At 37.7% G+C, this 72,089-nt stretch overlaps 2 protein-coding genes across 4 annotated transcripts; one reads left to right on the top strand and one right to left on the bottom strand.

The window, feature by feature from the left end:
• Positions 1-20,843: 20,843 nt before the first annotated feature.
• Positions 20,844-36,818, bottom strand: CDNF (cerebral dopamine neurotrophic factor). Its single transcript, XM_027838516.1, has 4 exons — positions 36,698-36,818; positions 28,841-28,968; positions 26,111-26,252; positions 20,844-21,141 (listed from the first exon to the last, which is right to left on the bottom strand). Exons 1-4 carry the CDS (start codon positions 36,816-36,818, stop codon positions 21,026-21,028), a joined length of 507 nt encoding a protein of 168 aa, XP_027694317.1. The 3' UTR covers positions 20,844-21,025.
• A 456-nt stretch (positions 36,819-37,274) lies between these two features.
• HSPA14 (heat shock protein family A (Hsp70) member 14) lies at positions 37,275-70,718 on the top strand. Of its 3 annotated transcripts, XM_027838599.1 has the most exons (14): positions 37,275-37,402; positions 38,618-38,698; positions 38,775-38,857; positions 47,344-47,392; positions 47,529-47,634; positions 48,185-48,275; positions 49,172-49,276; positions 52,556-52,717; positions 54,767-54,922; positions 56,782-56,884; positions 61,779-61,994; positions 62,134-62,307; positions 69,421-69,491; positions 70,557-70,718. In XM_027838599.1, exons 1-14 carry the CDS (start codon positions 37,346-37,348, stop codon positions 70,633-70,635), a joined length of 1,533 nt encoding a protein of 510 aa, XP_027694400.1. In that variant the 5' UTR covers positions 37,275-37,345; the 3' UTR covers positions 70,636-70,718. The 3 variants fall into 3 exon arrangements, with proteins under 3 accessions (XP_027694400.1, XP_027694402.1, XP_027694401.1); XM_027838601.1 differs by lacking the exons at positions 37,275-37,402; positions 38,618-38,698; positions 47,344-47,392; ... (8 more) ...; positions 69,421-69,491; positions 70,557-70,718 and adding exons at positions 40,737-41,459; positions 41,982-45,670 and having other exon boundaries at positions 38,774-38,857; XM_027838600.1 differs by lacking the exons at positions 37,275-37,402; positions 38,618-38,698; positions 47,344-47,392; ... (8 more) ...; positions 69,421-69,491; positions 70,557-70,718 and adding exons at positions 40,733-41,459; positions 41,982-45,670.
• Positions 70,719-72,089: the final 1,371 nt, after the last annotated feature.

Below are 72,089 nucleotides of genomic sequence, written 5' to 3'. Positions count from 1 at the left end.
CATTGTTTCAGGGAGGTTTATAAAACAGATATATTCTTAATACCACCAAATCACTGCTAAAAAGGGGGAGCGGGGGGGGGAGAGGTGAGAATTATCCAAAAAAAAAAAAAAAACCTTTAATTTCTCCTACTTTCTCTAGTACTGGAATTTTTTTAAATACTAAGAGACATCCCAATATAATCCCAAAGGCCCTCCCTCCCCACCCAACCACTTCACTCTAACCAAATTAATTGGTATCTTTGTTATAGCTGATTGTGTTATTATTACCCACTGAATTCTTAATGGCTAAGGAGGAGCTACTAAATGGAACACCGAAGAGTAACTTCACTTAAAAGCTATATTTATACAGTCGTACAGCCCGAATGATTAATAAATCATTAACTTTTAGGCCATGTGAAACCAAGTAGATGAGAACAGGTTAGTTACCCAATGGCCAGCCTCATAAGTCTAGTTTCTGGCCTGGCCTCTTTCTATTGTTGCTCTGGAAAAACTCAGGGACCTAAAGAACTGGGAGCTTCTCTTCCCTTGCCTGCATAACAAAAGACTGTTTGGATAAGATAGCATTAACTTATTATACGGTTTTCTATTACCAAGTCTTAGTCATGCGGCAATAACGAGGAATCAGCTGAAGCAGGGGAATCAGACAGGGACTTAATTCTCTAAACAATGGCAGCATTCTAGGTCTGGCTAATAAAGGAGCAGCCATGGACCTGGATGACAAAACAATGAGCATGTCAGACTCCATAATGGCCAAACTCAGAACAATGCCTTTTAAACCCCCTGCTGCTTATGTTTCTGGAATGCTCTGTGATAATTTATCTAGCACTTTGCAGCAATAAAAAAAATGAGCCATTTTAAAAATTAATTTCTACAACACACCTGTGACTCAGGTGTAGCTTAATGTCATTTTAAATAGTAAAAATAGAATAAATTTATCATTAAGTTTCAGAGAATTAATCATTAAGCAGTTATCAAGTAATACACAGCCTCTTTGTTTTGGGGGGGTGGGGTTTAGGAAGAGGTAGGCAGGCACTCCAGACTTATGGTTTCATTGGTGTGTTTAAATCTTGTTGTGGAAATCAGCAATGCAGACCGACAATGGTGATTCTTCTGTGATACATAACTTCAGAGAGTACTCCTGGGTGACCTAGAGTTTCACTGATTTGCCCATTGTCATATAGCTAGTATGTGTCACAGACAAGACTTGAATCCAATCTACCCTGTCTTTAACAGAATAATAAATAAATAATAAACTTCTTTAACAGAAAAGAAGCAGGGGAGAGTAAGCAATTTACTCCAAAAATATGTAATAAATCAATTTATAGCCCTTGAATTCCACCAAGTCATCCAGGGTACAAATATTATATTCACATTTTATAGACCAGGGGATTAAGATTTAATTTAACAGGCATTTAAATACCTACTCTGTTCCAGGCACTGTGCTAGGAAAAGATAAAGTAAAAACAGTCCCTACCCTTAAGTAGGATATATTTCACTGTTGGGGGGGTGAGAGTGGCCTATAACATGTATATAGATAAGTAAATACAAGATATAAACAGAATAAATAAAACAGGATGATGGGGAATGAAAACTGGAGGGATCATGAAAGGCCTTTTGTAGGATGTAACACTTGAATTGAACCTTAAAGGGAAAAGATGGGTTCCAAGAAGGTGAAGAGTCAAGGTATTACACTGAAGTTGTGTGTCTGAGTGATTAGGAGGATGATGGTGCCTTGCTAGTGATAGGAAAGTTCAGAAAAGGAGAGAATGTGGTGGGAAAGATAAGAGTTCTGTTTTTGGCCACATTGTATTTGAGATGCCTATAGGACATCAGTAGAGTTGTCCAAGAGGCAGTTGGAGATCCATGAGTAGCTCAGGAGAGAGACTTGGGCTGATTATGTAGATCTAGAGGTGAGAGGTGATGATTGAACACATGAGAGTAACAGGGGTGGGGAACCTGCTACCTCAAGGCCACATGTAGCCTTCTAGGTCGTTGGGTGCAGCTTTTTTATTGAGTCCAAGTTTTACAGAACAAATCCTTTTATTAAGGGGATTTGTTTTGTGAAGTTTGGATTCAGTCAAAGGGCCACACTTGAGGACCTAGAGGGTCACATGTGGCCTCCAGGCTGCAGGTTCCCCACCCCTGGTCTAGGCAGAAGATTATGAGCCCTTGAACAAGGTTGATGGCTGTGTGAATGTGGAAAAGTGAACTGATAGGGGTGGGGGAGATAAGGGGAGAACAAAGAATGGGTTGAAAATGACTCTTAGTTTGCAATTTAGAGCTGGAAGAGAACTCAGAGTACTTCAAATACAACTTCCTTATTTTGCAGTTGAGAAAATTTGAGGCCCAGAGAGGTCATTTAAGTCACATAGCAACAGAGAATGGGATTCAAACCCAGTCCTTTAATAGCAAATCGAGCAATCTTTCCACTACACCACACTGAAGATATTAAGAAATTAGCACTCTAGTCCAAGGTTTCATAATGAGTTTGTGACAGATCTCAAAGTATTCCCTCATGGCAGCTGATTCCCAAATTGCTATAATTACTAATGGATAGTGTCTTTTCCCTGAAGAGGGAGCCCAATATAATGGAGAGAACTAGAGAGGGAACCAGAAGACCTGGCTTGTAGTCTTGGCTCTGCCACTAATCAGCCAAGTGACCTCTGGCAAGTTATTTCTTTCTGGGCCTCATCTTCCTCTTTAAAGTGCACAGTTTGGACTAGTTCAAATGAGAGAGTATGTACAAAGTGCTTTGCAAACCTTAAAGCACTGTATAAATGTTATCTATTCTTTTTAGAATTCTTAAGTCCTAGTTTAGCTCATGGCATCTACTTCCACTTCAAATAAATCTCATCCAAGTCCATGGAACAACAGCTTTTTAGTAAACTGTATATTGCCTAAGGACAAGCATCAAAGTTGACATTTCTATTCAATTAAAGAAACTATTTTCAAAACTCTGAAATTCAAAATATTTGTATAATACTGCGTTCTCCTACAAATGAGACTTCTATGAAAGTCACCCTGAATTCAAGGCATGCTTTGGGTCAGCATTCACTCAAAACCGTAACTTAGGAACTCCCACTAATACTCCTTTTATCATTTTGACCAGATAACAGACTATTTCAAAGCAAAGGACATTTAACTAAATGACATAGCAATCAATCAATCAACAAACATTTATTAAGTGTCTTCTATGTGCCAGTCATTGTGCTAGATGCTGGGGATAGAACAAAGAAAAAAAAATGAAACCATCCCTACCTTCAGGTAGCTTACATTCTAATGAAATAAATAAGAGAATCCTTACCCTCCCCCAACAATATACATGGGCATAAAGGGTCCTAGAGGTCACCATACAATGGATGAAAAAGAGAATACACACAGATAAAGTATTTGTGGCCAGAAAATACGTGTGAAGAGCGTTTGTGTAAGGGACACATATAGCCAGGGTGGTGCAAGTTAGCTAGGGCCCATGTTTAAGGAGTACACAGCCAGAGCAATTCATGCACCAGGACAGAGTCTCTGTTAGAGCTCTTCTCTGACTCCAAAACTGCTACTGGTGCCGTCTCCCATAGCACTGCTGATGTCATCCAGCCGGTTGAGAGGTATCATCCATCTACAGGCTGCTGCTGTTCTAAATACTGGGCAGTACTGCTGGGCTATTTTCTTCCCTGTTAAGTCATACACAGGTCCTCTCTAGCCAGGTTGCTCTCTGGTGCCATCTGCTGGTCCTTCATATCTGGACCTTTGTAGATTTTCTCTGCTGCTCTCTGCTACTACCTGCTGGTCTTCTGTTAAATTGCCAGTGTTTGGGATGAGTAAGTGAGTGAGTGAGTGAGTGAGTGAGTGAGTGAGTGAGTGAGTGAGTGGGGGGGGGGGGGTGAGAGAGAGAGAGAGAGAGATAGTGTTCTCTCTATATCCCTCTCCTACCTGTCTGACCACTCTGTCTTCTTTCCTCAATCACCATCTCTCTCACCCCCTTTTCATAGGCATACTGCAAAGACTCTTTCCCTGGCCCTCTCTTCTATACATGCTATTCCTTGGTTCTGCATATAGGCTTTTTATATATATTTATTTGTTTGTTGTCTCCTCCATTAGATTGCAAGCTCCTTGAGGGTACAGACTGCTTTTTGCCTCTTTTTGTATCTCCAGTGCTTAGTACAGTGCCTGGCACATTATAACAACTTAATACATCTTTATTGATTGACTAATTGATTTCATTAGCTCCCATGGGTTCAATTTACCACCACAATGCAGATGACCCCCAGATGTGTATATCCACACCTAGTTTCTCTTGAACTCTTCTATCACCACCTGTCTACAAGATATTTCCAACTGGATGTTCTGTAAACATCCCAAACTCAACATATCCAAAATAGGAAACCCATTATCTTTTTCCCCAAGCCTAGGCTTCTTCTTATCTTCCTTATTTCTGCTGAGAGCACCACCATCATTTCAGTCATCCAGATTTGCAATCTTGGAGTCACATATGATCTTCATTCTCTTACTCTCAATATTCAATTAGTTATCAAATCTTGACAGTGTTCTCTCAGTGGCATCTTTTACATCAGACCCCTTCTCTCTAATCACATAGTTCAGGTTTCCCTCATCTCTTGCTTAGACTTTTGCAATAGCCTACTAATTGGTCTACAAACCTCGAGGCTCTCTCTTCTCCAAACATTTAGCACAGGTGGAAAATTATATTCCTAAAGCACAGGTCCCACCATGTCACTTCCTGGCTTGAAAAGCTCTAACGTCTCCTTATCTGCCTATTTGGAATTTGAAGTTCTTCAAGATCTGGCTTCAGACTACCTATTCAGGCTTATTACACATTACTCTCCTTAAGGACTTCCATGTTCCAGCAATATTGGCCTATTTGTTTTTCTTCGTAGACGACATTCTATTTCCCATCTCCAAGTCTTTGCACAGGCTGTCCTACCATTCCTGGTCCTCCTTATCTAGGCCTCCCAGAATTTACATCTTTTTTCAAATCTCAGCTCAAATGCCACTTTCAAGATGAGCCTTTTTTGATCCCCCAGCTGCTAGTGCCTCATCCTCCAAATCAATTTGTATTTAATACTTATATGTATATGTATATTCCCCCCCCCATAGAATAGAAGCTTAATGACAAGGCCTGCTTCATTTTTAATTTCAATCTCCAGCACTGAACATAGTGCATAGCATATAGTAGGTGCTTAATAAATGCTTCTTGACTTATTGATCATTTGATTGAATGCCTTCAAGTCCATTTGAGCTGCCATATGGAGTTCAGTTCCTTATTTTAATTAGAGTAAGAACATTCATTTTAATACCTTTCTATTCCCTTGATGTTAATCATGTTTATGCAGATTACCACCTCAGTATCTTCAGTTATCAAAACTAAAAGGGCAGAGCTGGACCGACTTTCAGTCCTTCATTTCTGCCAGCAACAAAACAGCTGTTCTACCTAACTCTGTTTTCAGTGTCCTCTCTCCCTCATGTTGTCAGGCCTGTCTCCTTTCTTGTGCTTCCTTACCATCTTCCTCCTGTTCATCAGGGATACAATTTGCAAGCAGCCTTTACGTTTAGCTAATCCTCAAGACATCTCAGATAAGGTTAGTTAATAAGGGACAGCTAGGCGAGCCAGCCCTGGAGGCAAGAGGACCTGAGTTCAGATCTGACGTCAGACACTAACTGTGTGACCCTGGGCAAATCACTTATCCCTGTTTGCCTCAGTTTCCTCATCTGTCAAATGAGCTGGAGAAAGAAATGGCAAACCTCTCCAGTATCTTTGCCAAGAAAACCTCAAATGAGGTCATGGAGAGTCAGACACAACTGAAATGACTCAATAACAACAAAATTAGCTGATAAGTTTTACTTCTTTTAGGTATCTGGATTTTGATAAAGTTCTTACTTCAAGATCTGAAGTGATTTAATCTTTCATTATAAAATTCTGGGTATGAGGACAAAGTGTAGAAGAGATTTTTTTTTAAGTCCCTAACACTTGCACTGCAAATGTCAATCAGACCCAGGAAGTAGTCCCTATTTCCCCTCTGTAGAAAGCCAGCCCTGGGGAAAATATACTCGGAGAAAAATGTCCTTTCAAAAGAGACTAAAGTGCAATGAGTTGTATTTGTGAACAGTAGTAGCCAAGGCAGCATTCAGTTCAGAAGTAACCTTACAAGAAGCAGAGTCAGGCCAATGGTGAGACAGATTCAGCATTGAAAGAAACTCATCCCATGTAGGAAACAAATCTCTTCTATGAATATCCTTGAATGGTGATAATCCATCTGAACTCAAATACTTCCGGTGACTGGGATCTCACTACTTCTTTAATCTCCTGGGGTCTGAGTTTAGTAGTATGAGTTCTACCCAGAAAGAACTAGGGAAAGGCTAAAAGTGAGAGTGAAGGAGTGAGAAGAAATAAGGTTGGCTATGGACAGGGGAGGTCTGGGATAGCAATATAATTCAACTTAACCTTGATATTACGAATTTAGGGGGATAGTGACCCTAAATTATACCTCTACGCATAGTGCCTAAAGTGAAGTCTGAAATTTTACTTTAAAATAGCTAGTGTTTACAGTGTGCTAGGTACTGTGCTAAGTACTTTACAAACATCATCTCATTATTGTTTTTACATGTAATTGAGGAAAAAAAATATTTTAATTATCTCACTTGATCCTCACAATAATCCTGAGAGGGAGGTGCTATTAGGATCCTCGTTTTACAATTGAGGAAGCTGAGGCAAACATAGGTAAAGTGATTTGCCCAGGGTCACACGGCTGACAAGTGAGTATTCCAGGCCAGATTCAAGCTGAAGTCTTCCTGACCCCGGGCCCAGGATCCTATCTATTCCATCACTTAGCTGCATTAAGGCTTCATATCTCTAGGAGTTCTCAATTCAAATGTCCTTGGAGGAATAGCATACTAAATTTAGCTAAACTTTTGAAAAGTTAACCCATCTGACAGGTACAGCCTCCCCTTCTCTTAGTGGGCAAGTGAGTAGACACGCCAACAGAATGTTGCATAGTCAGCATTTTGGTCAGGTTTGCTTAACACTTTTCTTTGTCATGAGAGGACAGTTCTATGAGAGTAATCTATAAGAAAATGGATGTGAAGTCAAAAACCAAAGGTATCAGTAAAGCATTTATAAAAGAAGAGAGGAAAAAGAAAATTAACATTTAAACTAATTTAGTCATCAGTAAAGCCAGGCCCAGTAGTAAATAAGAGCAACAGGCTAGTGGGAAGAGAGGCACAGGAAGACATTTTTAAATATTATTTTTATAACTACATAATATATTTAATGCCAGAAAGTAACATGATCTGTTGCCTGTAGGCCTTTGTTTTGTGATGTGAAGTGACATGTGTCACATGAATGCTCTAAATTTCTGGTGAGTGGTAACATACAAAGGATCCAGTATTTGTCCCTTTCCTTGGTCACAAATGCTTTGCTTTAGTTATCGATGAAGTATCAGGGATTCACTTACAGGATTGCTTTCCAACCTAGCCGAGACAGAAGTTCTAGCTGAGACAGTGTTTTCTGACAGAGAGAAGAAAGATGGGTCTATATCAGAGGGTCTTAATCTTTTCTTGTTGTTGTTGTCCTGGACCTCTTTGGCAGTCTGGTGAAGCCTATAGACCTCTTCTCGGTATTAAGTTTCTAAATGCATAAAATAAAATACACAGGATTACAAAGTAAATCCACTATGCTGAAGTAGAGATTAAGGGTGACTGCATTAGAGCACGCTGTGCTCCCTTTGGCAGAGGGGGTGGGGAGGTGTCTTTAGCCAGCCAGGGATCAGGCACGTGAGGACCCTGGGGATCTGAGGGAGGAGGATTCAAAGAGGAAATGGAAAAGAACTGAAAAGACATCCAAAGCAAATTTTGCCTTGCTTTACAATTTCACCGAGCACTACTTAATTAGTTTTGCTTTGTCAATCGTAAAGAAAGGAACCATTTTTCATCTTTTCTATGTTTTGCTTTCCCTTCTCCCACCCTATTCACCTAGTACAGTATTGTGTACTCACTCAGGAATCAACAAATATTGTTTGACTAACTGTCAGCAGATGGTCAGCAGGTGTAAATGGGCCAGCCATGTGCCTTGACACCCAAGCCAGGGAATGGAAACAGGGAAAGGATGAGGAGACACATGATTCCCAAGTGGAAATGTACAAGTGCTTCTTAGTGTTTTGATCTCCTTGCAGAGAATCCCCATTCCCTCCTCTTCATCACTTCCACAAATATTTGTGCATAAGAAGTAACCATTAAATATCTGATTAGCAGAGACGTGTGTTCCAGTTTCCTCCCAGTTCCCTCCCAGGCCTGAACCCAAGCTGGCTTCCCCTGCGGATGACTCACTAGGATCAAAGAGTGAGAAAACCTGTTTGCTGGTCTCCTGCTGCTGGAATGGGGGGTAGAAGCTCTTTACATAAAAATCATTCCATAGGAGTTGCTGTTCACAGAAAGGGGCCCAGGAACTACAGACCAAGGATGTGGTAAATTGTCAGGCACAAGCCTGCTTACCACCTAATCAGAGGCATTCTATAGAATTAGATGCAGCCGGCAAAAATCATAGGGAGCCCAGAAGCCTTAAGAGAGAAAGACTATAGTTAAGTAGAGGATGAGCAGAGAATGGAAAATGCATCATAACTCACTAATGCAATGATCTACATTTGGGTTTTGGTGAATTGTTGCCATAAATACTCTCTACCCCTTTTCCTCCCTCCTCCACTTATTAGTTGTGTCCCCTAGCATCCTGCTCTCCAGTCTTTCTACTCAAGCTATAGTTCCTTGATTGACTCAATGATGACTTTGACTGAAAAAAATTAGATACTGATCAGAGAAAGTCGTATGTTATAGTCAGAGACTCAAAATCCATAAAAAAAGAGCAAGAGGTAGTAAGACATCACTTTTTTTTCTTAGCTTAGATGGCCTCATTTTCTCTTAGGCCATGGCTCGTTCTGGATCAAAAAATATATATGCAAAAATATATCTTCAAAAATTGAGAAAGTAGCAAAGTGGATCATTTGTCTTGCAACCTCATAAAAAAACTTCTTCAGGTCACCCTGGTTTCTTCTCGAGTGGGAATTAGAAAAAATAGAATTTCTGAGGTGGTAGAAGTTATTTGTGTCTTTTACTCTGGACACACTATTTTTATTAATGTACTCTAAAAGAGCATTAACCATTTTTGTGAATATATATCATAGATTTATGGGGAGGCAGTGAGGTGGCATAGAGGATAGAGCTCTGGGCCTGGAGTCAGGAAGACCTGAATTCAAATTCAGCCCCATACACTTACTAGCTGTGTGTCCCTGGGCAAGCTCCTTAACTTCTGTCTGCCTCAGTTTCCTCATCTGTAAAATGGGAATGATAACAGCACATTCCTCCCAAGGTTGTTGTGAGGATTAAATGGAATAATATTTCTAAAGCTCTCAGTGACTGGCAAAAGTAGGTACTTGATAAATACTCATTCCCTCCCTCTCACTAAAATAACTAGGTATTTCTCACATGACCTGTTTTTTTGCCACACCACCCCATCCTGTACCTGTGGCCTTTTTTTCAAGCTCGCTGTAAAAACATTACACTTAACCCAATTACATTTCTCCTTGTGAGCTACAGATCAGCATTTCCATCTGTCAGAATCTCTTTAGATCCTGGTTCTGTTATTCAATGTATGAGTTATCCTTCCTAGTTCTGTGTCAGCCACAGACCTGTAAGCATTCTAGGTATGCCTTCCTCCTAGTCAATGGTAAAAGGATTGATAGGAGCACTGCCAAGGAAAGAGCCCTGGAGCACTCCTCTCCACACTGACATTAATCAGCAGTCTTTGGGTGCAGTCCTTCAGCCACTTTTGAACTCCCTTTACTGTATACTCCAGCTAGCTAATAAGGCTGTACCGAGAAATTTCAGGCTTTGGTAAACCTTGATACGGTACCTCACACAATTACTAGCTATTTGACCCTAAACAAATCATTTCACTTCTCTGACCCTCAGTTTCCTAATCTGTTAAATAAGAATAATAATATCATTTATCTTAAAGGGTTGTTTTGAGGACTAAATGAAAAGTGTTTTGCAAACTTTAAAGCTAAAAAATTTGAATTATTATATTATTGTTATTCTGACCTACTAGTCTCATAGTCAAAAGAGGAAAAGAGTTTAGTCTGAATGATTATGCTAAGCCATAATGATCCCTTTCTTTTCAAGGGGCTCACAAGTCATCCTTCTAATTATCTATTCTAGAATTTTTTTTTCAAAAATCAATGTTAGTCTCTCAGATCTATAGTTAACTTCTTCTCTCATTTGAAAATCAAGATAATATTTCTCCATTTCCATTCTTGAGGCACCTCTCTTGTTCTCCACAATCATATCTGCAACTTTTTTTAGCAGCCTGGAATGTAGTTTGTCCGGGCCAGGTGACCTGACTTCATTGAAAGCAACTAGGTACTCTATTCCCATCTCTTCACTTATCTTGAGTTTCAGTACTCCAAGGGTGGGAGGCACATAGGGACCTAAAATAGAGGGCAAGAAAAGAAATTTAAGTCTTTATGACCCTGCTAAGAAGACAACAAAAGTAAATTGTTCTTCATTTTTTTGTTTTTATCACAATATCTTGTTATAGTCTATTTTTGTATAGTAGAAAATAAAGAGACAGAAAAATTAGGAATGGGCATACTATGTCAGATAAAGTACAATTCATAAAACATTTAGCATTTTTGACTTCTGAATTTTAAGATTTTTAAAAATAGATGTTCTGGGGGTAAATAAACCAATATAATATAAAACTATAGAGTTATTGTATATGTAGCCATTTTTGTTTTTGCTCATCATGAATATAAAACATGATGATGTAGTATCCCATGAAATATATATTGTACACCTATAGGATTATGTACCTGCTATATGAGAAGTGATCTAGCTAAGTACAGCGGGACACAGCACCAGAAGGTAACAGATCCTTTGGCTCTGGCAACCCATGAAATGAAGAAATATACAAATGACCTTGGTCCTTTGGCTTTCTGTTGCTGTGACAATGGCAGAGTGTTGGAATAGGGGGCAGAGGATACTAAGAATCACAAGGTTTCAGACCATGTATAAACATTAATGATTGATAGTCTAACTACAAAATTCTTGTCCAAAGACCAACTAACTGAAATACTACTAGAATAACTGAACCATGCCAATACTGATAGTCTTCCAATATAAATGAAACCAAAAGACACAGGGAGGGCACAGCTAAGTGGAAAGATGGTTTGCAAGTCCTTTGAGATGAGACAAGTAAAGAAGTTGGTTTCAATTGTGAGCCCAAAGGTATTAAGCATCTTTATTTCATGAGATACTAAATCATTGTGTCTTATATTCATGGTGAGCACAAACAGAAAGACCACCATGAAAATAATTAGAACTTAAGTAACATTTGCTATAGAGGATGAGAAAAAGAAATTCCATGGGTATGTAATGAGATCTTTTAAATTAAGTCAACCAAAAAATTAATGCTTGCTAACTTCAACATAAAAGTGGACATAGGGTAGGACAATGACAAATATCTTGAAAATGATCCAAGACTAAAAAATAAAAAAGGCCAAAGGTAGATAATTAAGAAGCCTTGCACCTCTATATCATTAATTCTTACATCAAGAAAAAAGTTAGAAGTGAGCATTGAATAACATCACAAAAAAGTTTACTACCTCAGTTTTATCTTCACAAACAATAACAAGTGACCACAGATGTGAGTATCATTTCCAGATCATCTGTCCATGTATGTCTAGACAATCACTTTATTAGAACAAAGATCAAAATCAATATCAAAAGAAAAGAAAAAGGGGCAAAGAAGATATGGCAGGGAACTGACTTCTAAGGTCTCCACTCCCCTCCCCCCAGCTCTAAATTTTGATCTTATAATCCTAGAGATGAATGAGACCTTAGAAGTCATGTAATTTAGCTTCTCTCCCCCTACCCCACTCCTATTTTAAGATCACAAAGGTGAAATGCCAAAACCCTGACAATCTAGGTCCTCTGGTATAGAAGCCATTGCTTCTATACCAGAACTGGTGCTAGCTTTCTGTCCATGGTTCTTCCTTCATCACTTGCAGGACAGTCTTTCATTATCAAAGGAGGAAGCCCTAGGACCAAGGCTCCTCCTTCATGTTCTTACATAGGCCCAAGAATAATAGCAAGTGCCTGCTTCCTCCCTAAAGCCTGCGGCATGAAGCTGTTCCTTCTTTCCTTTTAGTCCTTCAGTCTATCCAGCTCTAGACCCTGGTAAAACACAGCCTGTTGAAAAATTCCTAGATGTAGAGTTAACAGATTTGGGTTTGAATATCAGTTCTGTTGCTTACTCTGTTCGTGCTGGACCTCTGGGCCTCAGTTTCTTCATCTATAAAATGAGGAGACTGGACTAAATTATTTCTAAGGCTTGTAAAAGCTCTCCTATTCCTTGGGAGTACGGGTGGGGGTGGATTAGCACATACTTCTTTTCCTCATATGCCAATTCAAATTTCATTTATTTTAATTAAATCTATTTTGTACCCAACTTAACATTCTTATTTCTATGTCCTTTGTTTTCAGGGATTCTGAATAAGGGAGTTGGGGAGGGCAGTAGAAAAAAGTAGCTAAAAGGTAGTGAAACTGATTTATGAGGAAAAATTAAAATCTAAAAATAGTATATCTATCTTGGCAAACCAACAAGTCAGGGTTAAATGATAACTGTTTACAAGTATTTGAAAGCTATAAATAACATGGAGGAAGGAGACTTATTTAGGGAGCTCTAAGGAGTTATTACTAGGGGTAATAGGATAAGACTAAGCAGCGATAAATTTAGGTAAAGAGCAGGAAAAATATATAGTAAGATCAATAACTTACAGTAATTTCCCTGTGGAAAGCCCCTCTGAGCAACACCAGTTTGGATGACCTAAAGGGTATTATTCCCATGGGCTAGATTAATATTCTAATGAAACTTATTGAAAAACCTGACATTGATTTAAATATGTGCAGTAAATGTATTCTGTTCCAAAATGGTTGCAGGCTCAATTTAGGAATAAACTGCATTAAAAACAAAAAACCAAAAAAAAACAAAACAAAATATTGTCTTCATCTCCAAACCAACCCTTACCTTTACACTTGGGGACTTCGATATACTTAGGATCATAGCTCGAGAGTTCGAAGGGACCTCCGAAGCCATAGGGTCCAGTATCCCTTCATTTTACAGACGAGGACCCTGAGGCACAGAGAGGTTGCCCACTGTGTGACGCAGCTAGTATTGTGATTTGAACTCAGATCTTCCAGTATCAAACCCACTGATCTATCAACTGTACCACACCGCCTCTTTGGACATTTATTGATATGGGTCGTGACCCACAGTTTAAAAAGCATTGCTATAGACAAGAATAAGGGAGTAAGAAAGAGGAGCAGGTTTGAGGGAAAAGATATTGAGTTAAGTTTTAGACATGTTGAGTTGAAGATGTCCACAAGACAGCTGGTTTGAAATATCCAATAGGTAGCTGGAGATGTGAACCTGGAGGTGAGGTTAAGGCTAGACAAATAAATCTGAGAATTATCTGCATGGAGATGATAGTTGAATACATGATAGTTGATGAGATCTTCAAGTGAAATAGTATAGAGGGAGAAGAAAAGAGGACCCAGGAGACTGTGGAAGGCCTTTGGAGAAACACACAGCTAATAGACATTATGGATAAAAGTCCAGAAAAAGAGACAGAGGGCAAATGGCCTTAATATTTTTGTGTGAAGTATGATGGCAGGTTTTCTGCTGGGTGGGTGGGGGATGGGAGGTCAGGGGATGTTTGAGGAGGGGTGAAAAGATTTGGAAGAGCTGCTATTGATAAATGGGAGTAGTGAGTTGAGTAGTAAGGTACAGAAAGATTACCTGTCTGCAATAAGGGCCCAGTTGAGATTATGTAACAAATTTATAATGGACCCAGGCAATGCAGTTCTGTCATTTTTTCCAGTTTCATTAAATAGTACATGAGTAGGATCCAAGGCAGCAAATTATGGGAGTAATCCAAGGCTAAGGTTTGGCAGCACAAGGTTTTTGATAGGGTGAGACGAGATTCAAGAGAAGAGGACAGAGCAGAGCTGAATTGGTTCACAAAGGACAAAGGCATAAAGATGGAGAAGAGAGGAGACTGTAGCTACTGCAGGGGTAATAACTGGGGAAAGAACTGAGAGATAAAGAGATAGGAGGTCACAGTGAGGATGAAGAAAAAACTTGGGGCTGCAAGGCAGAGGAAGAAATGGAATGACAGAAAGTTATGTTCACATGAAGGGATTTCAGAGTTCATGAACACAGAAGTGGTATATTTGTGGTTGATGGCAAGATTAAGGATATAATCATTTCTGTATGGAGGTGAGGTAGGGTGCAGGAGGAGGTCATGAGAAATGAATAAGTTAATGAACTAGTAGGTTAGGGTATTTGAGGGAGTCTCGATATATGAATGATAGTGATGGGAAGCCTGGAAGTGGCACTGGGGAATAAGGAGTATTCCAACTCCCCCTACATGGCCACTGAGTTGGTGGGTATGATTGAAGGGGCAACCAGTACTGGTAAGTTAGCTAAGAAAGTTGTGTCATCAGGAGGGAGTCAGGTCTGCAAGCTGGAAAGAGTGAGAAAGAAAAAGGTTTTAAGATGAAAGCTAGTTTGTTACCTTTAGATCACGCATTCCAGAGAGCACAGTGAAAGGATTAGGTAGCTTAAGAATAGGACTTGAAGGTGTTGGCTTGAGGGTGATGGGAAGAAGTGGAGAATGAAGAGTGGAGTTTGAATAATAACTAGAATTTGGGGAGTCTGACAGGGAGGAAGTATATTAGTCATTGACAAATGAGTTCAGATAGGTCATCCTTGTCATAGGTTATCACACACTCAACAGTGAGTCTGTTGTTGTTGTTGTTCATTCTTTGCTCTGGAAGAGGACCGATAACATCAAGAGGGTGATGTCTTGACTTGCTCATGAATTTTGGATTAAGGTGAGGCAGAGCTGAGAAAGCTGCCAGCCTCACTCTCTTCTCCAGGATACCAACTCAGAGAGAGGATGATCTAAGAGAGACAGCTCTTAGCTATCTATGAACCATGGAAAGTGTGGCACTTATTCAACCCTTCCACCCTTTGAGGGATGCACAAACCAACATGGTAAGCACAAGATTCCCCAGTGAGTGGCTGCTAATGCCACTTAACACTGGAGTGTTAAGCATTAGTTCCATCTCTGCTGCTTAGGAATATGCTGGCAAACCACTCCAGTATCTTTGCCAAGAAAACCCCCCAAAATGGAGTCATGAACAATCAGACATGACTGAAACAATCGAACATGAACATGAATATCTATCTCAAAACAAAACAAAACAAAACAAAAAAATTGACCCTGCTATTCCCTCAAGCTATCTTTCTGTCTTTTCTCCCTTTCATAGCCAAACTCCTAGATAATACTATCTGTACTTTGCCTCCATTTTCTCACTTCCTCCTCACCTTCACTTCTAAATCCCTCAAAATCTGATTTCTACACAACTGCTCCACTGAAGGTTTTCTTTTTTTTAAGACTACCAAAGATTAGAAGCAGCATGAAACTGTGGAGAGGCACTGACTCTAAAATCAGAAGGCTTGAGTTCAAATCTCACTTCTGACACTTATTACCTTTGTGACTTTGCGCAAGGCACCAGCCGTTTAATTGCTTATTATGTGCCAGGAACTTCACTAAGTTCTGGGGATACAAATACAAGTGAACAGATAGTCCCTGCCCTCAAAAAAGCTTGCATTTTAATAGGGTAAGACAATAGCAAAAGGGAGCTAAAAATTGGGTTTGAGTGAAGAGGGAGAAGGTCCCCACATGAGTTGCAAGGTGTAAAAGACCTGGGAGCCAAAAGCAGAGCTGGAAGAAGACTGAAAGATGGCCATCCTGGGCCCCTCCCCAAAATGGAGATCCTGGAGACTCTCACCATTAAGAAAAAGGGACAAAAATCTGAAGGATGCTCAGGGCAAAAAGGCCCCAGAGCAAGACTCTTAACCATCCTGGGCCTCAGTTTACTCATCGGTAAAATGTGATTGGAATAGATATCCTCTGAGGTCCCTCCCAGTTTTAGATCTGTAATCTTGTGATCTCTATTGTTAAATCTGGTGACCTTTTCTCAGTAATCCTATTTTTTTTGTATTGTTTCCTCGGATGTTTTATATCATGTTCCTCTAGGACACCTATAACCCTTAAATTGTTTCTTGATATCCTGGTCTCAAGTTGATTGGCTCCTTAGTCATACAAATGGGAAAAGGACCATGTGTACAAAAATATTTATAGCAGGCCTTTTTGTGGTGGCAAAGAATTGGAAATTGAGGAGACGCTGATCAGTTGGGGAATGACTGAACAAGTTGTGGTATATAAATGTAATGGAATACTATTATGCTATAAGAAATGATGAGCAGGCAGATTTCAGAAAAACCTGGAAAGACTTAAATGAACTGATGCTAAGTGAAGTGAGCAGAACCAGGAGAACATTGTACACAGTAATAGCCACATTGTGCGATGACTAACTTTGACAGACTCATCTCTTCTCATCAATGCAAAGATCCAATACAACTCCAAAGGACTCATGATGGAAAATGCTGTCCACATCCAGAAAAAGAACTGTGGAGTCTGAATGCAGATCGAAGCACATTATTTGTCTTATATTTGGTTAGAAAAGTTTGCAAACTTTTTGAGGTTTTAGTACTCATCATTCCTTCTAATTCTAATTCCTTCTAATCCTTCTCTGTTGATTTTTTTTCCATTTGTGTTCTAGGTTTTTTATCGAATTTTCTTCCTCTTGAAATTTTTGGTGGTCTTGGCCTTTTTTCCCCTTATATTTTCCTGTCATTCACTTTCTGACTTCTCTTCTTTTGATGGTAGGAATGCTCACAAGACTAACTTTTAACACTGCTTTGGTCTCTTCTAGTATTGAGAATTTTCTTTCTGCCAGCTTTGGTCCCTGTCCTAAGTAGCCTGTGGAGCACAGGACTGACTCCAAGTGGATTTAAATCCTCTTTCCTTCAGGTTGTATGTGGCCACACACACATGACTCCCTGCCTTAGTCCCAGTTCTAGCCCCTATCCTCTCCTCTTGGTAGGCTGAATCAACATCCATTTCTTTTATAGAGTTGGGGGAGGGTGTTCTGGGCAGAATCTCTACATCCTTAGAGTTCCCTCACTTTGATGCTGAGTCTACCCACACACACACACACACACACACACACACACACACACACACTTACACTTCAAACTACTTATCCTTCCTCCCACACTTCCAGCTGGGAAGATTCAATTTCTCCTACTTGTTGTAATGGAGTGAGGTATGGAGACAGTCTCTGCAACAAAAGAAAAATCCCTGTATGGTCCCAAAGCACAAGCCTATGGGTTGGTTCATGTGACCTGAGAGCCTGAAGGTTGGTTAGGGAGGGATCCTGAATAAGCACATTAAGGATTTGGAAGTGCTCATTCAAAAGGCTGTTATTTCATTGAGCTTCTTGCTTTCTTGCCTTTTGGAGTCAGCCTGTAATTGTTCTATTTCTGGCACATGATTATTCTCTTTTGGTTTCTTAAGAGTTAATGGGGACTGGAAAAAAGATCTAGTCCTCCATTTTGTTGGTAATGTGACCCAGAAATCTCAATTTTCTTTCTTGACTTCTCTGCAGCATTTAATACTGCTTATTATCCTTTCTGTATATTCTCTCCTTCCCATGCTTAGATGATACTGCTATCATAATTCTCTTCTACCTCTCTATTCCTTCCCAGTTTTCTTTTCAGGTATTATCCATGTCTCGCCTCCATGTGTAGAAACACCTTAAGACTCATTCCTGTGCTCTCTTTTCTCCACAATTCTTGGTGATCTCATCTGCTCCCAAGGATTCCACTATTATTTGAAAGCAGATGACTGGATTGACTCAAGATGTGGTAGATTTCCCTTCCTTGAAGATCTTCAAGCAGAAATTGGATGACCACTAGATTATCATCTAGATTGTCAAGTATATTGCCATGAGGATTCCTTTGTTGCATGGGTTGCCCTAGATGGTCATTCGGTTCCTTTCCAACTCTCAATTCTGTGATTCTGTGACTCTGAAATCTAAATATCCAGTTCTCATTTCTCTCCTGAGATAAAGTGCCTTATCTCCAACTGCCTGCTTAATATCTCTACCTGAATCTCATAGGCGTTTCAAAATTAGCATTTCTAAAATTAAATTCATTTTTTTCTTCTTAAATATATCATTCCTTCTTATTTCTGCTGAAGCACTATCATTCTTCCAGTCACCCAGGTTCTCAACCTAGAAATCATTTTCCGCTCTTCATTCATTCAATAATTAGCAAAGTCTTATTGATTCTACATCTACAACATCTTGTGCATCCTTCTCTCCAATCCCACAATAACCACTCTAATGCAAATCCTCTTCTCCTCCTGCAATAGTCTCCTAATGGGTGTCCCCATGTCCAACTTCTCTCCTCCTCAGTCTACACACCACACAGTTGCCAAATTGATATTCTTAAAATCCAGGTCTGATCCTGTCAGTCCCTCACTCCAGAAGCTCTAGTGCTTTTCCCTTTACTCTAGCTTAGAGCCAGATTTCGAAGGGCCTTAAATGACAAATATTTTTATTTTAGCCTACTTTTATAGAATGATTATATATCCCCTCTCCTGCCCCCCTCACTCTACATTTCAGCCAAACTGGCCCACTTGCTATTCCCTATACATGATATTTCATACCTCAACTCCATGTTTTACAACTCTTCACCTCTGATTCTCGTAACCCACTGGATCTCAGCAAGGCTTAACTCAATGTCATCTCCTGATTCCTCAGGTTGATAGTACCTTACCTTGAAATTTGTATTTATTTTGTATTTGCTCACCTGTGTACAAATTGCTTTCTTCCTCTAGAAAATAAGTTTCTTGAGGGTGGGTACTGTTTCATTTTTTTATCTTTGTTACCCTGGTGCTTAGTGTAGTCTCAGACACATAGTAAGAAGGTGCTTTTAAGAAATTAGCTGAGGGGCAGCTAGGTGGCACAGTGAATAGAGAACCAGCCTGGAGTCAGGAGAACCTGAGTTCAAATCCAGCCTCAGATACTTACTAGCTGTGTGACTCTGGGCAAGTCATTTAACCCCAACTGCCTCACCAAAAAAAAAAAATTGTTGAATTTAATTTAGCAGAAAAAGGATCCAATTCTACTATATTTTAAATGCATTAATTCAGGATGAAGTGTTTTCTAGAGGATGACAGAGATTCTTAACTGGTGATGCTTAGCACTTGCAAAAGATTTTTTGTTCTAAGTGTTATACTACCTTAAGTAGAAAATTTGGTCCCGGAGATTACCAGTTTTCTGGAGGGGATATTACATCTTTACTACCTAGTTGGAGGACTCATTTGCCTGTAGAGACTCTGGAAGTGAGAATGAAACACAAAGGATAATTTCAGTCTGAGCAGTTTTCCCTCTACTTTTCCAACTCCTGTGAAAGTGTAGACAAAAACCAAGTGCATAAAAGATCACCAAAAGAGCTCCCATTAAGTTTGTGTGGGGTTTTTTCTTGATAACTTTTTAATCCCATAAGACTTTTGAAACTATTGTTTGTGATGAATCAAATAATAACTTTAATTCTCTGACAATTTTACAGTAGTTTTCTTATTTTTATGATGATACTTAAATGAGCTTTTATACACTAAAATTCATAAAATGGCATTTAGACGTTTACGCCTACACATTAGAAGTCAATGATTTAACCTTGTGTCAAAAGTACATCTAAACACGGCCAGCGTAGGAATTTTTCTGCTCGATTAGACAGCTATGCATTGAAAGCTTTTTTTTTTCAGTTTTTTATTTGCTAGGAGAGGGTAATATAAGGGACAGATTAATACAAAAAATTTTGAAAGGATATTTATGCTATTTTATGCCATATTTGTCACAATATAATTTACTACTGTGTAGTGGTGTTGTCCTGAATTTAAATTCAGGCACTGAGCCACATTGCCAAAGAGCAATGGCAAAAATGCAGTGCATTGTCTTGCTAAGTAGATTTTTTAAAAAAACAGTATTTTAATGTACTGTTCTAATGGGGTAGGACTGCTACTGGTATTCCTATCACTGGGAATAGGAATGAATGAAAAGTATTTATTGAAAAAATGTGAACAGGATTTAAAATGAATGTCACTTATATTTTTAAACCATTGAATTGCTAAGACACATATGCTGCATATTTTTAAAATATATATCTAACTAGTGACAATGAAGAGCAAAAAATTAAATGGTTTGGTTCTGTGAATAAGAAAAATATTGATTTTTCCCAGTCTTGTTACACATATCCAACCTAACGTTTATTTTTATTTAGTTATTCTAGGCTTCTTTGATTTAGCCATGAGCTGAGGAAAATAATTTTAAAGCAGCTCCTCCAAATCTGCTATTTTGGAGATCAAACATATCAAAGGCATATTACAATTATATACAAATTTTAAATGTAAGGACACTCAATATTTGTGAAACCCTGACTAGGGTTTTGAAATTGTCTTGAAAGTGATTATAAAATAAAGTGGATTTTTTAAAAGAAAAATTGACTCTTTTTTCCTAAATCTAGTACTTTTGACTAATGGTTAATGTCAAAAAGAGAACAAGGCCTCTTTGGTCAGTACTGACAAACCCTATAATGACTTTTGAATGCCTCAATTTTCCCTTCTCTAAGAGAGGGAAAAGGTAATGCTTTCTACATACCTTAGGAATAAGTTGTGAGAGGGGAAAGTAAGCCAAGACTGACGTCTTCGGAAGGAACGTAACATTTGCATACATAGTAAATATAAGGCATTGAGCATTGGTAGCATTACTCATACAGACAAACAATGTATTCTGAGACCAGGGCATACATGTAGGACATCTCTGCCACGAGCTGGCTACACCAGTAGCTCGTAACTCACATGGTTTAAGGCCAGAACGGCATTCATCTTGATGACTTGCGAACATAGCCGCTTTGTTCAAACTTCAATCCAAGGTCTGATCTTGGACTTGTAGATGTGTCCTTGGGCGCCAACTTCTTCATGAGATCCACTCAGTCTGCTTTTTCCGTGCATGCCTCGCACTCTTCTCCCCAGTGGTGGAGAATCCTTTTCAGCTCAGCCACTCTCATCTTCAACAGATCCACTGATTCTAAGTTCAACCTCTTCTCTGGAAAATAAAAAATATATATACATATCAAAAGATAAAGCCTCTTAAGAGGCAAGGTTTATCTTTTGTTATTGTGCTCAACCTGAGAATACTCAAGTGGGGACTGTGGAAAGCTCCAATTCTTAGAGAAATAAGAGAGATGACACTAAGGAAAACACATCCAACACAATGGTAATAACCCCTATTAGGTCTCTGAGCTACATTCAGTCCCTGAGCCTGCATTGAAATCTGAGGATACTAATTTGAAACCAGACATGGTTCCTTCTATCAAGAGGTTTACACTGTAGTTAGGGGATAAGAAATACACAAAAACTGTATGCTTAGCACAGTATCTGGTACATAGCAGGCACTTAATAAATGTTTATTTACCAGCTGATTGACAAATAACTGGAACTTTATGAATTTTTGTGTAAACATTTAGGGCAGGGGTTTTACTACTGGTTTCTTTCTTGGATTTTAGGGCAGCTAGGTGGCACATTGAGTAGGACACTGGGGCCTGGAGCCAAGAACACCTGAATTCAAACTCATCCTGAGAAATTTACTAGCTGTGTGGTCTTGGGTAAGTCATTTAATCTCTATTTGCTTCAATTTCCCCAACTATATAATAGGGATAATAACAGTATCTACCTCCCCCTGTTGTTGTGAGAATCCAATGAGATAATAATTATGAAGCACTTAGCACAGTACCTGGCACATAGTAAGTGCTACATGAATGTTAGCTATTATTGACTATTATTATTATTTTGTGTCCTATTAATTTCCAGGTGACTTAACTACTACTTTTTTTCTGTATTATAGCTACTTTTTATAGTAGTTACGTTAGTGGAGCTATGTAGGGTATTTTCTCCCTACATCAGCCTTTTTCAATTAAAGCCCTTTTGATTAGATTCATATGACATTAGAAAAAAAAATATTCTTGCTAGTCTTTATCTGGTTCACTTCATCCCTGTGCAGGAACCTATCATTTCTATATTCTAAGCTGCGGTCCTGAAATTCAAACACCATCTCTTAATTATTTCTTCACTTCCCAAATCAGTTTTTCTTTTTTATATACTTTATCTTCAATGGGCATCCTCTTCAACTTATTGCTCAAGATTTTGTAATCTTTGACAACGCTTTCTTAGTATCTTCTGACAGTATCATTTGTGCCTACATCAAACATGAGAAGGAGGTAATTTTCATCTGGTTTTGACAGGCCTTGGGAGGTTCTCTGTCAAGTCTTGGATATGTTCCATGGGAGGACAACAGACTATTGTTCTTGTCAGGTTGACAAATAGCTGCCTCAGTACCCCTAAACAGGTGACCACTACTTGTACTTCAGTGCCTCAGTGATCACTATTTGACATACCTTAGTTGACTTCGGGCATAGAGGGAAACTTACTCCTTCATTTGTCTCTTAAGGAAAAAGAGTGAACCATCATCCCTTTACTGCATTTTTTATGTCTTTCTTTAACTAATAGCAAGAATGCCAATGTGGATGTAAGACAGTTCTTCTAATAATAGGTCCACTAACACTGGAGGATCATTGGACAAAGAGCTCACATTTTAGAGCACCAAAAATTAAATTACTATTTGTAAAAAGTCTAACAACTTTGATTCATAGACTCTTCTTTCTTCCTTTCCATACTTTGTCATTATCATTTCAGACTGAGGGCCATCTATATTTTTATCAGTTTCATGGTCATGTAGTCCCCCAAAAATAAAAAAAAACACTGTATTTTAAAAATAGAGATATAAAGTGTTTGCTAATTCTAATAAAAATAAATTGGAATCTAAACAGAGTTGGACTAGAAAAATTAAGGCTCTTCCAAAAATTTATTCAGAAAGTATCTTCCTTCTTCAAAAGGTGCTTATATTCAGAGAGCTTCCCCACCTCTTTTTGCAAAAAAGTGCTGGGCTTATTGTTCCAACTAAATGACACTTTCATAACCTATGGTCTAGCAAACTCTATACCTATTGCATTTCGTCATTTGATGGCTGACCTTAATAGCACAACTTTTCAGAGCTTAAACCAGCAACTGACAACTCACTCAGTTCTGTTCAACATCAGTTTTCATGCCAACAATGGGCAGAAAGAAAGAATGTAAAAAAGTGGGCATATCAAGATAAGCAGTTTCAGGAGGAAGACTAATTTGCATTAATTAACTGCTTTCCTGGCACTGCACAATTGTGTGTGTGTATGTGTGTGTTTGTGGGTGCTCACACTCAGGCTTTGGCATTTGACATTAATAAAAAAAGAGAGGAAAGACTGTTAAGAGTAGCTAATTCCAACGTTGATAGATTCAGCTCTTCACAGCAATGCAAAAATCTAAGACATCTCCAAAAGTCTCATGATGGAAAAAACTAAGAAGAACTATGGAGTTTGAATGCAGATTGAAGCATGCTATTTGCTCTTTTTTTTTCCCTTCTACTTTGTTTGTTTCTTCTTTCTTGTGGTTCCTCCTATTGGTTCCAATTCTTCTTTACAACATGACTAATATGAAAATATGTTTAATAGGAATGTATATGTATAGCTTATATCAGATTGTGCGCCATCTTGAGGGGGGAGGGGGAGAAAATTTAAAAGCTCGAGGAAGTGATTGTTGAAAACTAAAAATTAATTAATTAATTAAAAAGAAAAGAAAAAAGAAAAAAGTAGCTAATCCCTACCTGAACAGGTCTGTACAGGTACCAAGCTAATTTCTCTGGTTCCCCAGGGACTTCTTTTGTAGGTAGTCATTCCTCCTCATTAATAAGAGGCCATTTGATATTGTTTTGCTTATGTAAGGGTCTTGCCCTACTTCACTGAAGTTAAAACCATTTACATTATAAACCTAATACAAAATAACAGTTTATAATAAGCAGCCTAAGAATCAGAGGTATCATTAGATAAAACTGTAAAGTAGGCAGATTATCACTTTTCTCTACCCCACACACCTTTCCTGGTGCCCCCACCCCATGGTACCTGATTCATTCAGGCTGCCCCTGATTATCTAGGACTCTATTGCTGTGCCTTTCTCAGGAAATATCCAGTGTCACAGACATATCTACCTCCTCCCCTGTTAAAATCTGCTCTCAGAAATCTCTCTCTGCATCTTAAGAGTTGAAGAGAGTCTTAGAGATCATACACAGCTCATTTCACAAAAAAAAAAGAAAACTGAGCTTCAGAGAGGTGGAAAAGACTTGTCCAAAGTCAGATATACATGCTTGGGGACCCAGGTTTCGTCACTCCCAATTTAGGATACATTCTATTATAAAACCATCTTATCCTCCAAAACCAAAAAAGAGCTTTCAAAGATTTCATATAATTAGAATACACTGGGCACTGAAAAGCTTAGGATCTTATTAAATAATTCACATTCCTATCTAGCATAATGTCTTATATGTAGTAGATGTTTTATAAATATTTGTTGAATTGAAACAAAGTGTTAGTGATTGATAATAATTAATATGTTCACTTTGTAGATGCTTCCATGTAGCAGAAAACAATATCTTAACGGTTAAGAAAAAGGTTAATATAATATTAAGAATATCTTAACAATTAAGAAAAAAAAATAGTTCTGTGAAGTTTGGATTCAGTCAAAGGGCCACATTTAAAGACCTAGAAGGCCACAAGTGGCCTCAAGGCCACAGGTTTCCCACCCCTGTCAAAACCTACAGGAATTAAATTGTACTGGAAGCCTTTCAACAATTAGGCCCATAGGCGGCAGCTAGGTGGTACAGTGGACAGAACACCTGCCCTGAAGTCAGGAGGACCTGAGTTCAAATCCGGCCTCAGACCAAACACTTGACACTTACTAGCTGCGTGACCCTGGGCAAGTAATTTAACCCCAATTGCCTAAAGAAAACAAAAAACAAAAACAAAAAAAACCCCACACAATTAGGCCCATGCTAGGAAGACACTTCTGCCTAAAGGAAAGTTCCCAGAACAACAATTATACCTTGTTGAACTACCCATACTTCTCCTTGCTAATCTATTGAACAATAACAGCCGTACTTTCTAACTTGATGTGTCAAATGTCATCTGTCACAACTTGTTCTTTCTGTTTCTCTTGCTAAATGTGACTTTTGCCTGAAGCGAAAGTTGGTTTTACATAAATAACCTGATTCCTACAAACCTAACTCTATTAAGTTAGCTGGGTTTCACGTGGAAGGAAGGCTTATTCCCCTTTTATGTCCTGAAGATTACATATAGTCACAACAGAAACTCACTTTCACTTCTCACTTTTGTCTTTGTATCCCCTACAGGAGACAGCACCTTACATGGTGCTTATTGATTGCCTAAACAGGCAAAATTTTGTTTCTTGGGGTCATAAAGAGCTATAACTATATTCTCTTTGGATGACTATTCTGCTCCAGTTTTAGCAAATTTCAACAGATTTATTAAATGCCTAAGATGTGCTGATCAGTGGGGGAGATACAAAGATTAAATGAGACAGTCCCCATGCTCACGAAATTTGAAATCAAGCAGAAAGAGATGAGACATACACAAATAACTATAAAAACCTAAATTGATGCACAGTAAGTTCAAAGGGAGACCAGGAGAATCACGAAAGAAATGGCACTCAAAAAAGTGGGTAAGAGATTTCAATTGGCAGAAGGCATTCCAAGTGTAGGTAACAGTGTGAACAAACATGGAAAAATGCCAATTGGAATAATGGGGTAAGGTTTGGCAGCACATAACACACGTGGTCAGGAGTAGTATAAAATAGTTTGGTAGTCCCTGATTGTGAAGGGCCTTGAGTGGCTAAGCAAAGGAATTTACATTTTAAGAATTCAAACAGTAGTCAATAGGGAATCACTGAAAAGTTTTAAACAAAGCAGTGACATGACCAGATCTATGTCCAAGGACGATATCTTCATGGAGAAAAGTGTCATTTGAACAGAATTCTAAGAGTGGGCTGGAACTAGATATGTTCCTTGAGGAGAAAAGGCTCTATCTCCAACCAACTGGGGATGCTGACATATACATATTTTACTCTAGTTATACCAGATTTAAGCTCGCAGATCTGACTATCTATCTTCTTTAGCTTCTCACATATCTTTATTGCTGGTACGTGGGCACTCATGGGGTGAGTGACTTCACTTAGGATCTTTGTAGCTGCATCATTTGTTGCTCTAAGATAATAGCACTGAAAAAAAGAATCAACGCAGAGTATTTACAGTGTGAAATAAAATGAAAATTAGAATAATACAGTAGCTCAAAGATTGTCTCTAGAGATGAGAGTAGAAATCATTTGGTCCTTACAATCTAACCCTTAAATACTTAACTCTTATGATTAAAGACATCAGAAAGATAAATTATGTGATGGCTGTGGTCATTTCTATTATAAACTGTCATTTCAGGAATCTATTATATATAGTATTCTAGGTAAAAATATGAAAGTCAAGGTATTTGATGGAGAGATTTAAATAACAAAAATGTTTAAAGGGACGGCAGTTTCATATTTTCACATGTAAGTGGTAAGGACACTACAAAGCAAATTCAAAGGATGTGCTCTCCCTTTTCTTAAGGAATTTAATATATAAAATGGTTCTCAGTGATACAAGAGAAGAGTTAAAATGTCTTGCTGTTGTTGTCTAGATATATGATTTCATCCATATAGGAAGAAACTAGTGATGCGAAAACTTCCTCTACTAATGCAGATTACCACCCTGTCTGTAATTTAAAAGTCTTAGAAAGTTGCCTTGGGACACTGAGAGATTAACTGACTTGCCCAAGGCTACCTGGATAGTATGTGTGAAAGGTAGGACATGAATCCAGGTCTTTCTTACTCTAAGGCCCATCTTTTATCTAATAAAACCTGTTGCCTTTCTCTAGGAAAGGATATACAATAATACATACGCATTTTTTAAAAATTGTGTTTGCATAGCTGTCTGTATATTTTTGCTCTATGTGGATATACACACAGAGCATGTATATACATATACGCGAACACAATTTTTAAAAAAATGCAAATACAATGTAAGTATGAACAGTAATGTAAGATGCTTGGGTTTTGTAAAGATAACTTCAGCTTAAAAAGGGAGCCAAGCCTGTAATTTTGTTTCCATAATGACTAGGATTCCCCAAGGGGAAATAATCTAAAACAAGACCACTATTCAGGGATCTTCTGATCTAAAATAAGACAAATCAGAAGACTGAGAGATTGATTTTTTGATCAATGACTAGAAGCTATTTTGAACAATAGGTAACCTGGGAAGAAAAGAAATCCTCCTAGTCTCAGACAGGCATCTAGTATAGTTAATGTCACCCTTTACAATACCAGTACTCCCATTTTGTATGAGAACTAATCAATGAGAAAAAGATGTGCATCTAGCTCCAAGACAATCACCTGAAGAAAGTAAACTAGAGACTGGAAGTCCTCTGTAAGATCTTAGCATATCAAGAGAAGACTGCTACCCAGTCTTAGCTCCCTGAAAAAGATAGCCTTCTCTAAACAAGGTGGATTCACAAGGAACCCTGACACTGAAGACAGCTTTCAACTGAATTGGTTCAACAAAAGCTCTCAGGCTATTCTGGGCATCAAGCCCTAAGTACTTAACAGTTCCTTAATCTTTCTGGGCCTGAATTTTTCTTTGTAAAAGGAAGGGGTCAGGCTGGATGATCTCTAAGGAAACTCATCCTTAAGTCCTGAAATCTTATGGTCTGTTCAAATGTTTTTCCCTCCACATCCTACCCTCTACCCTCAGTTTACTTGGGGGTACAGGGAATGAGACTGAGGATGATGTTTCTGTGCAATACCCCAACCAGACGCAGGGAGTAGAAGGAAGATTGGGTCAGAGGTCTTGGAGAGATAAAACCTTCCTAAACCTCTGGCCTGGATGCTCTCTATCCTTTCTCTGACTTATCCTTGGGGTATAGTCCACTAGGGAGTATTGTAGATATCCCGAATTATTATAAATTTGTTGAAATTTCATAAGCCCAACCCCAAGAGAGTATCTCACAACCTTCACCTAGAAAAATTGTTACTTGAATTTGTAGAAGATTGTGATTATGCCGACAGCGTTAACCAGAGCAGAAATATATATCACTAAACATAAAACTTTATTAAAAGGCTTATAAAAGTGGTTCATGATCTGTGAATCAAGGACCCTCATGAGTTCACATGGAGTTACTGCAGATAGCATATGAATTCATATCCATATCAAACATTGTCATTTTAATCTTCATTCAACTACAACAAAATACGTAGCATAACTTAATAGCATAAAAAATTCTCTTGGATGAATAAAGGTCTCTCAGATATATGTATCACCTTTTTAAATATACGTAGATGCTGCTATGATTAATAAACAAGTTAATTTAAACAAGTTAATTTAAAATCACTACTTGAATCACTAATTGAAGTCTTTTTTGTCATTTATATTTTCTCAATCAATAGTTACACATTATATAAATAAATACAACTAAACTATGAGAGGGGGATCCCTGATATTTTTTTAATTAAATAGAGATGTTCATATTCATAAAAAGTTTGGAAACAGGTGACCTTAGTTTAACTGTTTAGAAAGCAAAACTAAACTGACTCCTAAGTAACTGAAAATATGCTTTGTTCCATTTTGTTCAAAGATCAATTTAGAATTGTTCTCCAAACTGGATATATTTAAGACAAGCATGCAGCTTAGATGACAACAGAAGGCCATCACGCGAAATGACAAAATTAGCAGTCATTTGCAAGCAAAAAAAGTGAAAATGAAAGGTGAAAAATTACCATACCAGTCGATTTTCTTTTCCTTTGGAATCTAAACAAATGCTGATTAGTTCATTCTCTATAGTTTCCTGGGAAAAGTCAACACCTTTGGTTATTAAGGAGCTGTAGAATCTTTCCAGAAATTCTTTACATACTAGGAAGAAGAAAGAAATTATATTTGTATGCACTATAAAAACTATACACATACACATATTCGTGGAAGATAAATTAAAATAAGGGATATCACTGGTCTTTGTTAGGAGTGTGGATTCAGGTTCTGTCAAAATTGCTTTCAGGCATCTAACTAGTAACTTGGCAAATTAGTCTCTGAACCTACAGTCTGCTGAAAAGCAGGAAGGTTTCTCAAGGCAAGCCCTAAATTTAAAGAAAAAAAAAAAAGGTTGATAGGTTGGAAAGGTGGTCTGGACCTAAAAAGATGAAATTTAATAGGGATAAATATAAAGTCATATATTTGGGTTTAAAAAAAACCATACAAGTATAGGAGAGGAGAGATGTTGCTAAAAAGCAATACATGTTAAAAAAAAAAGATCTAAGAGTTTTAGTAAACTTAACTCAATATATGTCAAAGTGTAAAATAGCCAAAAATTCCAATCTAATAATAGGCTACATTAATGGAAGCATAGTGTGTCCATGTTAAAAGTGATAGTCCCTCTGTACTAGGCCCTAGTCATATCACATCTGGAATATTCTGTCTAGTTCTAGGTGTCATATTTTAGAACAAACAGGATATAGTATTTTCAAAGCATGACTAAGATAGGAAAGCGACTCAAAACCATGCCATATAAATATTGGTTAAAGGAAATGGGGATATTTAGCCTGCAGAAGGAAATATTTTAGTGGAATGTGATAATTATCTTAAAATTTAAAAGATTACCATGTAGAAGAGGCATTAGACATGTTTTGCTTGACCCTAGAGGTTCAAATAAAGATCAATGGATAGAAATTACAGAAAGACAGCTTTCACATTAATAAAGGAAAAGCTTCCTTAAAAATCAAGGCTACCCAAAAGGGGATAGTCTAGAAGAAATTTATGGGAATTTAAACAATCAAACCACATTATGTACTTAAACTATCTGTTATCATGAACTTCAGGGTCTGTCATCATTCATCCACAGGAAGGAAGATGAGAAACCAGCATAGACAGCCTACTTTACCAGACAGAATTCAGGTTTGGGTAGGGTTAGATGACTGCTGAGGTGTGACTGAGAATGAAATAATGACATCTAAACTAGGAATTATTTTCAATTCCTAATTAAGAAATATTTTAAAGCACTAAAGCATTAAGTAAAGTATTATGCTAGGTGAAAAATAGATTAAAAAAAGTTTAGGTAAAATACAGTCCTTGACCTCACGGAATTTACAGAATAGTGTAAGAATTCAGCAAATGCATAATTGACTTTTTCAAGAATCTGTAACTTGATCAGTGAGGATAATCCCATCATAATTCAGTAGATGGTCTTCAAACTATTTAGGCTCAATCTGGTGATTATCTTCTCCAAATTTAGCTAAGCCAATCATCAGAAAGTACAATTATGCTTGACCCATAATCTAAGCCCTTCCAGCTCAGAAGGCCCATTATAGCTGGTGCTTTGCTCTCATAACCTTTGAGAACCCAAGGTAGCTTTTACCCAATGATGAAGCATCAGAAAAGTAAGTCTTAATTCCAATAAATATCTTCAATTCTTGTATCCAGGGCCAGTGGATAAGGTAGAGCATAACTAAGGCATTGGTAGCAATGGGCTAACTGCACCAGGTAGCTTCCTCAAATGGAGAATCAACAGGTATGAAAGAACCAAAATAGAAATCAGCCTTAGAAAATGGAAAATTCTAATGGTAGCTCTATTCTTGAAAAGGAAATTCAAAACAAACAAACCAAAAAAAAACCTGGCAAACTCAAAAATCCTTCTCAACTAAGAGATATATGAATAGTAGCCACAATTCAAATTACTTTTGTTTTCAGTTTTGATTCCTCACAAATTATTTTTAAGGATACCTTAGGTTTTACATCTGTAAAACAGGCAATGTATCACGGTTTATCATCTTCTTCACAGATTCTATCCTCCCTATTCCTCCTACATGACATTTTATCTCCTATCTTTGTGCTTTTGTACATATAGGTCAATTTGGCTGAATTATGGAGCATGTAAAGGGGAAAAGGTTGGAAAAGTAAGTGGGGATGAGGTTGCAAAGGGGAAAATTGGAATTTTAGATCATAATTTTTCATTTGTAAACTCTGAAACCTCAACAATACTCCAAAACCTCAACAAAACTCCATGGAGGTAACCTTGGGACATCAAATATTACACCAGCAGAACAGAACCTTCTACAAGTTTGACCAAGCTGCAAAGGCTTAAAGCACTGCCTTGTCAACATAAAGTGTCTGCTGTCCAAGGGCCAACCTATCTTTGTATAAAGAAGCTCATACACAACCCTTTCTCCACTAGGAAATTAACTCTTTGCTCATGGAGAACCCTGAAACAGAAAAGATAAAAAAATGTTCTTCCATCCTATGTAGCTTCTTTGTGCTTCTACATGGTGGTGGCAGAGGGGCAGAGCCATGCTTAGAGTGCAGTAAGTAAAAATCATAAAGTTTTTAGGGCACTATAAATATTAATTTCACTTGTTATATGTGAAACCTTTACAAACAACTGGTAAAGAAAGTGAAACTCATCTCTATATTGACATTCTTATCGTAAATGATAAAAGTTACAGTAAAATGCACTGATGGTGACAATGGAGTTGGCAATACTGGTTTCATGGTGCACCCAGAGAGAACAGTAAAAATCCAAATGGTTACCTCATCTTTCAGTGTTCATAAGGGGACCACAGTGAAAACAGCTGCAGTTCATATACCAACATGCATTGCAGAGTATGAAAAAGCAGAGCTAGACTATTAAAAACTTGATAAAATCCTCCAAATCTAGTCAACAAATAACAACACACAATGAAGCCATCTAGTTCAACTCCTTTATTAAATTGTGTTCAATTCAACAAGCATTTTTTAAAGTACCTACACTGTGCCAGGCATTGTGCTAGGCACTGGAGATTTAAAGACAAAAGGGAAAATAGTCCCTGCCCTCAAGGAGCTTGTAGTCTGGAAAAGGGAGACAACATGTACACATATAAGTATAAAAAAAATTTATAAAAAATAAATACAAAGGGATTAGAGGGAAAGGCATTAGCAAGAGGCAGGGGAGAAGTTTGGATCAGGAGAGGTTTAAAAGAAGGCAACATTTGAGCTCAACTTTGAAAGGTACATAGGGATTCTGGGAACTGGAGGTAAGGAAGGAATACATTCCAGGCATGGGGGCCAGTCTATTCTAAGGTACAGAGAGAGGAGGGGGATCTTCATCTGTGAGGCCTGTTTGACTAGACTACCTGGAGGGGGAAAAATATATAATAAGGGTAGAAAGATTAGTTGAGACTATGTTATTAAGCAGAGGAACTTATATTTGATTCTAATAATAAGGAGCCACTGGAAATTTATTGAGGAGAATGACATGGTCAGACTTGTGCTTTAAGAAAACAATTTTAGTAGCTTTGCTTACTTGGGTCTCTTTCCAAGCTTTCTGAAAACTTTTTTTTTTTTATCCCTCTACTGTTACTCATTACTTGTAAGGTGATACCCAACACAATCATATTCCCTAAGATCTTGTAAATAAGATTGTACTCCAAACTGGTACTATGCTATCTCTCTGCTTGGCAAGGAAATCAGATATTTAAAAGTTTCCAGGCTCTTTGGGTCTTTTTGTTGTAGTGATTAATTTAATTTAAATGTTAACTTCTTTAGGAAAAATAATAATCTGTGTCATTTTATCCATTTCGCAGAGGGGCCTCGATTACCTACTAAATAGCCTCCTTTTTATTCTTTCTTCTAGTTTGATACTTATTTAGGGCTTTATTCTAGCAAGTTAATGGTCTGAATATACAAATACCTCTGATTAGATAGCTCCTACATGAGGAGAAATCCTCTCATTTTTATGACTTTTTATTGCTCAGTATATCCTATACCTTTTTTCTTCTCTTATAAAACTATTGTGATATGTAGGTGTAAAGCTCCTATATAGTCTACAAATCTTTCAGTCTTCTCATTTGCTCCTCAGTCATTTTTTTCTAACATACTTTTGCTATCTATCCTATGCTTACCTTTGCAGAGAAGTCATTATTAAAGTACATGCTGATTAAATTTGGAGGGTCTTTTTGAGTTCTTCATAGAATCTCTGTACCTCATCATCCGCTGTAATAGATCCTTTGGTAGTGCATAAGCGACAATTAATTTCATGGTCCTCTTAGTAATAGCTAACATTTATATAGCACTTTCTGGTTTTGCAAAGCACTTTACGTTTATCCTCTCATTTAATACCTTACAAGGTGACATCGGGTCTGTTGTTATCCCTATTCTAGAGATGAAGAAACTGAGGCTGTGAGATTAAATTTTCTCAGGGTCACACAGCTATTTTCTGAGGGAGGGTTTAAACTCATGGAATTCCATCCTCTATGCCACTTAGCAGCCTATCAAGGCTTATTATAGTCACTACAATATGAGATTACCAAATGTCGCATGAAATGATGTTTCTTATTTTCCTCAGATGCATGATAAACCCAATCCCCCTGCCTTCTTTATTTGACTCTACAAGGAGGACCTGTGACCCATTCCATTCAGCTTCAATTTCTTTTTGTCTCCTGGCTACATTTACAGTGAGAACATCAAGACTGATAGGGCTGACCATGTCACAGCCTGTTCAAGATGATTCAGAGGCTCCCTATTATCTTTAGGATAAAACGCCACCTTTCCAAACTTCACACACATTATCCCACTCACTTATTCTGTCTTCCAGTCACCTTGGCCTACTTACTGTGTCTATACATGACACCTGATCTGCTGTCTCCACGCCTTTGCACAAGCTGCCCCCCACTATTAGAATGTGCTCTCTCCTCATGTGAACTTCTTCATATCAAAGAGACATAATCTGTTGTCAGTTCAGTATTGAAAGCCTTTGCAATGTGATAAAAATCTGCCAGATTTCACTCTATTGGCATTACCTCCAAGAATACAAGGTTACATCCACATAATGATGAGGTATCTGGAATAGGACCTTGTGTTTTTCTTTCAAGGCTCAGCTCAGTTGCTGCCTCCTACATGAGGCCTATCTTGATCTCCACCATTGTTGGTTACTCATATTTCCTTACTTGTGGGTATACTTTTTCTTCCCAGGAGTAAGTAAGCTCTTTGCAGACAGGGACTGTTTTGTTTTTGTCTTCCTGTCCTCAGTACCTTGTACTGGGTGGCATATAAATAAATGCCTGATGAATGAATGAATGAAAACCCTCAAATATGGTCAATAAATTCCATGGGTAATAAGAAATTGCCTTGTAAACTTTAAAGTGCTAGATAAACGTGAGTCACTATTGGAATAAGACAGACTAGAAAATCTAACTACAATCCAACCAAGCCACTACCAACTACTGAACAGGTGAAGTACAGAATACAGTAACTTGATAATGTAGTAATGCCATCTACAGGAAATAGGCTAAAAGTTTCTTTCTGTAATTCAAGCATTAAAAAATGGTAAAATAATGAAAAACAATATTTATGGTTAAAATCAAAGATTGATGGGCTCAGAACATTTTCATAGGCTCCATTTCATTACTTGTACCACTGAATATCTCTGAAGGTAGAAAGCAGATACTAACCCAAACCCTAGGTGTCATTAAGTTTTTTAAAGAATCCAGATTAGTTCCCACAAAGACATCAGAATCAAGAGGAGAAGAGGGAGAACTATAATAGTTTTTTTCTTAATTAAGTCATTGTTGACTTGTTCCACTTTTGCCCAGTGGTGTCTGAGAACTAGCTTCCAGATGATACCTAGTTCATTGCATCACAGGCTTAGACTACAAGATATGCAGTATTAAGGAATTAGGTAATAGTGAAAATATACTGAACCCTTTTTACCACTGTTATTCCCTTCCCTATGAATGTCCTTGCTACCATATCATCATGAGTTTCATCTGTTGAAATTATAATCAACTAAGTTATTATTGGGTCAAATTCTGTTAGTAAGGCATATATCATCATGGAGAACAGGAGAAAAAGAAGACATGGGGCATAGGGAATGGATATAAAATTTTAAGAAATCTTGTTATCTAATTTAATAAAATCAACATTTATTACTAAGGTTGTAATCTCAAAAAAAAATTTTCATCAAATATACAGAATATTCTTATTTTTAAAAAAAATTCTGGAACTTTGTAAATTTTATTTTGTGTGAGGAGGTCTTTTGCTCAATAAACAAACACTTATTCAGTTCCTATCATGTGCCAGCACTGTGTTAGATTCTAGGTTTACAAAAATGAAAATCCCTTCTCTCAAGAAGCTTATTTCTGCAGTTCCTTTAACTTCTAATATAGTGGTAGACATATAGATATATGTCTCCTAATATGTAGGAGTCATATATGTGTGTGTGTGTGTATATCAATCACTCCATGGTGATATAATGGGTCTTTCCTATAATTGTGAAATCTAAAGGACCTAAGGTCATCTCTCAGTTTTGGATACTACCTTTGTGAACTTGGGAGAGTAACTTTACCTCCCTCGAGTAACTTTACCTCCCTCAAGTAACTTTACCTCCCTCTGGTATCTTCCAGCAACTGAAATTAAATAGAATTTTGTTTATTATAGTTGCTACATTACATTCCAAGCTTCTTGGTTGTTGTGATGGACTAGGCACAACAAAATCAAATAACAGCTAATATAATTGTTTCAATTGGGCTTAGAACTTAAAATCAGTAAATAAGAAAATGATGTTGTATGGCATCTATAACATTTGTCATTCTGTTCACTCTCACCCTTCCTTCCCAGAGCAATTAAGTTGTACTGGGCACTATCTTCAATTTCTTGTATATTTCTATCATTATAAGCTAAATCTCTTCCTTACTAAATTAAGCAGCAAAGCTTTCCCAGGTAAGTGCTGGATGTTGAAGGAATATTCAGGAGGAGCTAAATTTAGAATCACGGAATGGAAAAAATGTAGAGCTGAAACTCACCTGAGATCATCGAGGCAACCCCCTCATATTACAGGTGAGAAAACTGAAATTACTGACTGATTCCCTTCCAATACTCTAGTTAACTGTAAAGCAAAGACTTTTTTTAAAATTGAACTAATTTTCTCTGCTCTTCTGGTTTAGGCCACGTAACTCACTCTTGGCTAATTTTTCTTTTTTCCTTTTGGCAAGAATCAGTTTGCACCCTAGTAACAGATGTCTTCCGGGCAAAAGGATGAAGATATTACCAGCTGAAAAGGAATGAGCCACTTCAGGACTTCGTCCAACTTGCCAGGTTGACATCGGTGGGAAGCGTAGCTAGTGAAAAACTAGGCTCAAGTCCTAGCAGTGGCCACAAAAGTCACTTAACCTCTCAGTGTCCCGGGCTTAGTGTCTCAGAGACAAAGTAATTGATCTGAACTAAAGATTCTCATTCTCTGTCTCTTCCCCATCTCAATGAGAACTAAGACAAACCCTCTAATATATGTATATACCGCATAACACATACTATTAGATCGCAAAGGTAATTTCAGAATCCCATAATTTAATTACTATCCCTCTGGGAGACAGTTTCCTTTTTCTGTCTTTCGGGGGAGGGGGGAAAGGTTGGGGAGCTGGCCAGGTTGTTAACAGCACACCCAACAAATGGTTTTTGAAACAAGGGACGAAAAAAAAAAACTTTGCGGGTGGAGACACTTGCATTCTCCTGCTCCTAGTTATTTATAGCATAAGCCAGGCAGGGAGAATGCAGTGCAAGCAACAGCTGCAGTCCTTGCAGCTCAGCGCCATTACCATGCAAGTTCAGTCTCACCCCCGCTCACCTTCACAGTCGGCCCCCACGCGCACCGGGGAACCTTGCCCCCGAACAGCTATGGGGTCGGCGGCAAAAAGATAGGCAGACAGGGTAAGGGCTGTGAATGCAGCTGGGGTCGAGGGCTGCATGTTGAGAAAAAGTTTCAATTGTGCGGGCCACCCACGGTCAGACAGAAACGCAAAAACCAGGGCTCTCACTATTCTATACAAGGCACCAGCAGAGAGGGGAAAGTGAGAACCTGCTGCCGCACAGAATTTGCCCTTAGTTGCTAGGAAGAATTACGTAAACGTAAACTCTAGTTCCCATTGGCTTATCTCGGAAAAGGGGGATGAAGCAATGGAGCCTCTCTCCCAGGCGTCAACACCCCCACCTCCTCTTTTCAACTGGCGCTTGCGCTCTCCTCCACGCGCTGGGCGCTCGTACCTTGGAGAGGAAACCGACGCAGGCGCGACGCCTCACGATTCGCCCGGCCCCTGCGTAGCGAGGCGGGAGTTTGGTCTTGATTGGCGGAGAAGGCCTTAGGCAGCCGTGGGATTGAATGGGCAGGCTGGGCGGAAGGGAGGGGGAAGCGTGTGGTTACCGCGGTGCTTGATGGGGCTGCTCCGAGACCGGTAGCGACCGCCGTTGTGAGAGCAGCCCGTGCCGCCGCAGCCTCATGGCGGCCATCGGAGTCCACCTGGGCTGCACATCTGCTTGTGTGGCCGTCTATAAGGTAAGGGAGGACGGCGGCGGCGCAGAGAAAATCGGCTTGCTAAAGTCTCCCCAGACTCGGGGGTTGATCCCTTCCTTTGGTTACCTGGAGGGCCAGGCCGGGGGTAATGTCGCCCAGGGTCGCCTTTCTGCGGTAGCGAAAGCCGAAGGACGCCTCGGGCCGGTGCTAGACTCTCGACTTTCTGACCCCCCCTCCTCTTCCGTCTTCACCCTTCATATCCAACCTTCCCAAATCCCTCTCTATTCCCTCTCTCACCCCCCATCCCCCACCTCAGGCCGATCTCTGCGGGGGGGGGGAGACGCGCCTGGCGCCAAGGAGGGTCGCGGGACGGTGACGGGAGGTGTGGAGTGACGTCACGGTAGCATGCTCCTGACGTGGACCCTTGGCCCCGGCGTCGGGCGGGGGCGAGACTGGGAGGAGGGCAGGGGGGTGTTCTGGGGTCAGAACTCGGAGGTTCCGGGGCTTCTCCAAACTCCTGCGGGAGGGAGCGAGGGAGGGAAGGGCGGGGTAGCCTCGGCCTGCGACCCAGAACTGTTGCATTCTGTGCTAGAGCTTTGACTCTGGAGGGGAGCGTGGGTGAGTATGGCTTCTTACTTGGTCTGTTTAACATGGAAGGTTTCCCGAGTCCTAAGTAGGGAAAGCGGCGTTGGAGGGCCTGGGGGATGCGGGTGGGAGGGGGGATCGGGCCCTTCTGTCAGCTCCTTCGAGAAGAGAGATGAACAGGGTTTTTGTTTTTTCCTGCCACCAGTTTTATCCCTTCTGAAAATAGGATCTATCAGGAAAAAAACAGCTCCCATAGGGTTAGTATTACTTAATCCGGAGAAAAGAAAGTGTGTGGGTGTGGGGGCGGAGAGGGTGACTTAATAATGATCTTTCAGTGTTGTAAGGAAGGTTGTTATTTCACATAGGATGCATTAACCAATTATTGTCTGTGCAGAGGACACCAAAAAGAAATGGGTGGATTCAGTATAGAGGGCGTCTTCTAGTTAAGGAAGGGCAAGCGCCCATTTAACTCTGTTAAATGAATAATGATAATACATTGCTGAAGTCTAAAATATTTATTTAGCACCAAGATGTCCCCTTGGATAAGGCCAGATTGTGTAAAGAATATGCAGCTATCCACGTAAGAAATACAGTCACAACACTGTAAGCTCACATAATCATTGTGTCACTTAAAATTACTGTTTCTTTTTTTTTTTTCATATCTCTCCCTAGGATGGCAGAGCACATGTGGTTGCTAATGATGCAGGTGACAGAGTCACACCAGCTGTGGTTGCTTATTCAGAAAATGAAGAGGTATTAGTCCCTTCAGACTTCTTTACTTTGTAGTAATCAAAAATTAGATACATTTTAATTTATGGCTCTTTTGCAGGTTGTTGGTTTGGCAGCAAAACAAAGTAGAATAAGAAATATTTCAAATACAGTTATGAAAGTAAAGCAGATCCTTGGCAGAAGGTAAGGAGCTCGATCTTAATATGAAATTATACATTTCTCTCAGGAAGAGAGGTTTGTAATCAAATTGTGATGTGAAAATAGTAACTCTGGAATTATGTTACTGCATTTGTAATTGGGGAATTATCAAGAGCAACATAATGGGATACTTACTTGCTTTAATTTATGATGTTAGGTCTCTCTGTCTTTATGAATTGTCACCCATTAACATTTCCATTACGCACTGTGGCTTTGGAACATAGTAAACAAATATTTCTGTATTATTTCAGTGGAGATAATAGGAACTTTTGACATTTTTGAGTTAAATATTTAGGGGAGGTGGAGTGGTGATGATAATGAAACAAGATAATATAGAAGAAACTTGGAGAATTTTATTTTAGTACAGTTGAATTTTTTGGTGACAGCTTCAGTAGATGTCAGTCTTCTATTAACAGTGCCTTTGTGTAGGTTCTTCTCTAGACTAACTTTTCCTGTTTGTCTCTTAACGTGCAAATTTAATCATTGTAGAAACAACTTAATTAATGTCTTAAATAAGAATCAAGTTAATCATCCACTGCTCTAACTTTAATTAAAAGATTAAAGAGACTTGCTTTCCCAGACTTCTGTCTCCTGAAATTATAGATTACAATAATAATTAAAGGTTTTATATCCTTGTAATAATAATACTTTACATAGCGCTTTTAAATTTTCACAACACTTCCACATCTTTTTTTATTTTCATACCAGCTCTGAGTTTGAAAGAGCAGTTATTAACGCGTTTTACAGATGAGGAAACTGAGGCACTGAGCTTCTAGTTTGTCTAATGTTTCACAGTGAAATAACTAGAATTTATTGGTCTTCTGACTTTAATCACAGTCTCTTTCCAAGGTGCTACATGGAGAATTTTGAGTAGAAATTAACTTAAAATTCTGAAGTTGGGCTCATAAATGAATTAGTTTTAAGCCTCATTCCCTGTGTAGATGCAGGAATCTTAATCAAAATGATCAATTACCTGTCTTGGTTAAATTGAACTCATGTTATTTTTTCTTCTTAGGCTGTCTCTGCACTAGCCAAAACCAAAATACAGGGATTTTTGGAGGGGTGGGGTGTAGTAGTGCACAATTTTGTTGTGACAACTACATTTCCACACTACCCTTTTTTGCCATAAGTAGAAAAATTCAGCTTATTGAAAACAAAACATAAGTGCCAGTAGTTTTTAGGCCCTAAATTCCACCCCCAAGTCAGGCAAGTATAGACAGGTTCATTGGTTTGAAGCTTTTTAAGTACCCAACAGGATTGGGGTGGTAGAGGGGGAAGTGTTGCAAACAGCCAGAATTACAAATGACTAGCTTCTGTCATATTTCCAGTTTCAAAAAAGTTTCTAGAAACTCTGTGCTAGCAAAGGTAACTTAATGCTTTTCGGGTCACCTAAAAAGATGCCTCTAAGTAACAGTGCCAATCAGGTAGCCATCTCATTGTGGCTCTCTCCTGGTACTTTGCGGTCAGTCTAGCAAGGTTAGTAAAACCTGTGTCCTTAGGGCACACTGACAGCAGTGGGCTGCTATGGCTTCTCCAGAGTTGGCTGCCTCATTCTCCAGGCCCTATTTTCTACAAGTTCCCTTTCTACCAAACAGAATCTTTACAGACATAGTTATAGTCACCAGGTCTTGGCCTTGGAGGCAACCCAACCTTCTGTGGAGGAGTCAGCCCTCAAGTTGCCACGCCCACAGAGTGCTTTATTGGTCTCCCAACATCCATCCCAGGCTTACTCCCAAAGCCAGGCTTACTCAGCCTTGGCCCCATGCCTATCAATGAACTACTCACCAGTAGTACCATCTAACTTGATGCCAAAGTCTTCCTTACACCCTCCATGTAACTCATGCCCATCTGGCCTTCTAGCCAGACATGCGGTCCTTGGACCTGGTTCCACAGCAATTAGTCCCGAGAAGGAGGAAGCAACTGGCTCCAGGAAATATACTGAGACCACACAGAGCTTCCCCCAAGTCTTCATTGTTGCATCTTGATGCTCAGGAGCCTTCAACAGTTTCCCATTCCACAATGGCCACTACCAATAGCAGTGCGGGCATCCGCTGGTCCAGACAGGAGACACGTACTCTTCTGGCCATACTGGGTGAGGCAGAGTATATTCAGCGCCTCCAGACTGTCCACCATAATGCAGATGTCTATCAGGCTGTGTCAAAACGAATGCATCAGGAAGGTTTCCGCCGCACAGAACGTCAGTGCCGCTCCAAGTTTAAAGTTTTGAAGGCTTTATATTTAAAGGCTTATGTTGCCCATGCCACCAGTATGGGTGACCCTCCACACTGCCCATTTTATGATACACTGGATCAGCTTCTCCGAAATCAGGTAGTGACTGACCCAGATAATTTAATGGAGGATGCTGTCTGGACCAAGCAATGTGATCAGAACTTAGTAGCCTCTGACCTCCCAGGGGAAGAGGGAAACAGCAACTTGAAGGCAAAGAGGAATCAGGCAGCAGATCATCAAACTATCTTGAGAGCAGCTAAGGAATCAGATGAGAATTGTCACCTAAGTGTGGGAATCGGTAACCAGCTGCCTGAAACCGGTGACCTTGAGGATTCCTGGGATGAAGCCTCAGGTGCAGGTAACTCCCAAGAGTGAGAAAATATTGGGGTCCTACAATGCCATGGTCTTAGGCACCAAGTGCATGGTTGGGGGGTGGGGTCCTGCCAGTGGTCTTCCTCAAGCCTAGTGAATCATTGGTTTAGGGATGGGTGGATGTACGAACTATTGGCTTCAAAAGCCCACGCACTTGGGTCTGTCATCACAGGTTAGGACTCTGAATCCCAGAAGATGAAATTCTAAGTAAATCCAAAGTTGTGACAGCATTATTTCTTTAGATTACTGTAAAGAATTTGTAGTTTTAGATTCACAGTTTGGATAGGTAAGAGGAGGGGGTCATGAAGGTTGGGGAAAGATTGTATAGGCATAGCAACTTTATCCTCGTAACTCCAAAAGCCAGGGCCTGGATTCCTTCCTAACCCAAGTGAAAAGGGCGGCTTCCAGGAGCTATCGTAGTCTATTTGCGGCTGTTTTCTGCTGCTGGCTTCAAAGCATTCCCTTAGCAGAAAAGTCCACTTTGCAACATTGTTGCTTTGTTTTGCAGGCTGCTCTCAAGCGATCCCCAGCTACAGCAGCTCCCACAGCCTTTACAGAGGTGCAGTTGCTCCCTGTCATAGCAGCACTGTGACCAGAGTGGGTGTGTCCTGTGAGCCGGGTCCCTGCGCCAGCACCAGCCGCAACACCCTTGGTATAGCCTCCACCCAACAGCCCCAAGCCTCTTCCTCTAGAATCCATCTTGTTTCTGGTGGGGATGGGACTTTCACCAACCAACCACCCCCAAGGTGGGCACGGCGTAGAAGGCGTTCAGTGGCGAGGACCATTGCTGCTGAGTTGGCAGAAAACAGGAGACTGGCACGAGAACTTTCCAAGCGTGAGGAAGAAAAACTGGACAGGCTGATTGCTATTGGTGAGGAGGCCAGTGCCCAGCAAGACACGGCCAATGAGCTCCGCAGGGATGCTGTAATTGCAGTCAGACGTTTGGCTACAGCAGTAGAAGAAGCAACTGGTGCTTTTCAGCTAGGACTGGAAAAATTGCTTCAGAAGTTAATTTCAAGCACCAAAAGTTAGGGGCCTGTTGTAAGAAAGTTATTCCCTAAACTAGTAGTAGTAACATCTGCTTTCTAATGGCTGCCCTCAATGTTCCCTGACATCTTTTCTTGTGCAACTGGCCCTCAGAAAGAGGGAAGATGAACCATATATTTGTGGAGCAACAGGAGTACATACACAGGCCAGTTCCTTTCCTGGAAGCCCATTACTAGTTAATGGAGGACTCTCCAGAAATATGTGGGCCAGCATGGTATTTAGAAAAAGTCTGCGGCTGGAAGTCAGGAAGTCTCTAGTCCTGCTTCTGCCCTTGACTTCCCGTGTGTCCCCAAGTTCTTAGGCAATTTAGATCATCTCCCTGTGCATCGATATCCTGCTATGTACAAAGGGGAATAATAATACCTGTCATACCTACCTCACAGGGTTGTTGTGAGGCTCAAATGGATAGTAGATGTGAAAGCATTTAGAAAAGTATACTGTGTAAATGTAAGGTATTATTCATAAATGTGACCTTGGCTGAGGCAAGCCTGGGATGAGGCACATCAGATTGCCAGGTATATAAAAATGCGGTTATTAGCAGTAACCTCATTCTTTGAGCCCTGCACCCACCACTTGTTTGTTTGTTTTTTTGTTTTTTTAATTCTACTTGACTGCTACATAGAGTGATTCCTTGCTGTTTTTTTTTAAATCCCTCTACAATCATACAGTGGTTGCAAATGATATGTACCCTTTTGAATACATTTTTCACTGCTATAACTATATCACATCTTGACATGTAATACAAACTATAGCAACCAGATTAGCTCCTTCCCCATCCCCCTCTTTTTTTTCATTCATCTAGTTCCTATTGCACCACTAGGGGGGTAGAATTAATGACTGACAGGGAACTGCAATAGTGTGATGTCATGTTTCCATATTGATGAATGATCTGTGGTGAAATGAAATATTGAATGTTATATAAAGTTTTAAATGTAAGTAAATACTTTGCATTTCATATTATGTAGTTCCTTTATGTGCATAAATATATATTAGTAATTAATTTGGTTTGTTACCATCTGAGCTTTCTAGAAACAAATGACTTGGATTGTTAGTTTCCCTGCTCTGCTTCAAGCTGATTTCATTTTTCTAGGCTAGCAGCTTTTCTGTCTAGTGTGTGTTAGAGGGCATGCCTTGGAAAACTTCCCATCTAGGGAACCTGTTAAAATCATACTTTCTCCACTGTTGGTTCACCTAGTTGAATGGCTAATAACGTGTGAGACCAAAGCATAACATCTCCTGCACCTGTTAGGAATGGAGTGGATGGAGACTCTCTTGAACAGATCACTGTTCTTTTGAAGCACAGACCCTAAAGCAAACCTTTTTGTCCTTGTTTTTAAATCATTTCTCTGTAATACTTAGTAGACCTTGAATTTCTATTCAGTGTTCTTCATTTACAAGAGACCAAAAGATTGTAAAAACAAAACAAAAAAATATTTTGGGGTGGTGTGCCTATTATCTCTAAATTTACTTTCCAAGAGGAAACCATTGTCTGCAATCATTAAACCCAGCTAGAGCTTTTACATTTTGTGAATTAATTTAGGAGATTATTTTGTTTGTTAATCTTTTCAAGGGGGTGGGAGGGAGAAGGAGGTGGTGATACATACAAGAGACTTTTTAAATTGATGAGGCTTTCCAGAATTTTAATTGTCTGTGGCGGGGGAAACATCTTTTTTTTTTTTTTTTTAATGTGTGACTTAAGTATCTGCCTGAAAATTGGGGGGTGTAATAGGGGACAGGGACTGTCCAAAACACCACAGAGACAAAATGAGAACATTTAGTGCAAGTTTAGCACCTTGGAGAGATAATAGACATGCAGTCTACTATGATAAATGTCATATATTGAGTAATGAATGTGGGAGGAAAGCTGGTATAGTGGAAAGAGCTCTAGAATAGGAACCAGGATACTTCAGCTCTATTCTTGGCTCTTATCGTTATATTGCTTTGTACCCTTGGACACTTAACCTTTCTGTATCTTCTTCATCTAGAAAATGTTAGAGTTGGACTTGAAAATTTTTTAAAGATTCTTTCCAGCTCTCAAAAGTTATGATTCAAATGTTAACAAAAATTAATGAAATTTTAGCTTTTGCGGTAAATATGTAATACGTATCTGAAAATTTGTTTTAAATTACTTTTAAAGGGCAGTGAAGGAGGGTTTAATTTAATATTTACTAAGGCACTGATCTCTTAAATTCCATATAAAATATCAAAGATACCATCCCTACTTTCAAAGAGTATATTAAGGTGGTGAATTACTCATTTTTAGACCACTTTTTAAAAATTCTTTTTGAGAGCCCTCATGTGGAGGTATATAAATCTAAAGAAGCCAAGATTAAGTAGGCTTCCCTGGAAGAGATTGCTTGATATAAAGAGCTCAGCCTTTGGCATGCTAAGCTGTTGGTAGTGAAACAGGGCTATCAGTGAGATGCGTAAGAACATGGGTGGAGAGGTGGAGCTACAACCATGAGAAATACTATCTTGGTTGTACTGACTTGATGGCCAAGCAGACGAAGTTAGCCAGGTGGTGTATGTAAAAGGTATAGGTCTCAGGAGTACTTAGAGAGTAGGCAGAATAAAGAGGAATATGTGTTGAAAGTTATTGAAGGAGTGAAGAGAAAATATGCAGATAATCAGGAGAGAATAGTATCTTAAATGGTAAAGGGTGTGACTAGGAGTCAGGTTTTTGCCTGGGTCCTAGTCCCATCTCATTACATAACCATAGGCATGTCATTTCACCACTCAGTGCCTGAGGGTCCTCATCTGTGAAAGGGGGATAAACAATAATAACCGTCCTACCTCACAGGGCTGTTGTGAGGATTATATGAAATAAGAATTTGAAAGTGCTTTAAACACTTAAAGCACTATATAACTGTAAAGGATTGGTGAAGTTGGAGACCCATATCACATCAGTGGTGGTGTATGCAAAGCCTCTGGGCAAGAACTATATATATAGGCGAAGCCTATGGAGAGGGAGGAAGAGAATCCTATCCATCCATTAAAGGTTGGGGGAGATGGGCCAGAACTGACTTCCTTTCTGCCTTCCAGAAACCATGATGTGCATGAGGTGCTCGTTGTACCAACCCCCATAGTCTGTTTTTTTCTGTTTAATAACTGAATCCTGATGTGAACAAATAAAGTTTTTACTTGTATACAGTTGTGGCCAATCCACTGCTTCCTTAGATATTCATATTCATTCCTTTATCTTCTCCATTCCTGCTTTCTTTTTCACTTACCTTTCCATATGTATCTATAAGAGGTATTTATGCTTCCTCCAAAAGTCAGGTGAGAGAAGTGAGTTCCTCATAAGATTAGAATAGAAATCACCTCTGTTGATTAAATTACTGTTCAAAACAAGCTTTTTGGTCCCATGCTATATATGTGCCATAAGCACAAAAATTTGAATTCTATCACTATTTTTCAGGGTTCAAAACCAAATAGACTTTGTCAGGTGGATGTCTTTATTACAACCGAAAATATTAACTGATCCAAGATGTATTCTTAGGACTGAGAATGAAGTTTAAATCCATTGTCTTTTACTGACAGGCTTTGATGGAAAGTAGGGGACTTTTCTTCAGATAATACAGGGATTCCTTTTGGCAATAGAAATAAAAACAGGACCCTAATTAGTGAATTCACCAAATCCTACCCTGCTGCTTGCCTCTTTGTCTGACATACACTTTCTGTACATAATAGTCAAAATTTATCTCAATCATATTGTCTGTTGAGTCACTAAACGAAGTGAAGGCCAATTTAGACATGCAGCTTTAATTTTAAAAGCTTTGGAGGGGCATCCTCTTTTATAGATAGCCATGTTTAGTAGATAAGAACCTGAAAGAAAGGATAGAGAAAATTTGATGAGAGTAGAAGAAATTGGAAAACAGTTATGAGATGCTTTAGTTAAATTTGTTCAAAGGGGCGGTTTTTGAAAGTTGTTTGTTCTTTGGCAATTGAATCATTTCTTGTCTAGCTCCTTTGATAAATCCTTCAGACTTCACTTTTTTAAAAAATGAAATAACCATAGTAATTACCTCACAGGATGATCTCTGGGCTGCAGAAGTTCCTCTTAGGATACTAATTTCTGCCTTAGGACTAGGATATATACCATTTTTGCCTTCAAAAGTGAAGAAAGTGCTTTCAGAGGTTTCACTGGTCTCATTGCTCCCCAATGTTTTCATTGTATCAAGTTGAAAAGAAGTATTGAGTGCCTACTTATAGGGTATTTTATAACTCCTGCCCATCTTTTTTTCTGACTTGTATTTGCTTCTCTCTCTTTTTTCCTCATCATGTATTTGACTGCATTCTTCGGTCTGCCATCCTGTCACATTTTCTACATAGGTACAGGTATATAGGTTTGTTGCTTCTATCTCATAATTTGGGGGTTGTTTTTGCAATGTTCAGACACTCAAATGTGTAAATATCGCAGTAGGTTAAAGTAGGTTTGATGGCCTGGGTTGCAACCATAGATTCTCTAGCCTTCTTAATCCATCTTAATTTTGTGGTTTGGGACCATGGGATCACAAGTAAAACTAACAGAAAGTCATCAATGGGATAAAAATTTACCACCCAACATAAATTCCACTCCTGGTAGTACAGTCAGAACAGGAAATGAAGAATATGTATACTTTTTAAAAAATCTTACTATAATAACTATGTCTTGTTTAACCCTGTTTTATCTTCTTATAAAATTTAGAGAATGTTGAATTAACATCTTGACATATTTTTATGATTAAAGTTCAGTGATACTGGGGGAAATCAAATTATAATTTTTAGTCTGTTTTGATAATATGGACTTTAATACATAGCATTCTTTTTTCTTATATTGACAGCCCTGGTGACCTGCAGGTACAGAAGTACATTACAGAAAGTAAATGTCCAGTGAGTATAATCCTATTATTCCCAGAACACTAGATAATTTTGATGGTCATCCGTCACCTAACTTTGTTTAGGAACTTGCTTTTTTTGTAGAAAAATTATTTTATTATTTAACTTAATTATGCTTTTTTCTTCATAGGTCATTGAAAAAAATGGAAAATTCCAATACGAAATAGATACTGGAGAAGAAACCAAACTTGTTAACCCAGAAGATGTTGTAAAGCTGATATTTAGTAAAATGAAAGGTATTGAATAAAGTCCATAAAATAGAAGTTTCTCACATCATCCTTTTAAGTGGGCTTCAATTGGAAGAAAAGCATTTTTGAGCTGTGTGAAATAGTAGCATAGTCAAAAAAACATTGGAGTAGATTTCAGGTCACCCCATTTCTAGTCTTTGGCTATCCCTCAAAATAGCTGGGTGATCTTGGACAAGCTACTTCACGTCCTTGAACCTCTGCGAAAAATCTTTTCCAGTTCAAATGTTATTCTTTGATGAGTTTTGGAGATAGAACTGCATTCCTGACACCTAAACAATGCTGAAACATTCTATTTACCTGTTTGGAACTCATACCACTTAAAACAGACTGCTTTTTAGAGTGGCTGATACCAAAGGCCCATCATCTGGAAAACTGGGGAAGAAAATTAGTAGGCTAGGGAGATAAGGTATGAATTGCAAAAAGTGGTTTGTTAAGGAAGTATTTGACATCACAGATGTCTGATGCTACTATTCACTCTTTTTTTTAAACCAGTACAATGTATTTTTAAAAATGTTTGTGTATGTATATGTGTAAACAGAAACTGCACAGTCTGCCTTGGGCTCAGATGTCAGTGATGTAGTTATTACTGTCCCGTTTGATTTTGGAGAAAACCAAAAGAATGCTCTTGGGTAAGTAGAATGAGGTATTTTCTTTTTTGGTTGATTAAAGGAGTTAAAAACTCTTGGAATTAAAATTTTTAAAACTTCACATAGCTAAAGGTGAAATCAGATTTGAATCTAATGTCATTTAGTGAAATGTCAGTAGAACATAAAATTAGACATGGTTCTTTTCTAATTGGTTTGATTGATGACACTTTTTTAACTAGTGTCTTATTTTGGCCCTTTATAAATCATTTAGATTTAATTTCATGCTTTAAAAATTTTATGGAAATAAACAACTTTAGAATACTTTTGCATCACTTTTTAACCCATGTTGAGTTTTAAATCTATAAAATAAGGTTCCAATTAATTTTAGATAAATGTAATCGGAGATTACACACAGCTCTGTAGGAATAGAGTTCCAGGTATGAACTTCAATATCTGTGAAAGCCCCACAAGGCAAATACTTACTAATGCAACTCTTTTTTTTTTTTTTTTTTTTTTGAAATTTTAAGCCTTCTAAATTATTGGCAAGATTTGGTATTAAAGTTGTTTTAATTCTACCTGAAAGTTTACAAAGTTAGGCATTTTGGAAATTCTCTGTTCATTTTCAAGTGAGCAAATTTAACATCTTGCCCATTAAAGTAGATTGTGGAACATGCCATTTTAAGCAAAAAAAAATCTATTTTCATGTAGCAACGTCTGTATCTCATGTATTTTTGCATATCGCTCCTAAAAACTGGTATGTGTCTCTTTTAGAGCAATCCTTAAAGTATCATGATTGCAGTTTACTGAGTTACTTTTCATCTTTATGTCCTGTTTGTTGAAATAATAGTTATCATATAAAATCTTTAGTATACTAAGAACTGTTACAGTTGAATAGTTTCTAAGTGACATTAAATACAGTGAAAGCAAATTGTTCACAGGGAAGCAGCTGGGGCAGCTGGATTTAATGTTTTGCGATTAATTCATGAACCATCTGCAGCTCTCCTTGCTTATGGAATTGGACAAGATTCTCCCACAGGGAAAAGGTAAAGAACTGTATTAAAGTTGTAAATATTCACTGAGAAAAAGGTTTACTTATTGGCAGTTGTATCTGAAGTTATTGTCACTTAGTTCAGTAGTTCCCAGACTTTGTGGTCCTTTCGATGAGAATTTTTCTAACGGAAGTAATCCTCATAATAAATAGGAACAGAAGCAAAGAAGGAGCATTCAGCAGCCCTGGCTAATCTTGTATTTCCTTTCTCTGGATTCCCCAAGTCTTTACTGATTTGTTGAGGAAGAATTGGATATTGCAGGTATTGCTAAGCCTCTACTTAGTGCTGAAAGCTTAATTTACTGCCAGTCAGTTCATAGGTCACAGGCTGAGAAACAACAGTAGGCACTTTTGAATAAATTTGGCTTGGTTTGAGATAAAGAAAAATCGTAATCGGATTTTGGGACTTGTTTTGATGGTACAATATGAAAAAGTATCTACATTTATATTAGTTGTTGAGAATAGTTTGGGCCTGACTTAGGCAACTGAAAGCACATCTATTCAGATATCCAGCTGAGTTGCTCCAATTTTATTTCATTCATTTCTTGTTGGGATATTATAAATTGTGTATTAGTGTCAGTAAAACACTTGGAGCTGTTTATATGGCACTAGATTAATATAGTATGTTATTAATGGTGAACTTATATATATATGTAAAGGTGAACGATGGCACTAATTTGCTCTGAACCTTTTTAGTTATTTAGTTTAGAAGTTATATTTATAATGTAGCCAACAATCTGACATTGTCATGATAGTAGTGGGGCTTTCCCTGATACTTCCATTGATATTAACACTTTTAAAAATCTGTGATATCACATAGGGAGATCCTAGGGAGAAATTCTCTTTCCCAATAAAGATAAGATTTCTGGATTTCATTTTACACAAATTTGTATTTGCTTATATCACATTCTTTTTTTTCCCAATCACCAAGCATTTTTTAAAAATTTATTTATTTTTAGTTTTCAACATTCACTTCCATGTGATTTTGAGTTCCACATTTTCTCCCCATCTCTCCCTTCCCCCCACCGCAAGACGGCATGCAATTTGATGTAGGCTCTACATATACATTCATATTAAACCTATTTTCACATTGGTCGTGTTGTAAAGAAGAATTAGAGGGGCAGCTAGGTAGTGCAGTGGATAGAATACTGGCCCTGGAGTCAGGAAGACCTGAGTTCAAATAGGTCTTGGACCAGACTCTTGACACTTACTAGCTGTGTGACCCTGGGCAAGTCACTTAACCCCAATTGTCTCGCCAAAAAAAAAAAATCAAAAACGAAAAAAAGAAGAAGAATTAGAACCAAGGGAGAAACCACGAGAAAGAAGAAACAAACCAAAAAAAAGAGAGAGAGAAAGCAAATAATATGCTTCAGTCTGCATTCTTTTTCTGGATGTGGACAGCATTTTCCATCATGAGTCTTTTGGAGTTGTCTTGGATCCTTGCATTGCTAAGAAGAGATAAGTCTGTCAAAGTTAGTCATCACCCAGTGTGGCTGTTGCAGTGTACAGTGTTCTCCTGATTCTGCTCACTTCATTCAGCATCAATTCCTATAAGTCTTTGCAGGTTTTTCTGAAGTCTGCTTGTTCATCATTTCTTACAACACAATAGTATTCCATTACATTCATATACCACAACTTGTTCAGCTATTCCCCAACTGATGGGCATCCCCTCAATTTCCAATGCTTTGCCACCACAAAAAGAGCTGTTATAAATATTTTTGTACATGTGGGTCCTTTTCCTGTTTATAATCTCTTAGGAATACAGACCTAGAAGTGGTATTGCTAGATCAAAGTGTATGCACAGTTTTATTGCCCTTTGGCCATAGTTCCAGATCGCGCTCCAGAATGGCTGGATCAGTTCACAACTCTCCCAACAATGCATTAGTATTTCAGTTTTCCCATATCATCTCCAACATTTATCATTTTCCTTTTTTATCATATTAGCCAATCAGATAGGTGTGAGGTGGTACCTAAGAGTTGTTTTAATTTGCATTTCTTTAATCAGTAGTGATTTAGAGCATTTTTTTATATGACTATAGGTAACTTTAATTTCTTCATCTGAAAACTGCCTGTTCATATCCTTTGACCATTTATCAATTGGAGAATGATTCTTACAAATTTGACTCAGTTCTCTATATATTTTAGAAATGAGGCCTTTATGAGAGACACTGGTTATAAAAATTCTTTTCCAATTTTCTACCTTCCTTCTAATCTTAGTTGCATTGGCTTTGTTTGTGCAAAAACTTTTCAATTTAATGTAATCAAAATGATCAATTTTGCATTTTGTAATGTTCTTTATCTCTTGTTTGGTCATAAATTCTTCCATTCTCCATAAATCTGACAGGTATACCATTCCTTGCTCTCCCAGTTTGCTTATAGTATCAGCCTTTATATCTAAACCATATGCCCATTTTGATTTTATTTTGGTATACAGTGTAAGATGTTGGTCTGTGCCTAGTTTCTGCGATACTATCCAGTTTTCCCAGCAGTTTTTCTCAAATAGTGAGTTCTTATCCCAGATGCTGGAGTCTTTGGATTTATCAAGCAGTATATTAATATAGTCATGGACTATTGTGTCTTGTGTAACTAACCTATTCGACTGATCCACCGCTCTGTTTATTAGCCAGTACCAAGTAGTTTTGATTATTGCTGCTTTATAATACAATTTCTGATATGGCTAGGCCACCTTCTCTAGCATTTCTTTTCATTAATCCCCTTGATATTCTGGACCTTTTGTTTTTCCAAATGAATTTTGTTATTATTTTTTCTAGCTCTATAAAATAATTTTTGGTAATTTGATTGGTATGGCACACTGAATAAGTAATTATATCACATTATTATTATTTTTTGGTGAGGCAATTGGGGTTAAGTGACTTGCCCAGAGTCACACACTAGTAAGGGTTAGGTGTGTGAGGCCAGATTTGAACTCATGTTCTCCTGACTCCAAGGCCAGAGCTCTATCTACTGTGCCATCTAACTGCCCCCCATCACATTCTTAATAAACTTAAACTGTTCCGAATAGAAAGCACTATTTTTCATCACAATATAAAGTGGAAAGAACAGTGGACAAGGTAGGACACAAAGGGTCTGGGTTTGGGTCTTGTTTTTGCCTCTATCCAGCTGTGTGATCCTAGGCAACTACATTAATCCAAGAAACATTGTTTTGTAATAGCAATGATAGGAGCTCTTCCAGCTCTAAAACACTGTGATTCTTTGACAACTTGTGTGTCTTTAAAAATCTTTTTTCTTTTTTTTTTTTTTTTTTTTTTTGAAGCAATGTCTTGGTCTATAAACTTGGAGGAACGTCCTTATCTATTAGTGTCATAGAAGTGAACAGTGGAATGTACCGTGTTCTTGCAACAAACACTGATGACAGCATCGGTGGTGTGTATTTTACAGAAGCCTTGGCCCAGTATTTAGCTTCGGAGTTTCAGAGGTGAGTCCTGATTATGATATCCATTTGTATTCCTGTTTGTCTTCAAGTGTTATTATTTTAGCAATTTAAGTTAGCTGATATGGATCGCCATGCTCTGAGGGAAAAAGGGTTTTCTCAGCTGTCAGACCCCAGACGGATGAATTTCTGAACTTGAGTGCTCACTCATTGCCCTGAACCAACTAGTAAAAGAACCGACAGGCACGCCACATACTTCTAGCTTGGAGTTTTTATCCCCTTCCAGAAAGATAGTCGTGACATCTTTGTTCTCTGAGCTTGCCCCTTAAGTGGTATTTAAAAATGCGATCAGAATGTATCATGAAATGGGCAAAGGTAAAAAAAATTGGATTTTAACAAGACATGTAATATGCTAGAACGTGAAAGCATTATTGAAGGTACTGTGTTTTGAATGTGTTAGGCTAAGTGGATTTGATCTCATCAAATTATGTTAAATGAAAAAAATCCTTTAACAAGCTGAGTGTATAAGTATCTTTCCACGAAGTAGAATTGAAGTGAAAAATGTTGTTTTGGTTTAGTGTTTCTGGTTTCTACTGTTACTTTATTTCTGTTCCAGGCTCTCAGTAGGGTTTAGAGTTGAGGAAGTGGACCAAGTAATGAAGTAGTTAGCAGAACCAGGCAGGGATAGTAAGAGTTGGAGATAGGACATCAGGACAGCACAGAGATGTCAGGTGTACAGTTATGGTAAAAGGCATAAATATATGCATAGAACCCATCCTTTCTGATGCTACCATTTTCAGCTCTTTCTTTTGTTCCATGACGTCTCACATCCCAACAAATACACTCCAAAAAACCTCCAGTGTACAAAAAATGAAAGTGCTGTTATCTACTATTATTCAAAAATAAATTGTACTCTGAAGTCCTTATTTTAAGCAAATAACAAGTAAATGTACACACTAGAATAATTTGTTCCTATTTAAGCATCATAGAAATTTAAAGAATCAGTTTTATATCCCATCTTATTTCGTGGATCTGTTATTTTGTTGGTATAGGTCAGGAATGGGGAACCTGCTGCCTCGAGGTCACATGTGGCCCTCTAGGTCCTAAAGGGTAGCCCTTTGAATCCAAACTTCACAGAAGAAATCCCCTTTATAAAAGGATTTGTTCTGTAAAACTTGGGCTCAGTCAAAAGGCTGCACCCAAGGACCTGTATACATGTGGCCTCGAGGCAGCAGGTTCCCCACCGCTGGTATAGGTATTCCCTCCATTGATGCAGATTGACACCACTTTACAGTTTAATAGGAATTTTTCCAAAAGCTACTGGGCTGACTTAAGTAGTTGCTATTCACACATGAGCATTAGTTACTATTATTGTTCTCTTTGGCAAGGAGATATGTTTGATATAATGTACTACAGCATGACTTTTTTTTTTTAACAAGTTTTTTTGTTTCTTGTTTTTTTTGGAGGCAGTGGGGGTTAAGTGACTTGCCCAGGGTCACACAGCTAGTTAGTAAGTGTCTGAGGCCAAATTTGAACTCAGGTCCTCCTGACTCCAGGGCTGGTACTCTATCCACTACACCACCTAGCTGCCTCCTGACGAGTTATTTTGAAGAAAAACCCCATGCAGCTTATTGGTGCTTGGGTTGGCTTCTTAGATAATACTATATCAAAAATCAACATACTTTGAGGCTTTATTAAAGATTGTAAAGGCACAGGATGTAGGTTTCTAATTTTAATTCAATATCTTTGACCCAGTTGCATAACTTTATCTGTTTGTCTACAAAAATACTTGTATCTACATGACAAAAGGCCATTATGGGAAAATGATATCTGTAGCATAACCTTGTTAAGTAGGAAACATTCAACAGTTCAAGGCACTAAATAAATTGATTTTTTATTTGAATTAGAGATCCTTCCTTTGGGATAATTTTCTTTGAAGGATCGAAAGGAATTAGAACCTAGAAAGTGAACAATTCTGATATTTAATGTAATATAACTTTGTTATCTCCTTAGGGTTTATTTATTTTTTCAGTTACTGTGATTCCTGACTGATCCGATGATTTTTAAGCGTCAGAGATTTTGTTTTGAATTTAGGTCCTTTAAACATGATGTAAGAGGAAATGCCCGAGCCATGATGAAATTAATGAACAGTGCAGATGTTGCAAAACATTCATTATCAACTTTGGGGAGTGCAAACTGCTTTGTTGACTCACTGTATGATGGTCTAGATTTTGACTGTAATGTGTCCAGGTAAGACTGAATAAAAAGGTAAAATTCTTTCTACCATGTTGGAATAATTGACTTTTATGAACTAATTTTTAAAAACTGATTTATTGAATCGTAGTAAAAAGGGACCATTCCTTTGAAACTTTTGGACGTTTTTGACACATTAAATACTATGCCTTTTTATTCTATAGCTGAAGATAATTTGTGAAAAAAATCCCAGATTTGGTCTGTTTAACTTGAAGAAGTGAGATTTTTAGTTTGAAGTTCTTAAAATCATATAGAACATATCAGTTTATATGTACAGTATCTCTCTAAGTAATTTTGCTCACTTTAACAGAACCTGCAATGGTTCACTGCTGGTAAATAGTTACTAGCCACTAGATTGAGAATCCATATTGATACTATTCAATTAGCCTTCTGTCTTTGACTCTATTGAACTTACTTCTTGATGATACTTAGTAAGTGTAAAGGTAACTTACAGAAAATCACATAGGATTTCTTTATCATTTGTGTGAAATCTAGGAAGTGGTTAACAAAAGTCAGAGAATTCTTTTCCATAGTCTTCACAGAAAGACTTTGTCCTCTCCCTTTTGGATAGCATAGAAGCAAAACTGCCTGTAAACAGAGAAATTCCCAACTCAGTCTAATAATCCCTTTCAAATTGTGGATTTGATCATTGAATAAGTCGTAAGATGTCACCAGAAATTATCTTAGAGATTTTAATGTCCTTCAAGGACCCAAAGATTACACTACTTTCATTGGTTATAAACTCATTCTGAGTTCTTAATGCTCCTTCTACTATCAATATGAAATCTTTAGGTGCTTTACTAAGTTGTTTGTAGATACTTTGACCTGTTAGGGTTTTTGAGTGTTTTTCTTGTCCAGGATAAAAGATTGGTAGAATGGTTAATTATTAGTAATATTACTAATATTTTAGATATACTTAGGATATTTTGACAGTCATGTGGCAGGTATTCTACTTATTTTTATTTGAACTTGACTATCTTCAAACATTTGTAAACTTGAGTTTTAAAAAAAAAATGCTGTTGCACTGTTAAGTTGTTTACCTACTACTATAGGCCAAGAGTTTGCTCATCTAATTAAAAGATACTTATTTTATGCCTACCACTGTGCTGAGACCTGGGAATCTAAAGAAAAAGTGAAAATAGTTCCCACACTCAAGGAGCTTACATTCTAATGAAGGAGACAAAATGGACATAAATAGATATATACAACATACGCATAGGGTTAGATACAAGGTAATCTTAGAAGGAAAGATACCAGCATATGGAGAGACCAAGAAAGGTTTTTTTAAGCCGAGTCATGAAGGAAGCCAGAGATTTTAAGAAATGGATGTAAAGGGGCAGCTAGGTGGCGCAGTGGATAGAGCACCGGCCCTGGATTCAGGAGGACCTACGTTCAAATCCAGCCTCAGACACATAACACTTACTAGCTTTGTGACCCTGGGCAAGTCACTTAACCCCATTGCCTAACCAAAAAAAAAAAAAAAAAGAACAAAATGGATGCAAAGATGAAGAACATTCCAGGAATGAGAGAGAGCCTGTGCAAAGAGGTTCAAGATGGGAGATTGAACATTATGCCTGAGGAACAGTGAGTAGGCTGGTATGATTGGACTGTAGAATGTCTTGAAGGGAGTGATCGGAAGTTTTGAGGAGCTTTAATGCCAAGCAGCAGCGGAGTTTATATTTTATCCTACAAGTTAATAAGTAGTATGGACTTCATTAAGTAGGGGGGTGACATAGTTATTACAGTTTTTGATAACAGGTTATTTTCCATTAACTACTAATTTAAATATTACCCTTTCATATGAAATATGTCGTGTTTGCTGTAACCAAACATTTTCATTTTTTTCTTTTTTGTAGGGCCAGATTTGAACTTATATGTTCACCACTTTTTAATAAATGTATAGAAGTTATCAAAAATCTCTTGGAACAAGTTGAATTTACATCAGATGACATCAACAAGGTAATGTATATTTCCCCTCCTAATGTGTTTGTTGTTATATAGTGTCAGCCTAGGAGGGAGTTAGGCAGTTTATCCTCTTAATGAGAAGAGTATTAATATCTATTTAAACATTTTCTGAGCATGTGCTTGTGAATTTTTAAAAATTAGTAGGCTGTATACTATTTGTAATACACCTTTGTACTGCCCATTGCTTATCAGGTGCATAATTCCCTTCAACATTAAAAAACAAATTCTTTCAATTTACTTAATACAAGAGCAATTTATGATATGGCCAAGATTTGCTTTAAAAAGCATTTGGATGGAGGAAGTTTGCTTTTAAGATCTTTGTGTGGTGTCGACTTTTTAAAATTCTGTTGATTTTAAGAGCTGTTTAAATTTATGAGACATTTTGAAAATGGTTCTCAAAAAGGGCTGTTCAACAAAAGAGAGTTATGTTGCTAATGGAAGATTGCTCGTTATATGTTAACTGCCATTAAAAAATTCCAAGTTTACACAATATCTGTATTCACAAATTTTGGAGTTAGGAAATCATATTTAATTTAAAACTAATAGATTCATTCATATGCTAGTGTTACTCTCCATTATTCTCCATTCTTGTTATCTAATTCTTATTGAACATCAGTGACTTTGTTTAGGGAGCTTTACACAACATAAAATTAGATACTCCTCAAATATTTGAATTCCTGCCTATTTATACTTGTACTGACATACTATGTGTACTTAATCTTTTCATTAAAAGTATTGCATTCTGGGGGCAGCTAGGTGGTGCAGTGGATAGAGCACCGGCCCTGGAGTCAGAAGGACCTGAGTTCAAATCTGGCCTCAGACCAAACACATGACACTTACTAGTGGTGTGACCCTGGGCAAGTCACTTAACCCCAATTGCTTTAAAAAAAAAAGTATTGCATTTCATGAAGACTTTTTTGGGTCATTTCTTAGTATATTACCACATAAAATTAAGCCAGTAATAAGTGCTTTTTTTGATACTAGTGATCATACAAATAGAAAAGAACATTCTGGCAAAGGCTAGATTTAGGCCCAGGAATGTAGAGTTGTACTGTTCCATTTTGCTTGTCTCTAGGGAAGACAACTCCTTCTGAGTCTAGATAAACCTATTCTTTTTTTTCCTTCTTCAGCTGGTAGTCAATTAGTCTGTCAATGAACAGATTTATTAAGTGCCTGCTATGTTCCAAGTAACCATGCTAAGCACTGGAATACAAAGAAAGTCCCGCTCTCAAGGAACTCAATATTGACTTATACTATCTTTGCCCTCAGCTAAGGGCTAATTTAGCATTTCCCCAAATTTCCTATCCTAACATACAAGGGGCCCAGTATTTATCAGTTATGTCTCTTCCTTACCCTATTCACTTTTGAGATTGCAGTGACATACAAACTTAGAGGGGAATGTGAGGATGTTTCTCATGAACTAAAGATTATTTAGTTAAGTGTATCCCATGTTATGCCATCCCCTATATTGTGTGCCTTGGGAAGGGTCTTTTGTAACAAACTCTAAAAGGTTCAAAGATACTATGGTACTAGATTGTTCTTTATGCCATAGACCTGTATTATATGGACAAGTTCAAGGCCTTTACTAGGTTCTGTTCTAAGAGAAGGAATTGTCAGTTTTATGCAGCTTTATGAAAGAAGCATCCAAATATGAAAATTTTCAGTGCCAACTAGTAGATATTTTGTTATTATTTTTAAAAGCCCCTTAGAAATAATGCTTTCCAAAGTGAGAACTGTCACAGTTCCAAGGGGTAAGTAATGAACTAACCTTAAGGGTGAGAACATAGGTCATATCGTGCTTTCCCTAAGATGACAGATCACAGCACTTGACTCCAAAGCACAACCACACCACTCCCTTCACCTGTTATTACCAAATACTTTCCCACTTCACCCCCTCCCACCTTGGCTTTCCATTGCTCTGCAGCCTCCCATACTCTTCCCTTCTCCATCTAGTATCCACTCCCAGTTGGTCATTTGTATAAGGAATAATTGTAGGCAAAATTCACTTTTCCTCCCACCTCCAAGTGTCTTCATGCCCTGTTGCTCAGATCGCCCAGTAAGAGCACCAAATCCTCTCCCTTTTTGTTTTTTGGAGGGACAGAGTGAGCAAGCATAGGATGAGTTGTGATCTACATTGCAAAACCCATGTTTTCTTTCTCACCAAACCTACCCCTCTTCTGAACTGTAGTATTTCTTTTGAGGGTACTATCAGGTTTTTGACCTTGATGTCATTCTTGACTTTTTACCTTTGTGCCATTTATTCAAATAGTTGCCAATCTTATTACATCTACCTCCACAGCATCTTCCATCTGTCCCCTTCTCTATACTCATACAACCACACTCTCTCTCATCAGCTCTCCCTTAGACTATTACAATAGCCTCCTAATTGGTCTCTCCCTTCTCTAATCCATCCTTTATGTAGCTGGTCAGAATGATTTTCCTGAAGTGCTTGTCTGACCATGTCATTCATTAAATTTCAGTGGTTCCCTGTTTACTCTAGGATTAGATATTACCTTTAGCTCATCATTTAAAATGTTTATGTATGTTTTATAGTTACATACTTTATTAAAAATAGTACATATAAGTTATTTAAATAAGTAAATATACATAGATATTCTAAACTTTTTTTTTTTACTGATGGCATTACAAGATAAAAAAACTTTGGAGACCACTGCCTTATTTAGATGGTGTTGAAAGCTACTGTATGTCCTTGTAGTGGGTATATCTCAGGATCCCCTTGAGTTTCTCAGGGGATTTAAAATCCCTGAATTTTAGGGGATTTTAAATCAGTGAAAAAATTGATAAAAATTCAGTGCCATATGCTAAGATAAATGTTGATTCATGGCACAGGTAATGGAAGGATCTATGATTTCTAAGTATAACATAAAAGTTGATAGTAATATAATGATGAAATTTATATTAGTATATATTCTAAAGTGCTTCTGCTAAGCATCTGTTGTAGGTTTACAAATCCATAAAATAAGTAAACTATAATTTCTTTTCAAATAGGCTAGGCATAAAATTCATACCATAGTTTCTACATCAGTAAATTGCTAATATTTACATATTTTGAAGCATTGTGATTTCTTTTGTTTTGATTCTCCATCCACCAGTAAAACACTAGTACATCTGTTTTCCCTTAACCCCTCCAACTTTGACCATTCCCATCTTTGCCATTTTGGTAGAAACCTCAAGATTATTTTGATTTGTATTTCTTTTATTAATGATTTGGAACATTTTTTCAGATGGTTCTTGATAGTTTGCAATTCGTCTTTTGAGAACTGTTTGTTCATATCTTTTAATCACATCTATTAGGGAATGGCTCTTGGTTTTATCTGTTAGTTTTCTATTTAGCTTGGATACCAAACCTGGATCTGAAAAATTTGATACAAAGATTTTTTTTCCATTTGACTGCTCCCTTTCTTATCCTAGATGCGTTTTATTTTTGCGGAAGCTTTTCAGCTTGATGTAATTAAAGGTATCTATTTTATCTTTTGTAAATGCCTCTGCTCCTTGTTCAATTAACCCATAGCTATGAAAGGTTTATGATCTGCTTCACTTCTGATTTTTTATGATTTTTAATATTCAAGTCACATACTGCTTTCTTTTCTAAATATGTGTGCTCCTTCCTTAGAGATTTTGTTTCATTTTTTTATCTTCATTTATTCTAAGTATTAATGTTGTCCTTATGAAAAGTCTGTTTTTTCCTTTGAGTCTGTTTACAGTTATTATGGAGTTACTCTCTCTTTCGGGAACACCTTTATTTAGATTTTTCATAATTTTTGATACTGGTCAGTATTTCCTTTGACTTATTCATCTTTTCTATTTTAGTTCCTGAGCCAGAGTTTTGTGCCAGAGCCATGTTCCACCCCATTTCTCTTTTGCACTGACATCCATCTCCCATAGTTAAGCCTCTCTTGGATCTTTGAGGTTCAAAATGCTTGGGTCTTCAGGTCATCTTTGGAATCTCAGTCCAGATTGCTAGGGACTTTAGAGTCCCTGGGCTTGAGGTATTCCAGTAAGCATGTTGCCGTACTACATACTGGTCATTGCCACTGTTCCTTAGCACTTCCAAGATCTCCACCCTGAGTTTTCCTGATGACTCTAGGTCTTTCTTAGAAGAACCTTCCACTCTTGCTGCCTCCAGACCCAGAGCTTTTTCGGCTACATATGCACCTGTCACCGGTCACACTGGAAGTCTCCATTTTCTGTTGCCTTCAAGCTTCTCATTGACCCTTTGTGCAGTTTTGGGGTAGACGTCATTTACTGTAGATTCTCATTAGATTTGGTTTGGTGTGAACTTAAGGGTTTTCTGGCATATGGGAGCTGGCTATTTGCCTCCTATTCAGGAAGCTCTTTTGGTTGGAAGTTGTCATAGGTGATCTTTGATAGCTGTGTCTGGAAAAATCATCACCACATAGTCCCCCTGATAATGAGACTTTCCGTGATTTTCTTGGTTGGGCTTCAGACAACATATATTCCAGCTATCAGCAGACTCTTATTTGACTCATACTTCCCAGCTTGGTGGGGTCTGCCAGGCTTGTGTGCCACCAGTTGAGCCTTCACGAGTGCACTATCATTTCTATAGCATAGTCAAGCATGAAAGCAGAAATTTAGTGATGTTAGAAACTCCACATTCAACAGAATATTATAAGAAACATAAGAAATTAAATATTTTTTGTACTAAATAACTACAAAATGTTGTCTAATATTTCATATGCAATTAGATACTGTGTTGTTTTCTAATGAGATTTCACAAAATGCCTGATTAAAATCAAGGATGCTTTTAATAGCTCCAAGGAATTTTTAATACTTCATTACAAGATTGACACTGTTTAATTCTGAAAAACACATTATTCAGACAATAAGAATGAATGCTTTTTTCCAGGTTGTACTTTGTGGAGGGTCAGCTCGAATCCCAAAGCTACAGCAGCTGATTAAAGATCTTTTTCCAGCTGTTGAGCTCCTGAATTCAATTCCTCCTGATGAGGTTATTCCTATTGGTGCAGCTACGGAAGCGGGAATTCTTGTTGGCAAAGAAAATATTTTATTGGAAGAGGAGCCTCTTGCTATTGAATGTTCTGCAAAAGATATTTTAGTAAAGGTGTGTCCATCTTTTCTAAATATCATAATAAAACTTACTAACTTTTGTTATAACATTCTTACAAGATAACGCACCATCTAAAATCACGAAATTTATTATGTTAAAATTAATGACAGACATATGGTTTTTGCCTGTTTAGGGAGTGGATGAATCAGGAGCCAATAGATTCACCATACTGTTCCCATCAGGGACTCCTTTGCCAGCTCGAAGACAACACACATTACAAGCCCCTGGAAGTATATCCTCAGTATGTCTTGAACTCTATGAGGCAATCGGAAAACATTCTGCAAAAGATGAAAATAAATTTGCACAGGTGAGAATATTGAGTTTACATATTATCAAAAACAACAAGTTTTTGTCTTTCTTCTAGAGTATTATCTGTCTAAAGTCACATCTACAACTTTTCCATATGTGGGGTAGCTAAAACTACAAAATTGGATACTAAGTTATACATGGGCCACATGACAGATAACAAGAAAAACAGCAGTTTTTGGATGCCTAGCAATTCAGAAAAGGAAACAAGGGGGAACAGAATTGGGCCAGTGTTAATGGCCTCAAATGTATGCTTTTGAATCATAATTGGTAATTTAAAATGTGAACTTCAAGTTTTATTACAAAGAGGTGAATGCAACCTAATGTTTATCACTAAGATTTTGGTGAAGGGGATTCATACTGCAACCCAAGCGTAAACATTGTTGAGAAGGTGTAGCAGAAAAGCACCAAGTATTAAGAAATGCACTTCTGCCCCAGTGCCCCTATTCTGAATTTAGAAGCACAGAGAAGCAGTGTAGTGTGGTAAATGGAGAGGCATTTTCAGAGCCAGGAAAACCTGGGTTTAAGGTCTATCCCTGACCTGTACAGGCTGTGTAGCCATGAGCAAGGCCCTTAACCTCTGAGTGCTCTGGGCAATTTTCTTGAGACTGTAAGTTTCAGAGAATGTTCCAGCCTACATTGGTAGAAGGAGTTCCTCTTCTGTGAGTTGCCTATAACAATGAAATCATAGCTCTAGTTGGAATCCAGTGTAGAACATGTGAGTGAGAATAAAGAAATGTAGTAAAACATGGAAGAACTATTATTATGGTAGCATACTACAGGTAAATTTGCCAAATAGAGAATAGAGATGAAGCTTTGCTAATACAGACTGGTACAAGATAGGGAGCACTATCATCTGGAACTCTCATTCTGCTAAAATGCTAAATGCATAGGATAAATTCTTGACTCATCTTACTGATAGTGTCTTCTTTCCAAAGTAAAGAAAGCAACATGAGGAGGGACTGCTATTCTGGTTTTAATTATGACTAAAAAAGACCTGATTGGAGAAGTGGAAATAACAAAAACCCTGGGAGAATGTGACCATGTTATCTTCAGTTTGAAGTAGCCAAAGAAAGAAACAGCTCATAGTCAGAAATGTAACCCTAGATTTTATAGAATCATAAACTTTGAGCTGTAAGGGACCTTAAGAGGAAATCTAGTTCAGCCCCACGTTCTGTAGAGAAGGAATCTGAAACCTCTGTGAGGTTAAATTACCCATCCAAGGTCACACATACTAAGTGACAAAATCATGACTTGAACCCAGGTGCCTGATTGTAAATCCAGTACTTTTTACCTTAGACCATGCTAATAGATTTCATGAAGTTCAGAAAATGAATAGGTATAGTCCTATGGACAGGAATTTTAAAAGGAAAGATGGCTGAAGAGGAATGAGAAATAGGATTCTGACAACACAACTGAATATATTCCTAAAGAAGAAGAAAGCAACTGCTGTGGTTTAAGAGGAACTTCTTTGATAAGCTATGTTGAAAGGTCATATACAAAGATAGGAATGAAGGATGGACTAATTAAATAGAGTGGCACAAAATACTAAGATTAGTTTCCAAACAAAAATGAATTGAAATATACAAAAAATATTATGGACAGTACAAAAGGCTTTCTTTTAAGTTATGTACAGGGCAAGAACAAGAACTAAACAAGAGCTAGATCCCCTGTTAGTGACAAATGATGTAATGTAACAGACATTAAAGCCCAAGTTCTAAGTATTTAATTTTCAAAAAATCAATTTATAAAAAGCTTTTCAGAAAAACCATTATATGCACTTGTAAAACAACATGCATATATTGGGTTTCTGTCAATAGTTTAATTAACAGAAAGTCATTATTAAAAGGAAAGCACTATTTGATGAATCTGCTATTTTAAGATATGCCATTAAGATGGAAAAATGCATTTGATTGCAACATCTATTCCCCTTCATTTGTTTTTCTTTAGTACCAATAGATTGGTATAGTCTGATTTATATTCATCACAGAGAAATTGGCAGCAGGGAAATTACATATAGAGAAAAGCTAAACAAATGACCCACGATGCCCAGTTCATGTTCAAAACAAGACGATTTTGGTCTCAGAAAAACTTAGTTCTGTTTAATAAGTATTAAGTGCCTTTGTATGAAGTACTTATTGGCGCTAAAGTTTTTAAAGATGAAAAATAACACTTCCTTCAAGGAGTTCCAACAATAATAGAGAAGAGAAGATACATACAAATACTCATGTACACAAATAAGTATGATATAGGACAGAAAGTGATCAAGGTAAAGGATTACCATATATAGTGCCATGAGAAATTTGAGGAAGGAAAGATCACTTTTTCATATGGCATAAAGTCTTTCAATTTAGAACCAATGGTGCTGTGCAGATTAACTGGGACAACATAAAATAATTACATGTTTTAACTTATACAATAACTTTTCAATATTTCACATCTTTAAAAAAAAAACACCAAAATGCAGTATATCATCCTTCTGCTGCAGTGCCTCATTTTAAATGAGTTGGTATTGAATTCACAATATTCTGATCCTTACTGTTCATCATGAAACCATATGTTTGTCACACTGGATATTAAGCATACCTTTAATAGTCTGTTTTTCCAAATTTTCATTGGAGTTTAAATCACAACTTCCCAGGCCACTGAAGCATATTTATCTCCATCTCTTGGATAAATTTCCTAATCATTTGTGACAGGTACAAGGTCACGATGCAGTATTTTATCTCCATTTAGGACTTTCTGTGATTCTGTAACAGTTCCGCTTTTCAGTATATCAGTAGATTTGTCAGAGTTCATCATTTCATTTCCTCAATGGTAACAAGACTTTCAGGCCCACTGGGATTAAAAAAAAAAAAGTCCCGGACTATGAATGTTTTATAGTCTGGTAAAGATGTCCAGAAGTTCACTTGGACTTCTGAAAATGCTTTCGGTGTATTCTTGAATGAAAAAGCACATCTTAGGAGGTGGAGCCAAGATGGTGGAGTAGCAGAAAGACATATGGCAAGTTCCTGCCTCTCCCACCCAGAATTCCATCAAACATCCATAAAACTTGGCAGACCAAGTCCTGATGGGCAAATCCAAGGAAAAGTCACAGTGGGTCATCTATCCAGCCCAGGTCAGCATAGGGGAGACAAGTTTGTGGACACCAGGGAAAGGATTTGGCCAGAAGTGCATTGCATGGGGCACTCCAGCTCACAGAGAGCGTCTGGGCTAAAGGTTTTAGTTTACTCCTGTACAAAATGTGAGCCTGGACTAGATATCCTCTAAAGTTCACTCCAGCTCAAAGTTTATGATCCTAAAAAATCCAGAGTTACATGTTTGACTCTGGGCTATTCCCTTCTTTGGCTATTTCAAGAGGACATCCTAAAACCATACCTGTGCACTTCATGTAGGGTGTGGGAAAAGGTGCTAACTGCCAGCTTTGTTGCCCACTACCCAGTTCTGGGTCATAAATCCAAGCAGACTGAGGAGACTTCCTCCATGAGTGACTTTCCATGGTCAGGAGTGGCAGGCAGCTCAGAAGCAAGCAAGCAAGCAGCATTGTAACTCAAACCCAACTTCTCACCCACACTAAAGCCTGCAGAGGAATTCTTGCAGGATAGAAACTCCAAATCAAAGGGTGGGGCTGGGGAGGTTTTGTGGGGGGGAGGCTGCAGTTCTGGCAACAAAGCTTCCCAGCTGGGTGATAGTGGGTGAGTCCAGCAGCAGCAGTCTCCTGTTGCTCAGAACCAGATAAAGGTGAGGAACTTGCACAACTCAGACCAGGAAAGCAATCTCACTTTGCCTTAGATCAGACCACTTTGGGAACACTTAAAAGGTTTCAGGTTCTGAGCCTGAGCTGTCCTTGAGATCCTGAAATAACACAACAGTCAATAGCCCAAGAAAGCAGCCCAGGCTTTCCCTCCATAAGCATATAGAGCCCAGCTTTGACGTCAAGTCCAAAGTCAGAAAGTAGGCTGGATGAATGAGCAAACAAAAAGAAGAACCCCACCATAAGGAGATATTGTGATGACAGTAATGCTTGAGAGACAAACCCAAAAGAAAAGAATGACTCCAAAATATCTAAAAGCAAAGTGTTGGGGGGGGGGGAGAGGGGGGAACGGAGCAGCATAGGCACAAATTCAACTAGAATTCCTGGGAGATATGAAGCAAGAGTTTTTAAAAAGTTTAAAATTTTTTTGTTAGTCCAGTGAGAATTCTTGAGTAAAAAAGTTGGAAAACAAATGAGAACTATTAAAGGAATTGGAAAAGGGAATAATTTGATGCAAGAGATATAAAACCTTGCCCAAGCAACAAACTTCTATAAAATTTGAATATACAAATAGAAGCCAATGACTCCATCAGACAATAAGATATTTTAAAACAAAATCAAAAGACTGAAGAAAAAAAAACAGAAGATGTAAAATATAGCAAAAAACAACCCACATGGAAAAAAGATGGAGGAGAAAAAATGTTGAGAATCATTGCACTTTCTTAATGCCATGACTAAAAAAGGAGCCTAGATACCTTTTTTCAAAAAATCTTAAAAGAAAATAGAGGGCAAAGTGGAAATAGAATCTCCCATTGACTTTCTGATAGAAACTCCAAAATTAAAACTTCCAGGAATATCATAGCCAAAATTCAGAGCATACAAGTCAAAGAAAAAGTACTGCCAGCAACTAGAAAGAATTCAAGAACTGAGGAGCCACAATCAGGATTGCACAATTTAGCAGCCATCACTTTAAAGGAGCAAAAAGCTTGGAATTCTAGAAGGCAAAGGATATAGGCCTATAGCCAAGAATAACTTAATCAGCAAAACTGAGTATAATGCTGTGGGTCCAGGGAGAGAGGGAAAGAGAATTAATCTTTAGTGAAATAGAGGACTTCAAAACATTTCTGATGAAAAGATCAGAGCTATGGGTACTTTGAGATTAAAACACAGGAGTTAAGAAAAACATAAAAAGGTAAACATGAATGAAAATGAGCAGGAGGATAAAACTGCTTACCTTCTAATATGGGGAGTTGATGTGTGTATGTGTATATATATATATGTATGTATATATATCTATGTATGTGTGTGTATATATATAATATATATATTATATATAATATATATAATATATATATATAATATGTTTATATATGTGTGTGTGTGTGTGTATATATATGTATATATATACACACTGCCCTCTGAACCCTATCATCATCATGGGCCATAGAAGGAGTATAATTAGACATGGCCTGGGAATGATTCTGTTATAGCTTAAGAGAAAAACAGAAGAAAAGGATTATACTGTGGGAGTAGGGGAGGAAGATTAGGGCAAATTATCTCATCAGAGTGCAGAAGTAGGTATCTGTACAAACGAGGAGGAGGAACTGGAGAGGAGTTGCTAACATTTGAACTCCACCCTCATCTGAAATGGTCAGAAAAGGAAGAATACACACAAACATACACACCTAGAAAATTGGCCATAGAAACAGACTTCTCAAAAAAGGAAATAGGAGGGAAAGGGGAATGGGGAGAATCAGAGGGAGAGTAGATTAAGAGAGAGATTAATCCTAAACAAAACAAACTCTTAATGATGGACAAAAAAATTGTAGCTCCTTTAAAGTGGCAAAGAATGGGAATCTGAGGATGTGCCACAAATTGGGGAGTGGCTAAAGATGTCATGTTATATAAATGTGATGGAATATTGTTGTGCTGTAAGAAATAATGAAGCAGGTGGTTCCAGAGAAACTTGGGGAGACTTAAATGAATTGTTCCAGACTGAAGTTAACAGAACCAGGAGAACAATTTTTACAATGAGAACATTGTATAAAGACAACAACCTTGAATGAATCAAGAATTCTGATCAATGTAATAACCAACTGCGATTCCAGAGGATTAATGGTGACTCATACTACCACTCTCCTGATAAGAAAAGTGAAGGACTCATAATACAGAATGAGACATTTTTTTGGACATGGGGGATTTGTTTTGCTAGACTTTATGTGTTTGCAACAGAAGTTTTAATCCTTAATTGGGGAGGGGGAGTTTGGGGTAGGAGAATGAGAAGGTGGATTTTTCCTGATTAAAAAAAATTTTTTTAAGCAAGTTTTATCAGCAGAAATTATTTTCCCATCTTTAGTACTACAGTCTTTGTATCAACTTGCTCATGACTATTTTTTCTTTATAACAACAGTTGGCGCTTTTTTTTTCCTGGTTTCGTTATTGTTCTTCCAACTTGGAAGAAGCCTGTACTGTTCCTTAGAAGAATCAGTAACAATTCCTCTAGCTACCAGTTCCCTCTGAAGGTCTTAGCTTGTTTTCGAAGTTGGGCCATTTTGCAGCAATCATTCTTAGCTTGTTTTTCATTTTCAGTCCCATTTTCCCTTGTGCTTTGGTATGAAATTCATCCAGTTTCATTGTGGGCTTGGATAATCCTTGAAAAGTATGAATTTCTACACCAACAGCCACTGCCAATATCTCTAACAGTCATGGAAAGTGTTCTCTCTAAAAGCTAAAATGTTTACTTGTTTCCTTAGAGTAATATCCTTAAAAATCTTAGAACCTTAAAAACCATAGAATTAAAAACACAACGAAAAAAGCAGTGCAGCATGTGTGAGTGGCATGAAATCTAGCATTCAACATACAGAGGACTAACCAAAAGTGGAAAAAACAGCTCAATCTGGTTTTATCTGGTCCAGGTCTGACATTTGAAGTCAGCCTCACTTTAGATTCACACATCACCCCACTCACCTCCCAGCCTCAAAAAGGAGACTACACACAATCATTCCCATCATGAAATCATCAAAATATTTGCTTATCCCAAGTAATTCACACACCACGACAATTACCTTATACAAAAAAATTAAAACGGACACATAACAATTTTTACTTCTCTAGTTCTTCCCCGTCTGCTCTCTCTGGTCTAGTCCAGTGACATATAATTCTCCTTATATAGCCACGGTATCCAATTTAAAAAGAATAATTTTTATTCTCTGAATTTTAAATCTTGTCATGTAATAGCAAGATTGAACATTTCTAGGTTTCATAATAAAGGTTGATCTTTTAAGATTACTAATTTATCAATTTATAAGTTAAGATGATGCTTTGTTGAATCTTTTCTAACATTCTTTCTCTCATAAACAGATTATCCTTCAGGATTTAGATAAAAAAGAAAATGGGCTCCATGATATATTAGCTGTTCTCACCATGAAAAGGTACAAAAAGTAAAATATGCTTACTGATGTTAAAAAAAATTAGTTTTTAAATTTTGAGAATTTCTGTATTTCATGAGTCAGTTTGTTGGTTTACTTTGTGAAAACTAGGCAAAGCCTTTTCAGTATTGAAAATCTGTTACTGATATCTATAAAGAGTTTACAAACTGTTCTTTATGCCTTGAGCATTATTTTGTTGTTTAAATCATGTTTCTTTTCAGTAAATTACGATATATTCTCATTTGAAAAAAACAGACTTTACATTTAGTTGTACTTTTAACCAAAAAAAGTGGTCTTTGCTGTTTAAGCAATATCCATCCTTGGAAATTATATGGTAAAATTTCCATTGCCTGCTTGCTCAAAAATAGTCAGTTCTTTACTTATAGCTATAGAGTGTCTCCAGGCTCGTTTTTACCACATCTTGGTCCCACGTAATATAAAAATATTAAATTTTATTATCATAGGATCTCACGTGATAACTTTTTGTACTATGTAGAGAGTCATTTACCAAAATATACCTGAGAACAGTAGGGAGAAGCTATATTTTCCTCTCCTGGTAAGGCCGATGCCATAATGAATTAATATGGGCTTTTTAAAGATCTGTTCATAACAAGAAGTATATAATCAAATTTATTATGAGTGAATCTTTTATAATCAGTCATCTAATGCAAAGGACTCTTTTTTTTTATCCCACAAGCCATACTACTAAGAATAATTGGAATAGTTAAGGAACTGTCTAGTTTACATTGTGCTATTAGATTGAAAGATATCCTGACCCATTTTAATTCCACACAATTTAAACTTAAATTTGATATCACAAGTGGCTGTTTTAGCCAAATGATCTTGAAAGAGAGTGCTTTAAAGGGGGGGGGGGAGCTCCACAAGTGTGGCACATGAGATGTTCTGTTTAAAGCTTTGAAAATGAAATGTATTTATTTCAAATGTAAAGTCTACTTCCTGAAAACTAAAGTTGCTATAGCTTTTCTCCAGAAAGCAGTGCCTCCTCAGATACCTTCTTTAAGAATTTCCATGACTTTTTATAACAAGCCTGTGCATTTTTCTTTGTAGGGATGGATCTTTACATGTGACATGCACAGATCAGGATACTGGAAAATGTGAAGCAATTACTGTTGAAGTGGCATCATAGTACTTTTGAGAAAGCATTTTTTCATTACTGGAATATCTGTGTCATTTTGTTTTTGTTCAGAACTGATGTTTATATTAAAACATTTTTTAATGAACCATGTAATCTGTTTTTATTGAACTAAATTAGAATGCTTTTTTTTTATTTCTTTAAACGTTTAATGAATTAGACATAGAAAAAATATAATTGTTTATGTAACTGTTTAGAGTGAAATTATTCTGAGTGGGTAAGAAATTAGTATTTAACTTTCCCCCTTTTAAAACTGTGTTTTGAGAAACATTTGGCTTATAAGGGTTGTTAAACTGAATGTGTTCCACCCATCAGGGAGAATTCAGTGGCTGATGAAAAATTTATTAGACAATTAATGGGAGAATTTGTTATTTGTCCAAACTTATAGTAGAACTCATTGTTACCATGGAGGGCCAGGAGACAGATAATCTAAACATTAAGTCTATCTCCTTTTCACCATCATTTAGCAAAGTTGAAGGGAAAGACACAAGGAAAATCTAAGCTTTATTGACTGATACCACCAGCACTTCCTACAATTGTTTTTCACCCAACACTATACATTTGCCTTTTATTATTGGATTGTATGTATATATCTAAAACATCTATTTTATGTTTCCAAAAATGCTCTAAATCTATGTTGTAATCCATGCATAATGGTTAAATGTAAAAGAACTTAAGTAACTTATTAATGGACATTCTGCAGCATTAGTGACACAATAATTCACAGCTGAAACTATTTAATACAATTTATTCTTTTGTAGTACCTTTAAAATTCTTTAAGTAAAAGTCTCAGTTCTTTATTTCCATGTTCTTTGACTAAGTACTTTTCTATTATCAGAAATGTATCAAAATTATGAAGAGTAGAAAATAATACTTTTATAAGTCAAAAAGCATATTTGAGAAAATTTTATTTCTCATTAACTAACACGGTTTAACTCCATTTATGTGAATATTTATATAGTGATCCTGAGGGCTTCTTGAGAGGTTTTTTTTTTTTTTCAATTTTTAAATACAGCACTGGAAATTCTACATTACTTTCCATGCAAATATACAGAATCAATTTTGAAGTGAATGCAAGTCATTTATCTTTTCAATACACACAGACTAGTCAGCACTACCATATTTGAGTGCTAGGGAAGGATGGATGGTGGCCAGTAGCCACATGTTGGCAGATGATATTGTCCTAATTGTATCAAGACTTGAAATGCTCATGTTTTTCCTCAGAGAAGTTCATGGTTACTCAGAGATCAGTTCAACAAATCTAGAAAACAGAAGAATACCTGTTGTCTACCTGTGACATGCAGCTAGATGTGCAGTTCATTAAGTTAGACCATCCGTACCTGGATGGACACTGCAGATGAACCACTGGCTGGGACCAGAAGTGAACAGAAGAAAGTAGACTGAATTGCTTATGGGTAATTACATAGAATTTTGACACTCCCAAATTG

The sequence above is a fragment of the Vombatus ursinus genome, unplaced genomic scaffold (genome assembly GCF_900497805.2).
Source record: "Vombatus ursinus unplaced genomic scaffold, bare-nosed wombat genome assembly UNPS02014830.1, whole genome shotgun sequence".
Taxonomy (NCBI): domain Eukaryota; kingdom Metazoa; phylum Chordata; class Mammalia; order Diprotodontia; family Vombatidae; genus Vombatus; species Vombatus ursinus.
This window is presented reverse-complemented; position numbering and strand designations above follow the sequence as displayed.

Coding starts and splice junctions, on each gene's coding strand:
- CDNF (XM_027838516.1), bottom strand. CDS start 36,818: ATGCAGCCCTCGACCCCAGCTGCATTCACAGCCCTTACCCTGTCTGCC. Junction 26,253..28,840: donor AAGGAAAAGAAAATCGACTG/GTATGGTAATTT, acceptor TCTTTTTTTCAG/TGCTATTATCTTAGAGCAAC. Junction 21,142..26,110: donor GATCTGCGAGCTTAAATCTG/GTATAACTAGAG, acceptor TTTATTTTCCAG/AGAAGAGGTTGAACTTAGAA.
- HSPA14 (XM_027838599.1), top strand. CDS start 37,346: ATGGCGGCCATCGGAGTCCACCTGGGCTGCACATCTGCTTGTGTGGCC. Junction 56,885..61,778: donor CATCAGATGACATCAACAAG/GTAATGTATATT, acceptor GCTTTTTTCCAG/GTTGTACTTTGTGGAGGGTC. Junction 69,492..70,556: donor GCTGTTCTCACCATGAAAAG/GTACAAAAAGTA, acceptor TTTTCTTTGTAG/GGATGGATCTTTACATGTGA.